The sequence below is a fragment of the Oncorhynchus clarkii genome, chromosome 3 (assembly GCF_045791955.1).
Source record: "Oncorhynchus clarkii lewisi isolate Uvic-CL-2024 chromosome 3, UVic_Ocla_1.0, whole genome shotgun sequence".
NCBI classification, from domain to species: domain Eukaryota; kingdom Metazoa; phylum Chordata; class Actinopteri; order Salmoniformes; family Salmonidae; genus Oncorhynchus; species Oncorhynchus clarkii.
In genome coordinates this window covers 56,483,980-56,556,068 of record NC_092149.1, presented here as the reverse complement: position 1 = coordinate 56,556,068, position 72,089 = coordinate 56,483,980, and the positions used below count along the sequence as shown (strand labels likewise).

Below are 72,089 nucleotides of genomic sequence, written 5' to 3'. Positions count from 1 at the left end.
TTTATTGTTGTATTTTTCTGTGATATTATATCGATTCCCGTTGTCATTTCATGTTGTTTTCATGTGTATTTTTTTTTTTAACCACACTTTGGTTTTGGTAGAAAAGTCACTGCCAGGAAATGCTTATGTTTGCTTTTTTTTAATGAATAAAAAACATTATTTTATTCACCAGAGGGTGTGTCTGAAGTTACACATCCCAATATTACAACAGTTTAACTGTTTTGAAATAAAATGTTCAATAAATGTTCTTAAACATCCTCTTGTTATACGCTTTGGGGTACGGTTCAATTTCGTTTTGGATTTTGTTTTGGATTTCAAGGTTGGTTCTCTTCGGGTGTGGCTTGCCCTGATTGGTATCAACCTCGTTGGTCAGGATGTGTTGCACCATCCTCTTGTCTCACCTGTTTGGTTTGTGCCACGTTTATTTGCACTCTCTTGCATAAGTTGGTGTAGGTTTTCTTTTCCTTTAATTTGTCTGATATCAGGCAAATCTAGTGGGCGTCCATGGTGGGTGTTAAGATCAGGCTTGGAAATAAGTAATTTCAAATCATCTCGTTACTGTAATTGAGTAGCCTTTCTGTGCAGGAAGAACCAGAATTACATAGAGCTTGACACCATATTTTATGACAAACAGTTTATATATGTCCTTTACCATTATAAACTAATTTGATTTCTAAGTTAAATGAGTTTAAATTAAATATGCAGACAAAATAAATATCTTTCTTCTAAAAAGTGAGCTAAAAAGTGGGGTTGTGTCCGCGACAAGGATGTCATGGCAAAAAAATAAACAAGGGACCGCAGAGTGCGGATAACTTCAAACTTCCTGTCTCCACTATCTTAGACATAAAGGCTGTGAGAACTGGTTAGAACCTGTTCTCATTTGTACTATTTTTCTGAGGAAGTGGAGCCAATTACCTATCTTTTATCATATAGATACTAAAGAAAAATAATGCAACAAGTAAAGTGTCGGGCCCATGTTTCATGAGATGCGATAAATGATATAAGAACATTTCTGTACATTCAAAAAGCAAATTTCTCTAAAATGTTGTGCACAAATTAGTTTTACATCCCTGTTCGTAAGAATTTCTCATTTGCCAAGATAATCCATCCACAGGTGCTGTATATCAAGAAGCTGATTAAGCAGCATGATTATTACACAGGTGCACCTCATGCTAGGGCCAATAAAAGGCCACTTTAAAATGTGCAGTTTTGTCACAACACAATGTCACAGATGTCTCAAGTTTTAAGGGAGCAGGCAATTGGTCATTTTAATGTCGTTTTAGAGAATTTGGCATTATGTCCAAGGACATTCATGTCCAAGGTCATTCACATCCGGCTTCTTCACCTGTAGGATTGTCTGAGACCAGCCACCCGGACAGCTGATGAAACTGAGGAATGTTTCCGTCTCTAAAAGCAGCCTATTTTGGGCTGCTCCCCTGCCCAGTCATGAAATCCATAGATTAGGGCCTAAATAATTTATTTCAATTGACAGATATCTTTATATGAACTTTAAATCAGTAAAATCGTTCATTGTTGCATGTTGCGTTTATATTTTTGTTCAGTAGGTTACCTCCCCCTAGAAGGGGGTATAGCTCCTTGTGTAGATGAGGTATATATAGACTGTAATTTGTAAACAAACAAGATCCTCTCTGGTATATCCTGAGTTCCTTTCCAGTATATCCTGAGAATTCCTTTCCGGTATGTCCTGAAAGTTACTCTCCAGGTTCATCCTGAGAGAGTGATCTTCCTTGCAATTGCTTGAATAAACCTCTTATTACTGATAAATTAGTTCTGCTGATTCTTCTAACGAGTTTTCCGCAACAGTATGAGTCATAATACCCCTAAAACCTAGAGGTCAAACACGGAAATGGTTCCAATAATTTTTCCAACATACATTTTTCCATAGGGGATTTTTAGAACAATTTATGTTATGAAACCTACGTTTCATGTAGGTTTTGATAACCACGTAAATCTCTCTCGGACAAGGTAGATTATATGAAGCTGATATAAAATCCCGCTTTGCCCTCCGACGAACAATCAAACAGGTAAATCGTTATAACAGGACTAAGATCGAATCGTACTACACTGGCTCTGACGCTCGTCGGATGTGGCAGGGCTTGCAAACTATTACAGACTACAAAGAGAAGCACAACCGAGAGCTGCCCAGTGACACAAGCCTCCCAGACGAGCTAAAAAACTTCTATGCTCGATTAGAGGCATCAGCTGTTCTGGACGACTGTGTGATCATGCTCTCCGCAGCCGACGTGAGTAAGACCTTTAAACAGGTCAACATTCACAAGGCCGCAGGGCCAGAAGGATTACCAGGACATGTACTCAGAGCATGCATGGACCAACTGGCAAGTGTCTTCACTGACATTTTCAACCTCTCCCTGTCTGATTCTGTAAAACCAACTTGTTTTCAAGCAGACCACCATAGTCCCTGTGCCCAAGAATACTAAGATAACCTGCCTAAATGACTACCAACCCGTAGCACTCAGGTCTGTAGCCATGAAATGCTGTGGAAGGCTGGTCATGGCTCACATCAACACCACTATCCCAGAAACCCTAGACCCACTCTAATTTGCATACGTCACCAACAGATCCACAAATGATGCAATCTCTATTGCACTCCACACTGCCCTTTCACACATGGACAAAAGGAACACCTATGTCAGAATGCTATTCATGGACTACAGCTCAGCATTCAACACCATCGTGCCCTCAAAGCTCCTCACTAAGTTAACTTCTTGTGGACTTGGGGGGCAGTATTGAGTAGCTTGGATGAATAAGGTGCCCAAAACTGCCTGCTACTCAGCCACAAAAGCTAGAATATGCATAGGTATATTTGGATAGAAAATACTCTGAAGGTTCTAAAACTGTTTGAATTATGTATGTGAGTATAACATAACTCATATGGCAGGCGAAAACCTTAGAAAGAATCCAACCATGATGTGGGAATCCAACCATGAGGTTTGGTCGTTTTTCAACTCATTCATGGGATATTGGTCATGTTGCACTTCCTACGGCTTCCACTAGATGTCAACAGTGGAAACTTGTTTGAGGCTTCTACTGTGAAGGAGGGGCTCATAAGGGCTCTTTGAGTCAGTGGTCTGGCAGAGTGCCACGGGCTCGTGACGTGCGGTCATGAGAGTTAGCTCGCGTTTCATTGCTTTTCTACAGACAAAGGAATTCTCCGGTTGGAACATTATTGAAGATTTATGTTAAAAACATCCTAAAGATTGATTCTATACATCGTTTGACATGTTTCTACAGACTGTAACGGAACTTTTTGACATTTCGTCTGCTCCTAGTGAGCACGCTTCGTGACTTTGGATTTGTTTACAAAATGCGCTAACAAAAGTAGCTATTTGGACATAAATGATGGACATTATTGAACAAATCAAACATTTATTGTGGAACTGGGATTCCTGGGAGTGCATTCTGATGAAGATCATCAAAGTTAAGGGAATATTTATAATGCTATTTCTGACTAATGTTGACTACACAACATGGCCGATATTTCTTTGGCTGGTTTGGGCTCTGGGCGCCGTACTCAGATTATTGCATGGTGTGCTTTTTCAGTAAAGTTTTTTTGAAATCTGACACAGCGGTTACATTAAGGAGAAGTTTATCTAAAGTTCCATGTACAATAGTTGTATCTTTTATCAATGTTTAATACTGTGAATTGATGTGGCTCTCTGCAAAATCACCGGATGTTTTTGGAACTACTGAACATAATGCGCCAATGTAAACTGAGATTTTTTTTATATAAATATGAACTTTATCGAACAAAACATGTATGTATTGTGTAACATGAAGTCCTATGAGTGTCATCTGATGAAGATCATCAAAGGTTAGTGATTAGGTTTTTATTTTATTTTACCCCCTTTTTCTCCCCAATTTCGTGGTATCCAAATGTTAGTAGCTACTATCTTGTCTCATCACTACAACTCTCGTACGGGCTCGGGAGAGACGAAGGTCGAAAGTCATGCGTCCTCCGAAACACAACTCAACCAAGCCGCACTGCTTCTTAACACAGCGCGCATCCAACCCGAAAGCCAGCCGCACCAATGTGTCGGAGGAAACACCGTGCACCTGGCGACCTTGGTTAGCGTGCACTGTGCCTGGCCCGCCACAGGAGTCGCTGGTGCGCGATGTAACAAGGATATCATTACCGGCCAAACCCTCCCTAACCCGGACGACACTAGGCCAATTGTGCGTCACCCCACGGACTTCAGGAAACAGCAGAGGGAGCACCCCCCTATCCACATTGACGGGACAGTAGTGGAGAGGGTAGTAAGTTTCAAGTTCCTCGGCGTACACATCACGGACAAACTGAATTGGTCCACCCACACAGACAGTGTTGTAAAGAAGGCGCAGCAGCCTCTTCAACCTCAGGAGGCTGAAGAAATTCGGCTTGTCACCAAAAGCACTCACAAACTTCTACAGATGCACAATCGAGAGCATCCTGTCAGGCTGTATCACCGCCTGGTACGGCAACTGCTCTGCCCACAACCTTAAGGCTCTCCAGAGGGTAGTGAGGTCTGCACAACGCATCACCGGGGGCAAACTACCTGCCCTCCAGCACACCTACACCACCCGATGTCACAGGAAGGCCATAAAGATCATCAAGGACAACAAGCACCCGAGCCACTGCCTGTTCACCCCGCTATCATCCAGAAGGCGAGGTCAGTACAGGTGCATCAAAGCAGGGACCGAGAGACTGAAAAACAGTGTGTGCGAGCAAGGAGGCCTAAAAACCTGACTCAGTTACACCAGCTCTGTCAGGAGGAATGGGCCAAAATTCACCCAACTTATTGTGGGAAGCTTGTGGAAGTCTACCCAAAACGTTTCACCCAAGTTAAACAATTTAAAGGCAATGCTACCAAATACTAATTGAGTGTATGTAAACTTCTGACCCACTGGGAATGTGATGAAAGAAATAAAAGCTGAAATTAATCATTCTCTTTACTATTGTTCTGACATTTCACATTCTTAAAATAAAGTGGTGATCCTAACTGACCTAAGACAGGCAATTTTTACTAGGATTAAATGTCAGGAATTGTGAACAACTGAGTTGAAATGTATTTGGCTAAGGTGTATGTAAACTTCCGACTTCAACTGTAGATGTTCCCATTTTAGTAATCAAGCAAGCTAGTAATATTTACTTTTGTCTTTCATACAGGTGAACTGGAAACCCAGTGTCAACAGGTGGGTTTGCAGCCAACATTTTCTTTTGAGAAAGAGAAATGGCCCTGTATTTACCAGAAAAGGTAGCTCATCCACCATGGCAGAAGAGGAAGATCCAGAAACATCAACCACGGCAGAAAAAGTTCCAGGTTCCTTGGCCGCTGAAGGATGTAGGAGGCTGCTGTCTTCACAGTTGCAAAATGTTCTCACTGTGTTGCATCTTGAGGAAAAATTAACGCAGTTCAATGTTCTACATGACTGATGAAGTACTTCCAGACAAAGGCATGTCCAACATCGTTGTTGAATAACTGGAATGTTGCAAGGACTGCATTGTCTACTTTGCCAAGTAGAGGGTCGATGTGCAATCATTTGAGGATTAAGTGTTTATGGCGCTAATGAAGTTGCGTCACAGTTCCACCAACTTGCACCTGGCTCAACTATTCCATTGTTGTGCAAACACTGTCAGCAATGTTACCATCACTTTCATTCACATGATCCACAAGCTTTTTTCAATAGCATCATGAAGACTGTTCCAAGTCAGAAGAACCTAACGTGCTTGCCTGTGTCTTTTCAGGGTTCCAGCAAAAACTTCAGAATGGTCATTGACAGTACTGACGTTGAAGTTGCTACTCCAAGTCAGATGGATCTGCAGAAGCAAATATTCTCTGTGTACCGTTCAATGAACTCCATCAAGCTGCTCCTGGGAGTTGCACCTAATGCTGTGATAACATACTGCAGTGATCTGCATGCAGGTTCTGTGTCAGACAAAGCCATTGTCCAGAAGTCAGGGTTTGAGAAGATCTTCATGTCTGGAGATATGTTTTAGTAGGCAAAGGCTTCTTGGTCGAAAGCTTGAGGCCTGCAGGAGTCACTGTAAACATCCCACCATTGCTGAACCACAGAAGGTTCAGAGAGTGTGAGATACATCTCACAGAAGAGAGAGAGAAACAGATTTTTTTTTTAAAGATTCAAAAATCCTGAGATTCATCCCACCTTATTGTTAAGAGAATGATGTTCTCAATGTTCATAAACTGAACTTCAATTAACTACTCAGTCTGCAACCCAGAATTTGTAAGATACTGGTTGAAATGAAAACAGACAGAGGCCCAGCCTACAATAGTCAAATGTTTATTCACGAGAACGTTCTGAAGTCCACAATACAAAGACATCATTTTATAGCGGCGCACGTACTTCCACACAAACAGTAGGTATCCCAAACACATACTGTATTATTACCCAGCCGACAAAGATTATGGGACCGCGAGAAGCATTCCCTGTCCTCCCCCAAGATTAGGGAGGCCGTGAGAAGTACGCCCTCGCCTCTCCCAAATCTCTCAGTGGGGTAAAACATTGAATGCGTCAACATGATGACTTCATGTCACCTTTTCCACGTGTTTTTGACATAAGGTGTGACATGCGGAACATCAGGCTCACCCCATGAGCAGCAGTGCATGATCAACGCCACCCTCTGCAAGAAAATCTGCTGGAAGTGATGGCTCTCCCGTCGTTAGATTCACTCTCTCTCTAGTCAAACAGTCCAGATTTGCGTAGGGTGTGTCCTATCCAACTCTACTTACTACTCACTTGGACTTCAATGGAGACATTAGAGTTCCAGGCAACTTCAGTTAAATTGAAGTATTATCAGTTAATCATTCCACTTAAACTGTCTGTCTAGTTAGCAGACAAACTAACATACTGTGCAGAGATGAACTGCATTAGTTTAGTTGGCTGCTTTGAGCAAAACTTGAATGCAATATAACGTATTCTAGGAGCCTATTGTTTGTGAATGATCTTTATTCATTTTAACTTGTTTTTTAACAATGTCAGGTTCAGACAGAGATGAGTGGGGCCTTCGTCAAGTACAACATGGGGTTAGAAAATAGTTCAACATCACATATCAATTCCCACTGTGCCGATGATAAAGTTATCTACATTATTTTAGTTGTCTGCTTTGAGAAAAACTTGTATGTAATATAACCTTTTCTGGGAGCTTAGTGTGTGTGTATGCACTAAGCAATTGTCCCTTCCAGTGATGTGGAGCTACCCTTGGACCTGGTGCCAGTAAGGATGGTCTTCACAGAGGCGATAAGACCCTCCCTCCTCCTGGATATAGAAATCCTTCGACTTCACTGCCTCTTCAATGGTAAGGTACCTGGCACCATAGGGACACTTGACCTCCACCACTGTTGTGGTTCCCACCAGATCATCCGGTGAGGCACCCAGGATCCCAGACCCCGTGACCCAAAGCCCTGACTCCTGCACATCCATCCCTGTAGCCATTTTGATTACCTTTTTATTATCTGTGCCCCACTTTACAGACAACACCCCATCCAACAACTATGATGTGAGAACCCTTTTTAGCAGCAATGGTGTAATGCGTTTGGCCCTAACCACTGCTCCATAATTGCTGTCCGTCAACCTCCTTCTCCTCATGGTGTGCCAGTTTGGGTTGGTGCGCTGTCAAACTGTTGCCTGCCGTATAGCCTCTTGCTGCTCAGATGACAGCACCATGCCAGCCAGGATGCCTGCATGACCCAGGCACACTTTTTTAGAAGTCCTGAATGGCATGAGGCTTGGTACCAGTGATGTACTGGGCTTTACCCACAACCCTTTGTAGTGGTTTTGCGATCGGAGGCCGAGCAGTTGCCATAACAGGCAGTGATGCAACCAGTCAGGATGCAGCTATAGAAGTTTTTGAGGATCTGAGGACCATTGCCAAATCTTTTCAGTTTCCTGAGGGGGAATAGGCTTTGTCATGCCCTCTTCACAACTGCCTTGGTGTGTTTGGACCATGATAGTGTGTTTTTATGGACACTTAGGAACTTGAAGCTCTCAACATGCTCAACTACACCCCCGTTGATGAGAATGGGGGTGTGCTCGGTCCTCCTTTTCATGTAGTCCACAATAATCTCCTTTGTCTTGATCACGTAGAGAGAACCTGCACCGGAGACGGTTCCTTAGCCACTGAAGATCCTCCTCTGTGTGCTCTTGGGACAGAGACTTGTAGTCTTTGGCCGTTTCTCCACTGACTGCACCTCGTTGGGCACGGCTGGCTTCCTCCACTTGCATTCCCCATCGTGCATCCGATATTGTGATCCGATGCATGGTTAAACTTGTGACCTTCATGGGGGAATTTGCATGTGGGAATCCCCTGGTCACCTGTCAAAAGGAATGATGTTACAGTGAATTCGGAAAGTATTCAGACCCCTTGACTTTTTTCACATTTTGTTACGTTCTATCTAACACAGATAAAAAATAAATAAAAATAATCTTCAATCTACACACAATACCCCATAATGACATAGCAAAAACAGGTTTTTACATATTTTTCCAAATCTATTAAAAATAAAAACAGATACCTCATTTAAATAAGTATCCAGACCCTTTGCTATGAGACTCAAAATTGAGCTCAGGTGCATCCTGTTTCCATTGATCATCCTTGAGATGTTTCTACAACTTGTTTGGAGACCACCTGTGGTAAATTAAATTGATTGGACATGATTTGGAAAGGCACACACCTGTCTATATAAGTTCCCACAGTTGACAGTTCATGTCAGAGCAAAAACCAAGCCATGAGGTTGAAGTAATTTTCCGTAGAGCTCCGGGACAGGAAGGGTACCAAAACATTTCTGTGGCATTGAAGGTCTCCAAGAACACAGTGGCCTCCTTCGTCCTTAAATGGAAGATAATTGGAACCAACAAGACTCTTCTTAGAGCTGATCGCCCGATCAATCTGAGCAATCGGGGGAGAAGGACCTTGGTCAGGGAGGTGACCAACAACCCAATGGCCACTCTCCAGATTTCCTCTGTGGCAATGGGAGAACCTTCCAGAAGGATAACCATCTTTGGAGCACTCCACCAATCAGGCGTTTATGGCATTGCCCAGACAGAAACCACTCCTCAGTAAAAGGCACAGGACAGCCTGGAGTTTGCAAAAAAGCACCTAAAGGACTCTCAGACCATGAGAAAAAAAGATTATCTGGTCTAGTGAAACCAAGATTGAACTCTTTGGCCTGAAGCCAAGCATCACATCTGTAGGAAACCTGGCACCATCCTGATGGTGAAGCATGGTTGTGGCAGCATCATGCTGTGAGGATGTTTTTTAGAGGCAGGGACTGTGAGACTAGTCGGGAATGAAGGAAAGATGAACGGAACCAAGTACAGAGTTCCTTGATGAAAACCTGCTCCAGAGAGCTCAGGATCTCAGACCGAAACGAAAGTTCACCTTCCAACAGGACAACGACCCTAAGCACACAGCCAAGTCAACGCAGGTGTGGCTTCGGGACAAGTCTCTGAATGTCTTTGAGTGGCCCAGCCAGAAACCGGACTTGAACCCGATCGAACATCTCTGGAGAGACCTGAAAATAGCTGTGCAGCGACGTTCCCCATCCAACCTGACAGAACTTGAGAAGAAGAATGAGGGAAACTCCCCAAATACAGGTATTCCAAGCTTGTAGCGTCATACCTAAGACGACCTGAGGCTGTAATCGCTGCCAAAGGTGCTTTAACAAAGAACTGAGTAAAGGGTCTGAATACTTGTGTAAATGCCCTATTTTAGTTTTGTATGTATTGTATGAGTATTGTATGTAGATTGATGAGGGCAAAACAGAATGTAATCAATTTTAGAATATGGCTGTAATTTATCAAAATGTGGAAAAGGGGTCTGGATATTTTTTGAATGCATGGTATATAGTCAGAACTAGTGGGTCTAATGACTTGTCACGTCATTGAATACCAAATCTCAGAAATGTATCCGTGCAAAAAATCCTAGTCTAACGTCAAGTAATTATTAGGATGGTGTGCCTTCATATCAAATGGACTGCACGAAGAAAAAATATTCAGCTTCGTCAAAAAGCTTTTATTATTCAGATTCAAATTCAGAGTGAATGTAACAGCTGTTCCACTGCCAGGCTGTAAAATAATCCCTGAGTGAGAATTAACTGATTGCATGCTGTGCAAAAAGTAATAGGGCCTTGGCTAGTTAACAAATCATGATTAATTACGGTCATTCTCGAAAAATGCTTAACAAGCTCTCTCCTCTCGCAAGAGTTATTGCAAGACTTTCTTGAGATACAGTTGAAGATTGTACCAAAGCAGCATACCACCATGCATTCCCACTGCTAGTTTGCTTCTGAAGCTAAGCAGGGTTGGTCTTGGTTGGTCCCTGGATGGGAGACCAGATGCTGCTGGAAGTGGTGTTGGAGGGCCAGTAGGAGGCACCTTTCCTTTGGTCTAAAAATATATATCCCAAAGCCCCAGGGCAGTGATTGGGGACATTACCCTGTGTAGGATGCAGTCTTTCGGATGGGACGTTAACCCTGGTGTCCTGGCTAAATTCCCATTCTGGCCCTCATACCATCACATCATTCTGGCCTCCTAATCATCCCCAGCTTACAATTGTCTCATTCATCCCCCCTCCTCTCCCCTGTAATTATTCCCCAGGTTGTTCCTGCCAATGAGAATGGGTTCTCAGTCAACTTACCTGGTTAAATAAAAAGAAAAGAGGCCCGCTCCCTTCAACCTGCTTGTGCAAGAGATCTGTTGTTTTCCCCCCTCCTTAGTGAAAAATGCCATTCAGTAAAATAACGGCATGAGAGTTGATTCCCAGCTTGTCATTCAAAAGGTTGATTATTGCCAAAATATGGAAGAAAAGGTTTTGCTAAATACAATTGTAATTTAAGTCAATATAACATATTCAAAATGGATTAAATTGAATGTATTAAATTATTTATATTATATAGCTCCTCAGAGTTTGGGACACACGTAAGTAGTCCAAGTTTATGGTAGGACTTGAAAATAAACCATGGGTATTTGTAACACATGGGTGTTGCATTGTGATATTGCTGTATGAAGGTGGTGACATATGTATATGTACCTGGTTAGTATACGGTCCTGAGGATGGAAGGATGATGTTGGTGATTCAAAGAGCATCCCCTGTGCATTGCAAAAAAGGAAATCTTAACAAGTCTACAGTTAATATCTTATATTTACGCAATAAGGCACCTCAAGGGTTTGTGTAATATATGGCCAATATACAACGACTAAGGGCTGTTCTTATAAACGACGCAACTCGAAGTGCCCAGATACAGCCCTAAGCCGTGGTACATTAGCCATATACCACAAACCCCAGAGGTGTCTTAGTGCTATTATAGACTGTTTACCAACGTATTTAGAGCTTAGAAAATTATTGATCGGCCCAAACACCAATCTCAACGTCTACAATGAAGAGGCGACTCCAGGATGTTGGCCTTCAAGGTAGAATTGCAAAGAAAAAAACAGATCTCAGACTGGCCAATAAAAATAAAAGATTAAGATGGGCAAAAGAACTCAGACACTGGACAGAGGAACTCTGTCTAGAAGGCCAGCATCCCGGAATCCCCTCTTCACTGATGACGTTGAGACTGGTGTTTTGCGGGTACTATTTAATGAAGCTGTCAGTTGAGGACTTGTGAGGCGTCTGTTTCTCAAACTAGACACTCTTGCTCAGTTGGGCCTCGCACTCTTTCTATTCTGGTTAGAGCCAGATTACACTGTTCTGTGAAGGGAGTAGTACACAACGTTGTACAAGATCTTCAGTTTCTTGTCAATTTCTCACATGGAATAGCCTTAATTTCTCAGAACAAGAATAGACTGACGAGTTTCAGAAGAAAGGACTTTGTTTCTGGCCATTTTGAGCCTGTAATCGAACCCACAAAATGCTGATGCTCCAGATACTCAACTTGTCTAAAAATGGCCAATTGTATTGCTTCTTTAATTAGCACAACAGTTTTCAGCCGTGCTAACGTAATTGCAAAAGGGTTTTCTAATGATCAGTTAGCTAATCCAAGTTTATCATTTTAAAAGGCTAACACAACATGTCATTGGAACACAGGAGTGATGGTTGCTGATAATGGGCCTCTGTACGCCTATGTAGATATTCCATAAAGAAATCTGCCGTTTCCAGCTACAATAGTCAGGTACAACATTAGCAATGTCTAAACTGTGGATATATATATATATATATATATATATATATATATATATATATATATATATATATATATATATATATATATATATATATATATATATATATATACATACACACATACACAGTATCAGTCAAAGTTTGGACACCTACTCATTCAAGGGTTTTTCTTATTTTACATTGTAGAATGGTGAAGAAATCAAAACTATGAAATAACACAGAGTTGAAGTCGGAAGTTTACATACACCTTAGCCAAATACATTTAAACTCAGTTTTTCACAATTCCTGACATTTAATCCTAGTAAATATTCCCTGTTTTAGGTCAGTTAGGATCACCACTTTATTTTAAGAATGTGAAATGTCAGAACAATAGTAGAGAGAATGATTTATTTCAGCTTTTATTTCTTTCATCACATTCCCAGTGGGTCAGATGTTTACATACACTCAATTAGTATTTGGTAGCATTTGCCATTTATTTTAAATGTTTAACTTGGGTCAAATGTTTCAGGTAGCTTTCCACATGCCTCCCACTATACGTTGAGTGAATTTTGGCCCATTCCTCCTGACAGAGCTGGTGTAACTGAGTAAGGTTTGTAGGTCTCCTTGCTCGCACACGCTTTTTCAGTTCTGCCTACACATTTTCTATAGGATTGAGGTCAGGGCTTTGTGATGGCCACTCCCAACACCTCGACTTTGTTGTCCTTAAGCCATTTTGCCACAACTTTGGAAGTTTGCTTGGGGTCATTGTCCATTTGGAAGACCCATTTGCAACCAAGATTTACATTCCTGACTGATGTCTTGAGATGTTGCTTCAATACATCCACATAAGTTGCCATCCTCATGATGCCATCTATTTAGCACCACCACAACATGATACTGCCACCCCCGTGCATCATGGTTGGGATGGTGTTCTTCGGCTTGCAAGCCTCCCCCTTTTTCCTCCAAACATAACGATGGTCATTATAGCCAAAAACTTCTATTTTAGTTTCATCAGACCAGAGGACATTTCTCCAAAAAGTACAATCTTTGTCTCCATGTGCAGTTTTATGGTGGTTTTGGAGCAGAGGCTTCTTCCTTGCTGAGCAGCCTTTCAGGTTTTGCCAATAGAGGACTCGTTTTACTGTGAATATAACGGTACCCGTTTCCTCCAGCATCTTCACAAGGTCCTTTGCTGTTGCTGTTTGCACTTGTCGCACCAAAGTACGTTCATCTCTAGGAGACAGAACGCGTCTCCTTCCTGAGCGGTATGACGGCTGCATGGTCCATGGTGTTTATACTTGCGCACTATTGTTTGTACAGATGAACATGGTACCTTCAGGCATTTGGAAATTGCTCCTAAGGTTGAAGCAGACTTGTGGAGGTCTACAATTTTGTATTCTGAGGTCTTGGCTGATTTCTTTTGATTTTCCCTTTGATGTCAAGCACAGAGGCACAGAGTTTGAAGGTAAGCCTTGAAATACATCCACAGGTACACCTACAATTGACTCAATTATGTCAATTAGCCTATGAGAAGCTTCTAAAGCCATGATGTCATTTTCTGGAATTTTCCAAGCTGTTTAAAGGCACACTCAACTTAGTGTATGTAAACTTCTGACCCACTGAATTATAAGTGAAATAATCTGTAAACAATTGTTTGAAAAATGCAAAGTAGATGTCCTAACTGACTTGCCAAAACTATATTTTATTAACAAGAAATTTGTGGTTGAAAAACTTGTTTTAATGACTCCAATTTAAGTGTATGTAATTTAAGTGTATACTTGGCATTCTCTCAACCAGCTCCTCGAGAAATGCTTTTCCAACAGTCTTGAAGGAGTTCCCACATATGCTGAGCACTTGTTGGCTGCTTTTCCTTCACTCTGCGGTCTCTCACAATTGGGTCGAGGTCAGGTGATTGTGGAGGCCAGGTCGTCTGATGCAGCACTCCATCACTCTCCTTCTTGGTTAAATAGCTCTTATACAGCATGTAGGTGTGTTTTGGGTCATTGTCCTGTTGAAAAACAAATGATAGTCCCACTAAGCGCAAACCAGATGGGATGGTGTATCGCTGCAGAACGGAATGAGTAGGTGTCCGTACTTTTTACTGGTACTGTAGGTATGTATATATAGAACTAAGTGAATTTTTATTCAATACATTATATAGGCTTTCTTAGATGTAACTTTTTGCAGTGTGTGGTTCTGCCATTGTCTGTATTGATAGTTCATGACAACCGCAGGTCGCACCTTAATTGGGGAGGACAAGGTCATAGTAATGGCTGGAATGGAGTGAATGGAAAAGTATCGTACACATTTAACATGGTTTCCATGTGTAGGATACCATTCCATTCATTCTATTCCAGCCATTATGAGCCGGCCTCCCCTCAGCACCCTCCCGTGATGACTTGGTCTCATTAGAATGACATCTGGATTCTGCTGCAAACTGAGAAATTCATTCAGACAAACTGACAGCATTAGAATATTAATATTCTTAATTGAATAAACAGATATTTAGAAAAAGGACAAATAAGTGGCACATCTTGACTCAACTTTTAAGCCAAAAAGGGTCAGATTTCAGTGTCGTATTTCTAATGTTACCCAATTCTTAAGTTTCGAAAACTTGACCAAAAATGAGAAAAATTCAAAGTTAGTGGGATTTTTTTCCCCAAGTAAAAACCCACAGGTTAAATTCTCTGCATGTTCTGTTGCACTGAAATATATACACCTTATACACAGAGCTGGACTGATAGATACCTGAGGGAGAGGTGGTACTGTAGTTTAGAGTTATGGGAAGTAGACTGGTGATAACATTATGCCCCAAAACTTTGAACATATATCTCCTAAGCTACTGTAACAGTTGTATTGACAGTTGAGAGATGTAACAGGAGTTGTAACAGAGGTATCGAACACAGAAGCATCATGGGACAGTAAGTATTATTAAAATGGGGCCCTCTTAACTATTACTGTAACTAGGAGCAGATTCTCATGGGACCCTCATCTCTTCAGCTTTACAAATAGCTATACTTTAACTAACCCTAACCCATTTTTTCTGGAGTGAGAAATAAAACACGAGTTCCTCGTTATTTTAACAGAGGGCAGATTTATGTGAATCTTACTGAGTCAGTTTCCCTCACTACTTGCCAATCAAAACCTAATACTACTGAGGAAGTGTTGTCTAAGTTCACACACACACACAATGCAATGAAGCTGCACTCTGTCTGTTAAGGCTTGCATGAATCTGTCCTGGTTAAAAAACATTTAACGCAAAAAAAGAAAAATTAATAAAAGAACAACAAAAGGACATCAACATAGGGAGAAAAGATGGTGACGGTGAAACAGAATGGTGTTCTTTAGACTAGTGATGACGTGTTGCTATCATGTTTGCATGTTGCGCTGACAAACCCAGTTATAAAGGTGTCATCCGCCTCCCTATACACCAACCCCTCAGACCACAGATGGGGCGGGTCACCATTAAGACTACCATCATAGAGTGTAAATAACTGTCCAATGAGTAGAGATAACATGTTTTAAAAGCAAATGCAGTTGCTGTGCCGTACAATGAATTGCAGCAAAATAAAATGAGAAAAATAAATAAAAAATAAGAACTACTACCCAAAAGTAGCTTTAGTAACATCATGTTACTCATAGGTGGCTACTGATAATAAGATCCTATTGATCCTCGCATCTCAACATATACCTTGGCATAATTAACCCATAAACATGTCAGTACTACCCCGGAGAGAACTCAACTACCCACAGTGCACCATTATGGATGAAGGGTTGGTGGAGTGTGTCTGAATAGAAGACTGTAGTGGAGGGAGAGATGAGGTGGGGAGGGAACCTAGCAACCAGTCAAACAATCACTCTAGCCTAAGTAAACTTGAATTAAGGCAAACATTACTACAGTCTAGAGCTGAAGAGCAGAATCAAATGTCCTTTCAGTAATGAGGTTACAAGTGGACAGTAGTAAGTGCTGGGTTTCCGTACACTAATGCCACTACCAACCCCACCACTGTTTTAGGAGAGAAGGGGGTGACAGTGAGACCAGCAGCTCTCAGCTTCATTAGAAAAACTCATTAATTCAGTAAGTACTGCATTTCAATTATAAAGGGTAGCTGGGGGTTATCATTGTCTGTTTTGACTGGAATTGGTGGTTAAGGTTATTATAAGAGGTCACACTAACACTGAGGGTGGTTTAGCATGTTTAAACCAGAGCAGAGATGGCAGGAGAACAAGTTCATAGTTCACTCGGGAACTGGCATGGTAATATGTGTGCAGATATCTACTGGTGAGCAAGCAATGGAGAATGCTGTAAAACCTACATACATAAAATAATTAGGGTCAGAACCCGGGGGCGTTGGAATAGTGGTGTGGAATATCATGGCAATGTTAATAAGTTACCATGAAGTTAATGAATACAGAGCCCTTGCTGTAGTCTTAACACACAGAACCCTGACTCAGTATTTAAAACACTGGAAGTCCCATCTCTGCTGTTGAACATAGCTCTGTTAAAAATAAGTCCCTAAGTAATATTCAACAGCAGCCAAACTCTATCTGACTGTCTTGGTAAGAATGCATAGACTTATAGAATCATAGAACCACCCCATTATATTTGCTCACGAATAAAAATGGTTCCCACAACAGAGAGATGAAGCACAGTGAAAATAAACACCTTTTTTGCTCAGAGGTAAAAAGCAAAGAGGAAACCTGGCAGGGCTCTACACTGACCGTTTTGTACAGTGAGCATACGTGTGCCTAAGTTGAAGAAAGTACACAAAGAAGGAGCACAATGAAAAATATTTGGAGGTAACAAGCCGTTTTCTTTGTAGTAATGGTGCAATTACAACGGTCATGAATTTGCGCTTGGTGTATTCCCCATGGCACTCAGGGGCTGCGGTACAGTGAAATCATTGCAACAATTATCATCTGGGTGATTTTTTTTTCTAGGCGGACAGCAACATATTTAGGCGCGTAGGTGAGGAAAATGGTCGCATTGTAGAGCTCTGCCAGGCTTTTCGGTAGAACGAGGGGGAGATATACTGTATGTTACAAGGTGAACACTGAAGTAACACCTCAACCTCAAATCAAAAACTAGATTGAAAAGAAAGTTATGGAAAGGAGAGCTGCTGATAGGCTTGGTTCCTAGGGTCAAAGGAGTCGAAGAGTGCGAGGTGGCGGGGGGACTGGGGGGGTTGGATAAGGGGGCAAGGAGCATGTCCACAGCAGTACCTCCTGTTCTCAGTCCTGCCCTCTCCTACTCCACAGAGAGCTGGCTGCAGATGGTCTCCCTTTTCTCTCTACACTCCTCCCATGGTCAAACCCCTCCTTCTCTTCCTTCCCTCATTGTCCAGATCCGTTACATCTCTGGTGTAAATCGGTTTGACCCCCCCCCCCCCGGAGTGCTTACTCGCACACACCTCAGGACAACAGAATAGGTGGAAGGGGACCGCAGGAGGACCGTACGAGAGCGACCAACCGCGGTCGGGAGGGAGAGTTCTAGTTCTGTTTCTTAGCCCCCTCGTCGCCGTAACTAGAGCCCGTCTTCTTTATCTCGGTGACACCGATCAGGCGACGGATGGCTATGGAGGCTGAGGAGGACCAAAAAGATAACAGACAAGAGATTATGGACCAAATCTCAGAGGCAGAAAACATTGTCAGGAACTACGCACATTGGTCAACATCTCAGTCACATTCCCATGTGTGTTAAGAGTTAGCTATAAACCTCATGGTTATTGGATCAACGTCCCAGCCCCAGCCTAAGGTAAGAGTAACGAGGAGGCATTATGTACCCTCTACTCACCAATGATAAGGAAGAGGCTGAAGCCGAGGATGAGGAGGGGGGAGCCACTGACCACCACACCGCAGGCGAAATTTATGAGGGGCGAGAGCAGCAGGGTCGCCCAGAACAAGAAGTTAAGTAGCGTCCACAACCGGCGAGGAGGGGTGATGGTGGGACCTGGGAAAGTGCCCTCTTTATGATAGTGTTCTTGCAGAGCATCCTGGAGAGGGACACAGAATGAATGTCAAGGTACTACCAAACCTGGTTAAACATATTTTGTTGTTACTTCCAAATAAGGTATGTGTCAGTAACTCATCTCACATGGGAGTTTATCTGTGTGTGAGACTTGTACAGGGAACAAAACTGCATTTAACCATATGCAGTTACAACTCAAGCACTGAAGAGCCCTACCTTCTCCTGGTAAAGCTTATGAAGCCAGTTGGCACACTCCTTCTCATCTTCTGGGATCTCATCTACAGGGAACCGTCTGTAGGGAGAAGGAGCAGGGGAGACAAGCAGTCAACACAAAATCGGGAGATAGCAGGGGGAGCCTGCTATGGAGTGCAGTAGAGCAGGGTTTCCCCAAACTCGGTCCAGCCCCCCCGGGTGCACGTTTTGGTTTTAGCCCTATCACAAACCAGCTGACTTCAAATTTTAAAAAAAATCATCATCAACCGTTGATTATTTGAGTCAGCTGTGTAGTGCTAGGGCAAACACCAAAACGTGCACTCAGTGCCACGTTTGGGAAACCATGGAGTAGAGAATGAGTCTGGTATTGCAACATCTAACCACCAGGGGGCAAACTCACCCAAAGTTCAGATGGGGCACCTCAGACGGTGTTCATCTACAGTAAAACAGGGCCGTAAAACAGCCTTTGGATGTATAGCATTATGTATCATTTGCCACAAGCACCTGTTTTTGCCACACCATGCTACTCTCCCCGTTTAGAATCACAGGGGGCTCATTCACGCAGTGGAGCTGTTTTGATATGCCCCTCCGTGTAATCTAATTTAAAGGAAAGGCTTTGAAGGTCTCTCAATGTTCTCATTCAAATGGTCATTATGATTTGAAAAGAAACAGCCCATGTCGTCATAGACAAATGGCTCCCTGTAATCTTATAGTTTTACTCACCTCTCCCTAAGAGTTCGTTTTTTTTTTTTTTTCTTCCCTGAAGGCTGGTACTGTAACTCGTGATTGACTTATGGTCTCAAGGACATATAAGGCCGCCGAATCCTGTTTTTCACCGCAGGGCAAGCCGTGATCTCTGTTGATGCCTTTCTCCCTTTACCTCTGCGGGTTGGGTAGGACAGGACTACCCCAGCAACACAAAGGAGTGTTAGGTAAGATTCTGGTTCAGTTCTGAGAAGTCCACTGTCCCGCTTACTATTTAAAAAAATAGCGATGTGCTTGGAAGAAAGCCAAGAGGCTAACAGAACGTCATGGCTTTTCGCTTGAAACGGCTCAAGTAATAACCACAGGGTCACACATATTGATTAGTACCCACCTGATTCTCATATCTGCCATGTATTTCTTGCCGTTGATTATGCCCAGCAGAGTGGGGACTTGGTGGTCTTTGAAATTCAGTGTGACATCATACACGGCAGATACTAAAAACAATGAAAGACAGAAGAGAAAACCTATAATAAATACGAGACCTTATTTTGAACTGCGTGGGTATGTGTGCGTGCGCGACACGTGCATGCATGCCCCACCTGTGCCCTTGAGGCATTTCAGTGTTGTGGTGAAGCCTTTGGTCCTGGGCAGCAGGTGGTATTTGAGCTTGGGCAGGCCTTTACTCTCTGCCACTTCCATACTGATCTGGTGTTTCTTCTCTGTGAAGCGAGTGCCTTCGCAGTACAGCAGGAACTTCGGAGACAGGAAAAGGAGCGTCAACAAACATGCACTCACAAGGGATTCAGAGACGCGCGCAAAACGTTGAGCTTAGAGAAACACACGCAAAGATAAAAAAACAGCAAGTTTAGAAATACACAAGATACACTACTGGTTCAGACAGGCACACACCAGCTGAGGTAACCTCCTTTCCCCCTATCCTCTTAAGACTCCCCAGCTTGTGCCAGCTTGTGTTACAGATCAAGTGCACCTCCAGGAAACGTTACTCGAAATAAAGTTCTTATCATACCTCAAGGACTTCCATTTAGAGTGGGTGCAGCGTCAACAAAATATACATCCTCAGACAGACAGAAGACTGTTTAAAAGAAAACACTGCACATCTTGTTGTCCTCCTGTCCCCGAGGCGAGTTGGTCAGTCATGCGATTCCTAGGTGTTGCTTAAATCAGATCAGACGACCTGATTAGCCAAATCTCTGTCGTTCCCGGTAACCGTAACGAGAAGTGGAAACTTGCAGCCTGAGCAACAACATGTGTCTAAAGATCGTTAGGGAGGGCTATTAGGAGCCAGACCAGAATCGCACTGACCTAGATTCCCCTGTGGCATTTCAGCTTGATGAATAACACTAACAAGACCTACTCCAGACAAGACCAAACTCCTGGACTTAGTCCAATAAGTTACGGCAGACTGAAGCTGGGAGCTCAAGGATCAGTCCTGTGTGTAGATTCACTGTACGAGCTGTCTGGGCCTAATGTGCGCTGCCAACAGAATGTCAAGAAATGTAGTCATGTGGCCCAGGATAGAAAAATGTAGGCCTTAGCCCTTTACACTCGTACCCGTACTCGGGTAGAAATGTGCAGATTTGGGCACTGATAAGAACTCAAATTGGAACGCAGTGGCTGTACAGTTCAGGCTCTCCACTTTACAGCTCTGTACGGTTATTGACTGACAAGAAGTTCTGAACTTGAGCAACACACGTGACAAGAAGTTGCCCCCATCCCATCCCTCCCGCTAAATTAGGCAACTTTCTTTGTCGTCTGACTGAGGGAAATGCTGTAAATTAAGAGGACTCAATGTATTTTGAAAGATGAGATGTTGAGGCTTATAATAAAATACAGCTTTGATGTCACAGAGGCAAGTAAAAACAGTCCAAATGTGCACTTCACATTTCCATGTCATACACAGTGTCAACGTTTATGGTCACCATGTTTGATTCAGAGTACCAAGATCACACGGCGTCATACCCTGGGTTGTCCTGAACAATAAACGGGCCCGTTTGTCTATTGTGAAGAAAATGTGCCGCGGAACACGCACCTGAAAGCACTCATGACTAGGGCTGTGGCGGTCACGACATTTTGCCGGTTATTGTCAAGCAAATGACTGCCGTTCTCACCGTAATTGACCGTTAATTAACATAAACATGTTTAGCATCTCCAGTTCATTTAGCAGAGAATATATGCTTATAAGTCACGTGCCATTATTTTATATGATTTCATAGTAAGAAGAATATAATTGAACTTAGCTGAATAAAATAATAACAATATACACACACACAATACGTTTTGATTTAGAATGGCCCGTTGTCAAATGGGCAGGAACAGGTGCAGGGAGGGAAAAAATAAACATCATACGTGTGCACTCGAATAGCGAATGGAGGCCGCTTTCCACAGTTCGGTTTTCATAATTATGCAGGGCAGGCTATTCCAGTTTTATAGTGGAGCATGTGCTTAATACTAGCAGCTGAGAAATAAAGTCGCAGCTGGGATCATCCTCTTTTTAGTGGCAACCATCAAAACTCTTTCATAAGGGACTACATATAAAAGTGTCTGGGCTGATCAGAACCCTTATTTCACTCCATGCATCAACCATGGAGAAGCATGCAGCCTTAACTTTGGATGGAATCTGTTCGGTAACATCAAAAAATTAAATTATTCTCAACAAAACATATTTCATTAAAACTGTTGACAGACCCTGTCTCTGCGCGGGGGTGGGGGCTTGGGCTCAGACTGTATTAAGGCCTATCCATATTTTGAAAGCACTGTCCATTTCCTTGTGTTTGGCTTTGAAACAACATCCACAACCACCATGTTTTCCACTCAGTCGTGAACCTTTCAAAAGCATGACACTGATAAGTGTTTGATGTGATTTTCTATTGCATTTGCATTGACGTCAGAGTGGTTAGAGGGACGATAGAGCCCTGAGAACCAGACCATTAGGACCTGACGGAGGGACAACAGAGCCCTGAGTACCAGACCATTAGGACCTGACGGAGGGACGACAGAGCCCTGAGAACCAGACCATTAGGACCTGACGGAGGGACGACAGAGCCCTGAGAACCAGACCATTAGGACCTGACGGAGGGACGATAGAGCCCTGAGAACCAGACCATTAGGACCTGACGGAGGGACAACAGAGCCCTGAGTACCAGACCATTAGGACCTGACGGAGGGACGACAGAGCCCTGAGAACCAGACCATTAGGACCTGACGGAGGGACGACAGAGCCCTGAGAACCAGACCATTAGGACCTGACGGAGGGACGACAGAGCCCTGAGAACCAGACCATTAGGACCTGACGGAGGGACGACAGAGCCCTGAGAACCAGACCATTAGGACCTGACGGAGGGACGACAGAGCCCTGAGAACCAGACCATTAGGACCTGACGGAGGGACGACAGAGCCCTGAGAACCAGACCATTAGGACCTGACGGAGGGACGACAGAGCCCTGAGAACCAGACCATTAGGACCTGACGGAGGGACGACAGAGCCCTGAGAACCAGACCATTAGGACCTGACGGAGGGACGACAGAGCCCTGAGAACCAGACCATTAGGACCTGACGGAGGGACGACAGAGCCCTGAGAACCAGACCATTAGGACCTGACGGAGGGACGACAGAGCCCTGAGAACCAGACCATTAGGACCTGACGGAGGGACGACAGAGCCCTGAGAACCAGACCATTAGGACCTGACGGAGGGACGACAGAGCCCTGAGAACCAGACCATTAGGACCTGACGGAGGGACGACAGAGCCCTGAGTACCAGACCATTAGGACCTGACGGAGGGACGACAGAGCCCTGAGTACCAGACCATTAGGACCTGACGGAGGGACGACAGAGCCCTGAGAACCAGACCATTAGGACCTGACGGAGGGACAACAGAGCCCTGAGAACCAGACCATTAGGACCTGACGGAGGGACGATAGAGCCCTGAGAACCAGACCATTAGGACCTGACGGAGGGACGACAGAGCCCTGAGTACCAGACCATTAGGACCTGACGGAGGGACGACAGAGCCCTGAGAACCAGACCATTAGGACCTGACGGAGGGACGACAGAGCCCTGAGAACCAGACCATTAGGACCTGACGGAGGGACGACAGAGCCCTGAGAACCAGACCATTAGGACCTGACGGAGGGACGATAGAGCCCTGAGAACCAGACCATTAGGACCTGACGGAGGGACGACAGAGCCCTGAGTACCAGACCATTAGGACCTGACGGAGGGACGACAGAGCCCTGAGAACCAGACCATTAGGACCTGACGGAGGGACGACAGAGCCCTGAGAACCAGACCATTAGGACCTGACGGAGGGACGACAGAGCCCTGAGAACCAGACCATTAGGACCTGACGGAGGGACGACAGAGCCCTGAGAACCAGACCATTAGGACCTGACGGAGGGACGACAGAGCCCTGAGTACCAGACCATTAGGACCTGACGGAGGGTCGACAGAGCCCTGAGAACCAGACCATTAGGACCTGACGGAGGGACGACAGAGCCCTGAGTACCAGACCATTAGGACCTGACGGAGGGACGACAGAGCCCTGAGTACCAGACCATTAGGACCTGACGGAGGGACGACAGAGCCCTGAGAACCAGACCATTAGGACCTGACGGAGGGACGACAGAGCCCTGAGTACCAGACCATTAGGACCTGACGGAGGGACGACAGAGCCCTGAGAACCAGACCATTAGGACCTGACGGAGGGACGACAGAGCCCTGAGTACCAGACCATTAGGACCTGACGGAGGGACGACAGAGCCCTGAGAACCAGACCATTAGGACCTGACGGAGGGACGACAGAGCCCTGAGTACCAGACCATTAGGACCTGACGGAGGGACGACAGAGCCCTGAGAACCAGACCATTAGGACCTGACGGAGGGACGACAGAGCCCTGAGAACCAGACCATTAGGACCTGACGGAGGGACAACAGAGCCCTGAGTACCAGACCATTAGGACCTGACGGAGGGACGACAGAGCCCTGAGAACCAGACCATTAGGACCTGACGGAGGGACGACAGAGCCCTGAGAACCAGACCATTAGGACCTGACGGAGGGACGACAGAGCCCTGAGAACCAGACCATTAGGACCTGACGGAGGGACGACAGAGCCCTGAGAACCAGACCATTAGGACCTGACGGAGGGACGACAGAGCCCTGAGAACCAGACCATTAGGACCTGACGGAGGGACGACAGAGCCCTGAGAACCAGACCATTAGGACCTGACGGAGGGACAACAGAGCCCTGAGAACCAGACCATTAGGACCTGACGGAGGGACGACAGAGCCCTGAGTACCAGACCATTAGGACCTGACGGAGGGACGACAGAGCCCTGAGAACCAGACCATTAGGACCTGACGGAGGGACGACAGAGCCCTGAGAACCAGACCATTAGGACCTGACGGAGGGACGACAGAGCCCTGAGAACCAGACCATTAGGACCTGACGGAGGGACGACAGAGCCCTGAGAACCAGACCATTAGGACCTGACGGAGGGACGACAGAGCCCTGAGAACCAGACCATTAGGACCTGACGGAGGGACGACAGAGCCCTGAGAACCAGACCATTAGGACCTGACGGAGGGACAACAGAGCCCTGAGAACCAGACCATTAGGACCTGACGGAGGGACGACAGAGCCCTGAGTACCAGACCATTAGGACCTGACGGAGGGACGACAGAGCCCTGAGAACCAGACCATTAGGACCTGACGGAGGGACGACAGAGCCCTGAGTACCAGACCATTAGGACCTGTCGGAGGGACGACAGAGCCCTGAGAACCAGACCATTAGGACCTGACGGAGGGACGACAGAGCCCTGAGAACCAGACCATTAGGACCTGACGGAGGGACGACAGAGCCCTGAGAACCAGACCATTAGGACCTGACGGAGGGACAACAGAGCCCTGAGTACCAGACCATTAGGACCTGACGGAGGGACGACAGAGCCCTGAGAACCAGACCATTAGGACCTGACGGAGGGACGACAGAGCCCTGAGAACCAGACCATTAGGACCTGACGGAGGGACGACAGAGCCCTGAGAACCAGACCATTAGGACCTGACGGAGGGACGACAGAGCCCTGAGAACCAGACCATTAGGACCTGACGGAGGGACGACAGAGCCCTGAGAACCAGACCATTAGGACCTGACGGAGGGACGACAGAGCCCTGAGAACCAGACCATTAGGACCTGACGGAGGGACGACAGAGCCCTGAGAACCAGACCATTAGGACCTGACGGAGGGACGACAGAGCCCTGAGAACCAGACCATTAGGACCTGACGGAGGGACGACAGAGCCCTGAAAACCAGACCATTAGGACCTGACGGAGGGACGACAGAGCCCTGAGAACCAGACCATTAGGACCTGACGGAGGGACGACAGAGCCCTGAGAACCAGACCATTAGGACCTGACGGAGGGACGACAGAGCCCTGAGAACCAGACCATTAGGACCTGACGGAGGGACGACAGAGCCCTGAGAACCAGACCATTAGGACCTGACGGAGGGACGACAGAGCCCTGAGAACCAGACCATTAGGACCTGACGGAGGGACGACAGAGCCCTGAGAACCAGACCATTAGGACCTGACGGAGGGACGACAGAGCCCTGAGAACCAGACCATTAGGACCTGACGGAGGGACGACAGAGCCCTGAGAACCAGACCATTAGGACCTGACGGAGGGACGACAGAGCCCTGAGAACCAGACCATTAGGACCTGACGGAGGGACGACAGAGCCCTGAGAACCAGACCATTAGGACCTGACGGAGGGACGACAGAGCCCTGAGAACCAGACCATTAGCGACCTGATGGTCGTTAGCGAGTTGGGTACTAGTACCAACGCACGGACAGAGTGCACTAAATGAGATTACCGTGATTTAACGGTCACATGGAATTTGACTGCGGTCATGACTCATGATGACTGGTGTGGCGGTAATATGGTCACTGCAACCACCCTACTCATGACTCATGATGACCGGTGTGGCGGCAATATGGTCACTGCAACCACCCTACTCATGACTCATGATGACCGGTGTGGCGGCAATATGGTCACTGCAACAACCCTACTCATGACTCATGATGACTGGTGTGGCGGTAATATGGTCACTGCAACAACCCTACTCATGACTCATGATGACTGGTGTGGCGGTAATATGGTCACTGCAACCACCCTACTCATGACTAATTTCTATGCGCACCAAAATGGTGATCCTTTTGTTGGCAAGAGAACAAGCTTTCAAAGTATGCCCACCTGACCCAGATAGCGATTTAAAAATGGGCTGCTTTTGGATTGCGTAAAGAACAGTAATTGTGTGACGTCGGGGATGCAGGGTTGTGTTCCAAACAAAACAACTACTAGTGTGCTTGCTCTATTTCCTCACTGGCACAGCTAGGAGAGCTCAACAACAAAAAAGCACCCTATAGTTTAAGACCCTTCTGTGAGCATGGCAATTACTTAGAAACCACACACTTTGGAGAGGTGTGTTGCCACTTGGAGACACCAGTTAGTCCTCTCACTCAAACTCTTGTTGCACCAACCCCACATTTTCGTATGCTATTTTCTTATGCTACTGAATGTTTCCAAAGAATCGACAGATTCTGTTATCAACAAATGCGGTTGAAAAGTACAGTATATGTCAAATGCACATAAAATCAAGCATAATATTCAGATTCAGTCTCGTGTCAGGTGAAATGTTGTCCCCTCAACTTCAGGTGTAATAATTTCCTCATAATCTCCAAACTGTTTCAATTGCTACTATTCTTATGTACAGTGCCTTGCGAAAGTATTCGGCCCCCTTGAACTTTGTGACCTTTTGCCACATTTCAGGCTTCAAACATAAAGATATAAAACTGTATTTTTTTGTGAAGAATCAACAACAAGTGGGACACAATCATGAAGTGGAACGACATTTATTGGATATTTCAAACTTTTTTAACAAATCAAAAACTGAAAAATTGGGCGTGCAAAATTATTCAGCCCCTTTACTTTCAGTGCAGCAAACTCTCTCCAGAAGTTCAGTGAGGATCTCTGAATGATCCAATGTTGACCTAAATGACTAATGATGATAAATACAATCCACCTGTGTGTAATCAAGTCTCCGCATAAATGCACCTGCACTATGATAGTCTCAGAGGTCCGTCAAAAGCGCAGAGAGCATCATGAAGAACAAGGAACACACCAGGCAGGTCCGAGATACTGTTGTGAAGAAGTTTAAAGCCGGATTTGGATACAAAAAGATTTCCCAAGCTTTAAACATCCCAAGGAGCACTGTGCAAGCGATAATATTGAAATGGAAGGAGTATCAGACCACTGCAAATCTACCAAGACCTGGCCGTCCCTCTAAACTTTCAGCTCATACAAGGAGAAGACTGATCAGAGATGCAGCCAAGAGGCCCATGATCACTCTGGATGAACTGCAGAGATCTACAGCTGAGGTGGGAGACTCTGTCCATAGGACAACAATCAGCCGTATATTGCACAAATCTGGCCTTTATGGAAGAGTGGCAAAAAGAAAGCCATTTCTTAAAGATATCCATAAAAAGTGTTGTTTAAAGTTTGCCACAAGCCACCTGGGAGACACACCAAACATGTGGAAGAAGGTGCTCTGGTCAGATGAAACCAAAATTGAACTTTTTGGCAACAATGCAAAACGTTATGTTTTGCGTAAAAGCAACACAGCTCATCACCCTGAACACACCATGCCCACTGTCAAACATGGTGGTGGCAGCATCATGGTTTGGGCCTGCTTTTCTTCAGCAGGGACAGGGAAGATGGTTAAAATTGATGGGAAGATGGATGGAGCCAAATACAGGACCATTCTGGAAGAAAACCTGATGGAGTCTGCAAAAGACCTGAGACTGGGACGGAGATGTCTTCCAACAAGACAATGATCCAAAACATAAAGCAAAATCTACAATGGAATGGTTCAAAAATAAACATATCCAGGTGTTAGAATGGCCAAGTCAAAGTCCAGACCTGAATCCAATCGAGAATCTGTGGAAAGAACTGAAAACTGCTGTTCACAAATGCTCTCCATCCAACCTCACTGAGCTCGAGCTGTTTTGCAAGGAGGAATGGGAAAAAATTTCAGTCTCTCGATGTGCAAAACTGATAGAGACATACCCCAAGCGACTTACAGCTGTAATCGCAGCAAAAGGTGGCGCTACAAAGTATTAACTTAAGGGGGCTGAATAATTTTGCACGCCCAATTTTTCAGTTTTAGATTTTTAAAAAAAGTTTGAAATATCCAATAAATGTCGTTCCACTTCATGATTGTGTCCCACTTGTTGTTGATTCTTCACAAAAAAATACAGTTTTATATCTTTATGTTTGAAGCCTGAAATGTGTAAAAAGGTCGCAAAGTTCAAGGGTGCCGAATACTTTCGCAAGGCACTGTATATGCTTTTCATATGTCTTCTGTAAGAAACATTTTAATTTAGCCCTCTCCATATAGGCCAATTCCCATGAGTGTAAAGGGTTAACCAAAGGAGACACACTCACCCACATAAACTCAGGGTAGTCTTTGAGTCTGTCCAGACCTCTGAACACAGTGTCTCTGTCCTCCTCCCACTTCCTCTTACAGAACACAATTTCCAGGAAGTACCAGGTCCATCCAATCAGAGGCACTTTCAGCAGCTCATGCTTGGCCAGCACCTTGGAACTCTGGGCAGGAAAAGAAAGCGTGGGAACGGTAAGAGTCCTGAAGTGTATCTCTAGGATCAATCTCATCTACTTCTCTTTATCGCTACGGAATCTGAAAACGCACAACAGTTGAGAGCAATATGGGAAGGCGTCATTTGGTTTCACATGTCTGATTCTTTCAGATCGGGGCTGATAATAGAAAGGCGGCAAAGTAGGGAGGCCGATGAGTTTGGACTATTGAGATGACCCCCATTTAGTGACTGATGACTAGTAGATAGTCGAGACAGAAGATACACTGACCCCTAGGACTCCGTATCGCTCACACATCGTCCAGCCGCAGAGGAAGTCAATCTCGTAGTTGTGGTTGAGGATGATGATGACGTGCTCCGTGCCAAACTTCTCCACCGTGGCCTGGTCTGTATAAAGGGTGCATTCGGTGCCCGACCACCACTCTAGCAGCATCACCAGCTCTGCAACAAGTCCAAATATAGAAATTAAAAATCGACTCAACTACCGTCCACGGAGTCAAAATGATCAATATCGAAGCGCCAGATTCATTATTTCACAAGATCCCCTTTTGGAGGTGTGACACAAGGGTCTTATAATGCACACAGGATCTCTCTCTCACACACACAAATTCTAGCGTGGGGGACTCACGGCTCCAGAGGGAGTAAGAGAGCCTGGTGTTGATCCTGCGGTAGAGCTGCTTGTTGAAGGGCCACAGGACACAGGTGAGGAGCTGGATGAAGTTGATGATGAGGCCGCTCACCACGAACACAAAGCCCAGGAGCAGCTGCAGAACAAACTGGGTCTTCAGATAGGCTAACAGACCCATGGCTGCTGCTACTGAGGGGCCTCCTCTCCTATGCACACTACTAAGGACCTGTGGGAAAAGGGAGAGAGAAGAGAGAGTGCGAGGGTGCAGGAGGAAGAGGGGGAAGCGAGGCAGGAAGGTGAAAGTAGGTAAGATAACAAGAGGGGTGGTGAAGAGAGGAAGAGAAGTGGGAGATTTAAAAGGACAGAGCAGTAAAAAGGGGAGAGGAGAAAGAGTAAAAGGAGAAACATTGAACATGTTGTTACATTAGATGCGTTTGCTCAGAGAGAAGATCAAATAAATACATCTGAAACGACGTGTGCGGTTGAGCGAGCCGAGAAGACATCAATGTTTCATTCTCACCACGGTGGACTCCCTCTCTATAAGCCCCTCCTGCACGGCCCTTCACTCAGTATGACGGACCTGGGAAAGAGACAGACCGAGAGAGAGACAGGTCAATACAGGCAGAAAACAGAAAAGCCTACTGTAAACCATAGTGTATGGTTGCGCAAAAGTGTACAGTCAAGAAGAAGTGGTAGTATAGAAGCTGGTCTACCTCATTAACAACCAGAACCTACTAAACTCTAAGCTAGCAGACAGAGGGGGGGAACCTCTAGCCTTTGTCTAGATTCTGTATTACTGTGTGTGCGAGTGCCTGTCACAGAAAATAATGAATAAAGTCACAGACCGAATGAGCGTGACAGACAAGGAGGCTTACATGTGTTGTTACAGAAGGTGTGTCAGAGCACAGGGACTATAAGTGGGTCTCTGTGATGCCTTTTCACTCACACGGACCAGTGAGTCACAACACAGCCCCCCAGTCCACTGTGACCTTCAACCCCATGCAGGAGCATTTTTAAATGTATTTATTTCACCTTTATTTAACCAGGTCGGCTAGCTGAGAACAAGTTCTCATTTGCAACTGCGACCTGGCCAAGATAAAGCAAAGCAGTTCGACACATACAACACAGAGTTACACATGGAATAAACAAACATACAATCAATAATGCAGTATAAAAAGTCTATATACAGCATGTGCAAATGAGGTAAAACAATAAATAGGCCACGGTGGCGAAGTAATTACAATATAGTAATTAAACACTGGAATGGTAGAATGTGCAGGTAGAGATACTGGGGTGCAAAAGAGCAAAAAAATATAATAATATGAGGATGTTGGGTGGGCTATTTACAGATGGGCTGTGTACAGGTGCAGTGATCGGTAAGCTGCTCTGACAGCTGACGCTTAAAGTTAGTGAGGGAGATAAGTCTCCAGCTTCAGTGGTTTTTGCAATTCGTTCCAGTCATTGGCAGCAGAGAACTGGAAGGAAAGGTGGCTAAAGTAGGAGTTGGCTTTGGGGGTGAACAGTGAAATATACCTGCTGGAGCACGTGCTACGGGTGGGTGTTGCTATGGTGTTCAGTGAGCTGAGATAAGGCGGGGCTTTACCTAGCAAAGACTTATAGATGACCTGGAGCCAGTTATAGATGACCTGTCATTTGTAAATGACATCGCCAAAGTTATTAATAATAATTAAGATGCACGCATGACTAAATTGATTTTGGATAAAAGCGTCTGCTAAATGGCATCTCTCAAAAAGGAGGCAATGGGTTGCAAAGTGTGTATTTGTGAGAGGAATAAGATGCGTGAATAAGATGCGTTTTGTTCGCTCTCAGAACAGGCCAACCATGTCTCCATTGTTCGGGACAAATGACCAGCGTTCCAGAGAGGGAGGAAGACAGACAGAGAGATTGTGTGCAAGTGCAATGATGTGTGCAATGTGTACGTGTGTAGAATCGTTTGGCAGAAAGGCAGCAGTGCAGACTACATTTCAAACACTACCTTCCTAAGTGCAAAACATTCTTAGTATCTCGTCTTGCACAGTTCTGAGAAATCAAGTCTGTGTGCTGTATTGAACATCACTGAATGGGTGTTAAGCCAGCTCCATTTTGATGTTTGTCCACTACACAGCAGGTGATGAGGATATTTTAATCCAGACTGTAGCCTATAAACAAGATCAATCACCCATGGAAGCTCAAGGCTTATTCTATTCTCTGATTTAAAAGGACCGGAGGAGATTTTGCCTTAGTGTTGCCCTCACAACTGGCTTAGCTTAAATCATGGTGATAGGCATACAGTAAAATGTACAGTAAAATGGCAGTGTCATATTAGTAGTGTGTGTGCTCTTTCCAGAAGTGGCTGCTCTTTGTTTAAACCATGGATGGGCAACTTGGTGGCCCCCCTTTTGTCGGCCCATGGACCAATTTCACACAAAAAAAAAAGAGATACTTTTGAGAGTTAGAATAATATAATACACAAGGTGCAATTTCTAAATTTGGTTGTGTATCAGTCACTCAGACCATGTCAGTAAAAAAAAAATGTTTTAATGGTAAATTAGTCTAGCGACCAGCTGTCTAAACTGTCTAATAAGCATGGTCGAATTACCGACTGGGGTGGGGCCCATTGATCATCAGTTATCATATAAAAAACTGCAAACATTTTCCTCCATCCTATGGCTAAATGTGTAAAATTGCAGGAAATTAGCTGTAAAACTGCTAATTTCTCACCACCCCATGGCAATTTGTTTTTGAATTGCATGAAATTAGCAAAGAAAATTAAAAATTCTCTGCACCATGGCAAAAAGCGTAGAATTTCAACAAACTTATTTTAAAAAACGGCTACATTTTCTATATGCCTCATGGCAAAATGTGCAGAAAATCAACTGAGGGGGCAATTGAAATAGTGATTGTTTTTGGATATAAATTACACACCCTGCTTAGCTGTAAACGTTTCTAAGAGGAGCCTGTGTGGTTTTGAATTGCTTTCATGGAGGACTGGCTGAAATGTTAAGGATCATCAAAATATTATTTTCACCATGAGCAAAAGCTATTGGCTTTCTACCCAGTTGCAAAGGGTTCATTTAATAAACACAACAGGCCATAGATCATTTGCCAGGAACAGCGGCAGCAGGAACAGCGGCAGCAGGAACAGCGGCAGCAGGAACAGCGGCATCTAGTGAGCAAAACCTGGGACTTTCAAACTAATTTCTGTGCGAAAATGCAAGTGACTTCAATGTCTAATTTCTCCATTGGTGTCTTTTGACCATTTATTTGGATTCCTCACGTCTTAGCCTTTGTGACTGTGTTGTAATATTCCAGACCGGTCTCAGGACCACATTTTCAGTGTCTCGTGTCAGATACATTTGTAGTCTGTCTTGTCTCGGACTTAATTTCTTCCAGAAACCAGCCGAGACCAGCGGATTAAAAAAAACTCTGGATTATCAGCCTCCATTCAGTAAAACGCACAAAACCACTTCGACAAGGCCAAATATACACACATTACTACCTTATTACAAGATGGCATTGACAGATATGGCAGCTCTGCTTCTAGCTTCACAAGCATTTCGTACACCTGCAAAAACATCTGCACGTGACCAATAAAATGTGATATCTATTATAGACATGTTTGCGCAGTGGCGAACCTATTGGACATAGGCTCAGTGTGGAGCATTGCATATACTCACTTCTTAATCTCCACTGATGTGTATCAAAGTAGCCTACATACAGTGCCTTGCGAAAGTATTCGGCCCCCTTGAACTTTACGACCTTTTGCCACATTTCAGGCTTCAAACATAAAGATATAAAACTGTATTTTTTTGTGAAGAATCAACAACAAGTGGGACACAATCATGAAGTGGAACGACATTTATTGGATATTTCAAACATTTTTAACAAATCAAAAACTGAAAAATTGGGCGTGCAAAATTATTCAGCCCCTTTACTTTCAGTGCAGCAAACTCTCTCCAGAAGTTCAGTGAGGATCTCTGAATGATCCAATGTTGACCTAAATGACGAATGATGATAAATACAATCCACCTGTGTGTAATCAAGTCTCCGTATAAATGTACCTGCACTGTGATAGTCTCAGAGGTCCGTTAAAAGCGCAGAGAGCATCATGAAGAACAAGGAACACACCAGGCAGGTCCGAGATACTGTTGTGAAGAAGTTTAAAGCCGGATTTGGATACAAAAAGATTTCCCAAGCTTTAAACATCCCAAGGAGCACTGTGCAAGCGATAATATTGAAATGGAGGTGTATCAGACCACTGCAAATCTACCAAGACCTGGCCGTCCCTCTAAACTTTCAGCTCATACAAGGAGAAGACTGATCAGAGATGCAGCCAAGAGGCCCATGATCACTCTGGATGAACTGCAGAGATCTACAGCTGAGGTGGGAGACTCTGTCCATAGGACAACAATCAGTCGTATATTGCACAAATCTGGCCTTTATGGAAGAGTGGCAAGAAGAAAGCCATTTCTTAAAGATATCCATAAAAAGTGTCATTTAAAGTTTGCCACAAGCCACCTGGGAGACACACCAAACATGTGGAAGAAGGTGCTCTGGTCAGATGAAACCAAAATTGAACTTTTTGGCAACAATGCAAAACGTTATGTTTGGCGTAAAAGCAAAACAGCTGAACACACCATCCCCACTGTCAAACATGGTGGTGGCAGCATCATGGTTTGGGCCTGCTTTTCTTCAGCAGGGACAGGGAAGATGGTTAAAATTGATGGGAAGATGGATGGAGCCAAATACAGGACCATTCTGGAAGAAAACCTGATGGAGTCTGCAAAAGACCTGAGACTGGGACGGAGATTTGTCTTCCAACAAGACAATGATCAAAAACATAAAGCAAAATCTACAATGGAATGGTTCAAAAATAAACATATCCAGGTTTTAGAATGGCCAAGTCAAAGTCCAGACCTGAATCCAATCGAGAATCTGTGGAAAGAACTGAAAACTGCTGTTCATAAATGCTCTCCCTCCAACCTCACTGAGCTCAAGCTGTTTTGCAAGGAGGAATGGGAAAAAATGTCAGTCTCTCGATGTGAAAAACTGATAAGAGACATGCCCCAAGCGACTTACAGCTGTAATCGCAGCAAAAGGTGGCACTACAAAGTATTAACTTAAGGGGGCTGAATAATTTTGCACGCCTAATTTTTCAGTTTTTGATTTGTTAAAAAAGTTTGAAATATCCAAGAAATGTCGTTCCACTTCATGATTGTGTCCCACTTGTTGTTGATTCTTCACAAAAAAATACAGTTTTATATCTTTATGTTTGAAGCCTGAAATGTGGCAAAAGGTCGCAAAGTTCAAGGGGGCCGAATACTTTCGCAAGGCACTGTAAATCACAAAGCACGTCAAATATATTCACATGCATGCCCCACACAGCCTAGTTTCAGCGGAATACCATCTGCAGGCAGCAAGAGCGCGCAGCTCTCAGCTGGTTTAAGGCATGGAACAGCTCACAGATTAATGTCATTGGCAGCCGGAAGGAAAGACATTTCAATTTATGTGATCTACCAGTAAATGGTAACTATGGCAACAATGGGTATTCTAACCAGGTTTTGAAAAAGTTTACTCCGAAAGTCTTAGTTAGTAGGCTATTTATGAAGCTGAAAATAATATAATTAGAATGATCATTATTATTTTATAAATCCTTAGCCCTTCTCTCAAGGCGTAGAATGTCCTCATTGTTGCCCACTGTATTTGGGTTAGTAATAATTTGTAGGGTGGCTCCATACAGCCCACATTTGACCTTCAGAATCCATATGTTGTTCTGAAACATGAACACAGAAATACTGGACATTTTCAAATCTTATTATGGTGGCTATTTGACAAAATTACAATCATGGTCTTGAACTGGGCTCTCACTGTTCTGGTCTCGGTCTTGACTGTCTCGGACCCCTTGTCCTCCTCCCGATCTTGACTGTTTGGCCCTCCCTCTGACCTTGGTCTAGACTTGGATTCGATTTGCTCCGGTCTCGAGTCGGTCTTACTTTAGGTGGTTTCGAACTAGAGGTCGACCGATTAATCGGAATGGACGATTAATTAGGGCCGATTTCAAGTTTTCATAACAATCGGAAATCAGTATTTTTGGACGCCGATTTTGCAGATAAAAAAAAGGTAAACTTTTTTTTTTTTTTACACCTTTATTTAACTAGGCAAGTCAGTAAAGAACACATTCTTATTTTCAATGACGACCTAGGAACGGTGGGTTAACTGCCTTGTTCAGGGGCAGAATGACAGATTTTTACTTTGTCAGCTCGGGGATTCAATCTCGCAAACGGTTAACAACGCTCTAACCACCTTCCTCACGAGGAGCCTGCCCGTTACGCGAATGCAGTAAGAAGCCAAGGTAAGTTGCTAGCTAGCATTAAACTTACCTTATGAAAAACAATCAATCAATAATAATAGCTAGTTATAACTACACATGGTTGATGATATTACTAGTTTATCTAGCATGTCCTGCGTTGCATTTAATCGATGCAGTGCGCATTCGTGAAAAAGGACTGTCGTTGCTCCACCGTGTACCTAACCATAAACATCAATGCCCTTCTTAAAATCAATACACAGAAGTATATATTTTTAAACCTGCATATTTAGCTAAAAGAAATCCAGGTTAGCAGGCAATATTAACCAGGTGAAATTGTGTCACTTCTCTTGCGTTCATTGCACATAGAGTCAGGGTATATGCAACAGTTTGGGAAGCCTGGCTCATTGCAAACTAATTTGCCAGAATTTTACATAACTATGACATAACATTGAAGGTTGTGCAATGTAACAGGAATATTTAGACTTATGGATGACACCCGTTAGATAAAATACGCAACGGAACGGTATTTCACTGAAAGAATAAATGTTTTGTTTTCGAGATGATAGGTCATTAATATCGTCCAATCCGGAAACTAAGAGCGATGGTAGGCACCAGCAGGCTTGTAAGCATTCATTCAAACAGCACTTTTGTGCGTTTGCCAGCAGCTCTTCGCTGTGCTTCAAGCGTTGAGCTGTTTATGAATTCAAGCCTATCAACTCCCGAGATTAGGCTGGTGCAGCTGATGTGAAATGGCTAGCTAGTTAGCGGGGTGCGTGCTAATAGCGTTTCAAACGTCACTCGCTCTGAGACTTGGAGTAGTTGTTCCCCTTGCTCTGCATGGGTAACGCTGCTTCGAGGGTGGCTGTTGTCGATGTGTTCCTGGTTCGAGCCCAGGTAGGAGCGAGGAGAGGGATGGAAGCTATACTATTACACTGGCAATACTAAAGTGCCTATAAGAACATCCAATAGTCAAAGGTATATAAAATACAAATGGTAGAGAGAGAAATAGTCCTATAATAACTACAACCTAAAACTTCTTACCTGGGAATATTGAAAACTCATGTTAAAAGGAACCACCAGCTTTCATATGTTCTGAGCAAGGAACTTAAACGTAGGCTTTCTTACATGGCACATATTGCACTTTTACTTTCTTCTCCAACACTTTGTTTTTGCATTATTTAAACCAAATTGAACATGTTTCATTATTTATTTGAGGCGAAATTGATTTTATTCATGTATTATATTACGTTAAGTGTTAATTCAGTATTGTTGTAATTGTCATTATTACAAAGAAAGAAGAAAAAAAACAGCTTTTTTTGGTCCTCCAATAATCGGTATCGGTGTTGAAAAATTATAATCGGTCGACCTCTATTTCGAACACAACACTACTTTGTTAAGAAGTTGTTTGGTCCAAATCAGATGTTGGGTATTATATTTAATGAATATTATATGAATAGAATGGCCAATTTGGGTGCAATCAGTTAAACTTAAAAAAAAATTAAAGTCAAAATTAAGCTAGCCCATTGGTTACGCCTACCTACCCCTTATCCAGTTCTCTCAGACCTACAAGAAGTGTCTAGACCAGAGGGGTCAAAACGTTTGGATTGTATGTGTGTGGGGCTGGCCTAGTCCTAGTATATTTCGTATTGGCAAAATGCATTCCAACGTGTTGCACAACCTGTGAGACAAACAGGCAATCAAACCCAGGGACGAGAAAGCAGTATGTTGGGAGTAGAGACATGTCTGGTACCACGTTGCCAAACAAGTAATTTCCTAATAAAATTGCAAAACTGCACTGGAAGGTTGCCCTATAATTCTCCCACCCATTGCTCAAGTAGTGCCGTGAGAGCATCTGAGAACACAGAGGAGAGGGCTACCAATTGGGGTTATACACCATTGGGGGAATATTCCCATGTCATAATCAGTTAAAAATGGAAAGGCATTATGCATTGTAGATTATTCAGAGTAATCCCCTACATTTAGACCATTAACCTGACTAGCAGAATGACAGATTGCAGTGTACCTTTGTAGTCAAAGCTTCAAACAGGAACCCCAAAAAACGCTTCCAACTGAGACCAAAAGATAAGGCTCTGGGTTTTGAGGTAAAGTAAAGAGCACGTACACACTTTCTCTCCCACATGCACATCCTGTTCAGGTGTGACCACGGGATCAATTTATTTTCCAGCTCACTGCAATAAATATTGGAAGAAAATGCTTTCGGTGTGCATCTGTGCACTTACAGTAGCAGAAGCGGGGGCAGAAATATTTTTTAATTTTTTATGAACAATTCGATCAACTGGGAGTCCTAAAAGAATTATCCGCTTTAACATCCTCAAAGAAACATATGTTCAGAGTAGCCATGGTAACAGACCCAGATGTAACACACTAGGTAATGGGTATTATAGGTGCTCCTTCCGCATCCAGTTCCTCTCTTACTTTTCTAGCCATTTTAAAAAGCGACAATCCTTAGTTGAAACAATAACAAAACATGCCCCGGTTTCAGTAAAAAGCGGAGGGATGGGGCTGGAGAAATGTAACCACCCAAATTCATAGAAAGATCTCCGGGTGCAAGGACTGACCATCCATGTTTTGAGGCTATATAGTGCTTACAATTTACAGTGGTTACAAACATTGAAGTAAAACAATCATATTTTTGGTTCTGATAGTGTACGACAGTTGAACTAAGCTCATGAGGCATTTAGAAGATAAATTCTTCAAGAATCAAATGGGTACATATACATTCTACAAGTCCAGAAATGGATGTAGCAACTGCAGATTGCCCCTTTAAAGGCTTTCCAGACAAGCAGGAGTGTCCCATTCATTTCCAATGGAGCTAGGTGGGGAACAGAATTACATCCAAAAACAATAATTGTATTCTAATCTATTTTTGGGTTAATAATTGTGGTTGCCAGTAAATCATTTTTTATGCATGCTTACGGTATTACAGCAATTCACTTTTCAGAAGTCGAAAATGTTGTTTGCTTTGTTGCTATGGTCACCGGCGGTCAGCTGTTGCCCTCATTGTGTGAAGGCAGTAGCTGCTTTGACAAGAGGGGTAAACCAGGCGAACCCCGCTCTGCCCAGCGTTTTACTCTCTCCCGCTCCATCCCTTTCAACCAGGATCACCTCAAAGACCAAGGTTGGTGAGCATTACCTCAGACTAGCCCTCAAAGAATCATATAGTAGTTGCTTCTCCATGGGAAGCAAGACCTCAGGGACCCAACTCAAGTAAACAGGCAGCGTAAGCAGAGCTCCAGCCTAGCCCCAGGAGCCTGAGAAAGAAAGCAAGGCCCACCTGTGGCCTCACACATTCCTGGGAGAGGATTACAGAGTACAGACACTGGGTTAAAGCTGCTTAGGAAAGGAACAGCTGCCTCTCCTCAATCACCTGGTTGCAGGTTCACTGGGGGATATGGTTATGTATGGCCATAGGAGCCATCTATTCTACAAACACCAGGGAAGGTCAAATTAGGATTTGAGAAAATCATTAGCCCACATCTGGCCAAAAAGGGACAAGATTCTCAAAGTCCATTTGATACAACTGCCTGGGTCATAACAAACATGTAGAACATACCAATGAGGAGACTAAAGATGGGATATGAGCTGCTGATTACTCTTGAAGCTCCCCAAGCAAAATGCCAGGCACCCATTGAAGTCACAGAACTGGTCCAGATATCTACCGGAGGCCATCTGAACGGCCCTGGTTAGTGGCTGGTCCACCCCCCTCCTTCCCAGTATGACTTACCAGTAGACGTAGTAGCCCATAGCCAGGACCACCAACGCCCCACAGATCCCGGTGAAGATCATCACCGCACTCTGATTCAGCATATTGACCTTTTGTGTATCCCACCAAAATAAAATGAAAAAGTTTAATAAAACTGATCGGGAAGACAGCGGATTGTCACTCACGGCCTATTCTGCTGCACTGCCATGGTAATCCTTCAGAAGGAACTAAGTAGAATATGATGAAAGTTGTAACTCAACCAGATCCCACTGGATGAGGTGTAGGTAGGAGGGGGGAGATCCCACGGAAAACTGCCCACCCGGACGACACTGCCCTCTACAATGGGCCAAAATAACTGAATTCCAACAAAGATGACCCAGAGGAACAGTGCACCTCCAACTACCAGTCCACTTCAGACTCACTGGATGAAGCTAATGAGAGCTAGGTAGGCAAGAATGGCCAGCGTCTCCCTTCTAGAGGACAGGCATACATGTAAGCAGTATCTTACATGCCTTACTCATCTCTAATCCTCGGTGGATCAGATTAGCACTGATTAGGGAGCTACAGGCACCCTGAATAAGTCACTTCAAATTTCCATCAAACTGGAGGGGGCTGCGTTCTCTTGGAAAGGGGTGGAGTTAGCATGGCAGAACGGTTTGACTACAAGTTGTTGGTTCTGGCTTTACTCTGCCGTTGGCTACCAACCAGTGCCACTCAAGAAAGGGCTGGAGAAATGACCTCAGAGCTAGGTTAACAGCTAGCTCCTTAACTCATTTGCAGCAAGTGTCTTCTTGGTTTCTTGTTGCGGTTTGTTTTGTTCTCTGAAGACATGGTGGGCTAAATAAACACTTGTCCAGATGGCAGCTATTTCAACCACAACATTAAAATGTAAAGGCGGCTCATTCTCCTCACAAATAGCCCGACCAAGAAGAGAGGGCAAAGCTGGCCGCCGAGGAAGCTAACATGAGCCCTTGAGTTGGACATACAGTACACCAGCAGTGCTCGACAATAATGGTGGTCCGCTTACCCAGGGCAAGTTAAAAAAAAATGTTGGACAAGCAGATTATAGATTTAAATTGTCCGAATAGACAAGTAAAAAAAATTAAAAAGTCACGCAAAAATCAAAATATCAAACAATTAGGCTACTCCGATCGGAATTGGATCAAAGGGTCTTTCAATCATGCAGTTAAGATCAAAGCAAGGTTCGCTAACTCCTATGCTGTCAAGATCTCCCCTGAACATTTTACCCTTACATATAGATAAACATCTTAGGTACCTCACCAAACTTAGCAATTTGATACCTGGCTCATTGAATGGAATTATTTTACAAAAAGTTGTTGGTTGTAATTGTAATGTTGCAGGGTGGCCAACCATCCTCCAGGACAGTCCAGGAGAGCTACTAGGTGTAATTGTAATGTTGCAGGGTGGCCGACCATCCTCCAGGACAGTCCAGGAGAGCTACTAGGTGTAAATGTTGCAGGGTGGCCGACCATCCTCCAGGACAGTCCAGAAGAGCTACTAGGTGTAATTGTAATGTTGCAGGGTGGCCGACCATCCTCCAGGACAGTCCAGAAGAGCTACTAGGTGTAATTGTAATGTTGAAGGGTGGCCGACCATCCTCCAGGACAGTCAAGGAGAGCTACTAGATGTAATTGTAATGTTGCAGGGTGGCCGACCATCCTCCAGGACAGTCCAGGAGAGCTACTAGGTGTAATTGTAATGTTGCAGGGTGGCCAACCATCCTCCAGGACAGTCCAGGAGAGCTACTAGGTGTAATTGTAATGTTGCAGGGTGGCCGACCATCCTCCAGGACAGTCCAAGAGAGCTACTAGGTGTAATTGTAATGTTGCAGGGTGGCCGACCATCCTCCAGGACAGTCCAGGAGAGCTACTAGGTGTAATTGTAATGTTGCAGGGTGGCCAACCATCCTCCAGGACAGTCCAGGAGAGCTACTAGGTGTGCAGGCTTCTGCTCCAGCCCTGCTCAAACACACCACATTGTAATAAATTCAGCTACTGACTGGTGTTTGACAGAGTTGGGTCAAAAGCCTGCACACTCAGTAGCGCTCCAGGTGGCGAGTTGATGAACCACATGTTTTATACAGTTGCCTAACAGTGCAGTATTTTACTTTGTGGGGGGTTAAATGCCTTGCTCAAAGCCACAACGGCAGGTGATATATTGTAATACATGGGATCAGAGACCAGCAGCCTTCCATTGTGAATACCAGTGATAATAATGAATGTTATTTTGTAAAGTGGTTCTTTGCATCATACAACACAATTTTCAGTCTCCTTTTGGCTCATGGTGTTAACCATTTTTATTTTTGGACAAGTGACTTGAGATTTCGGGCAGGTAAAAAGTCAAACAACGTGGCTATAAAAGTACAGTGTAGCCATAGATTCTGAGCTGTAAGGGAGAGATGACTGATAAGACATGAGGATCCAAGAGGTACTTCTTCCTGCAATCAGCAGAATGGGGATGGCAGCCGTTAGGGGATGGTCGTTAGGGAACGGGGATGGTCGTTAGGGAACGGGGATGGTCGTTAGGGAACGGGGATGGTCGTTAGGGAACGGGGATGTGTGATATGGCGCCGACAGAGATGGTCGCCGCGCTTCGCGTTTTTAGGAAACTATGCAGTATTTCGGTTTTTTATGTACCATTTCTTACAGTTACCACAGGAAATCTTAAGGCTTATTACATACAGCCGGGAAGAACTATTGGATATAAGAGCAATGTCAACTAACCAACATTACGACCAGGAATACGACTTTCCCGAAGTGGATCTTCAGTTTGGACCACCACCCAGGACAATGGATCAGGTCCCAATAGGCGACCCAAAACAATGGCGCCACAGAAGGGGCAGACGGCGCAGTCTTCTGGTCAGACTCCGTAGACGTGCACATCGCCCCCCGCTCCAGAGTATACTACACGCCGATGTCCAGTCTCTTGACAACAAGGTAGACGAAATTCGAGCAAGGATTGCCTTCCAGAGAGACATCAGAGATTGTAACATTCTCTGTTTCACGGAAACATGGCTCACTCTTTATACATTATCAGGGTCGGTACAGCCACCAAGTTTCTTCACGCATCGCGCCAACAGAAACAAACATCTCTCTGGTAAGAAGAAGGGCGGGGGAGTATGCCTTATGATTAACGAGTCGTGGTGTGATCATAACAACATATAGGAAGTCAAGTACTTTTGCTCACCTGACCTAGAATTCCTTACAATCAAATGCTGACTGCATTATCTACCAAGATAATTCTCTACGATTATAATCACAACCGTGTATATTCCCCTCGCTTTGAGGACAATAGTGCCACTGACACGGCCCGCTACCGAAACCTGCGGGCTCTCCTTCACCTCGGCCAATGTGAGAACATTTAAACGTGTTAACCCTCGCAAGGCTGCCGGCCCGCCATTTGCAACTGGGTCCTAGACTTCCTGACAGGCCTCCCCCAGGTGGTGAGGGTAGAAAACAACATCTCCACCCCATTGATCCTCAACACTGGGGCCCCACAAGGGTGCATTCTCAGCCCTCTCCTCTACTCCCTGTTCACCCATGACTGCGTGGCCATGCACGCCTCCAACTCAATCATTAAGTTTGCAGACGACACTACAGTGGTAGGCTTGATTACCAACAACGACAAGGCGGCCTACAGGGACGAGGTGAGGGCCTTCGGAGTGTGGTGTTAGAAATAACCTCACACTCAACGTTAACAAAATAAAAGGAGATAATCGTGGACTTCAGGAAACAGCAGAGGGAGCACCCCCCTATGCACATCGACGGGACAGTAGTGGAGAAGGTGGAAAGTTAAGTTCCTCGGCGTACACATCACGGACAAACTGAAATGGTCCAACCACACAGACAGCACGGTGAAGGCACAACAGCGCCTCTTCAACCTCAGGAGGCTGGAGAATTTTGGCTTGTCATCAATGCACAATCGAGAGTATCCTGTCGGGCGGTGGTAATGTATTGGGCCTATAGTTTACTGAACAAATCTTATTGCTACAGTACCATTTTGAATTGGTTAATGTTGCAGAGGTTTAAATTTTTTAAGTCATGATAAAAAAAATCTGAGTGGTAGAGCTCGGTTTGCATTTTGACTCAGTGATCTTGACTCAGAAAAGGTTAGTGTCCACTGTTCTAGACTTTTCCCTGTTAACACTACCAATGTTTCCCTTTACTGTGGTAATTTCTATCGAATCAACCCAATATTAGCCACTTTCAATGTAACATACCGAAACAAAACTAAGCAATAGGCAGAACGCATCGAAGTTGGCTTCTATTGCATTGACATGCACGACTCAGCCCGTATTCTACACAGACCTGTGTGACAAACAGTCAGAGCTGTAGTAGGCCTATATGCAAATAGACCTTTGCCATATATGGATCTGTGCCATTCACTTTGAACTGGACTGTGTTTACAGCATGAGTGGTCGTGAGTAGATGCGTTTGTTTTGTGATCAAAGCGAGAGCTGCATGTGGCCACGTGTGCACAATTTGTTCATATCCTTTGCTAGTTTGTGAGTCATTATCCCAGTTAAATCATTTGTAGTCAAAAATAGGGGAGTGATTGCTTCCTACAGGAGCACAAAACATGTACATTTCTAGACACATCTGAAAAGCGAGTCATGTAAAAAGCTTTTTTTATTTTTATTAAAGGGGCAGTATTGTATTTTGAGTAAGGCTTGAATAAGCTAAGTAGCCAATAGGCAGAGGGTAGCATAATTTGTCTGATTCTCTATTATAATGGTACAGGAATAATAATGCATTTTATTTTGTAAAGTGGTTTCTTGCGTCAAACAACATTTTCAGTCACCTAGTCTGAAGGACAAGTGGATTACAGGTTAATGTCAAGCCCTGCATGTTTTTGTCTCATGGAATGTAGGCCTGCATTGAAAGCCACACATTGGCTGCTACTGTAGGCTGAATGATAGAACGGCTATTTCTAAGTTAAAATGTTATGATATGGATTTTCTCCATTGTTTTTAATGGTAGGCCACTCTGGTAGGTTTACATTATTATCAAATAGCCACAGTAGCCAACTTGGGCACTGTTAAAACTAACTTGAAACGGGTACAGCCTTAGTCTTCACAGTAAACCCGCGCTGGAAGTTGCACAGAATTTTCAAAAAGTTCAAGTTTGCGCTCGGCATACCTGAAATTTGCTCAGTGCCCCCCAAAAATGAGGGAACATTGCTTTAGACTTTAACAAGAAGAGGCTTGCCAGTCTTCCATCCCATTCTCCCCACTAAGGCAGCACTCACAATGACGAACAAGCACATGGTATACAAACACGAGAGAGAGGGATATATAAACAGGACCAGTCAAAAGTTGACACACCTACTAATTCAAGGTTTTTCTTTATTTTTTACTATTTTCTACATTGTATAATAATAGTGAAGACATCTAAACTATGAAGTAACACATATGGAATCATGTAGTAGGCAAAAAAGTGTTAAACAAATCAAACTAAATAATAATAAATATTAAACGGTAGTGGTTCTACGGTGGACAGTGCACATCAGAGCAAAAACCAAACCATGAGGTCAGACACACCGATATGACATTTTTGTCCGATACCAATGTTGGATATTTAACTTGCCCCCCAAAAAAACTATACCGATAACCGAATTTGAGCGGCCTTTTAAGCATTCTAGTACAATTAAATAGTTAACACACACGTGGACGCAGCAGTCTAAGGCACTGCATCTCAGTGCAAGAGACGTCACTACAGTGCTTTGTCATTAAGGGGTATTGTGTGCAGATTGACGATTTTTTTTTGAATATACATTTTAGAATAAGGCTTTAACGTAACAAAATGTGGAAAAAGTCAAGGGGTCTTAATACTTCCCGAATTCACTTTGACTACCTCTCTGGACAGGAAAATGTGCACCATATAACATAGTGGTGAAACATATCTGTAAAGGCATAGACAAACTTCTGAAACAGTTCAGAACAGTTTGTGCATATATTATGACATTTAGTGATATTTTTGTTTGTTTTGGTCTTTTTTTTGTCATTCAGCTAGGGATAAATCGCTTTTATGCACATTTTTACAGTTGAGAAATACTGAAAAAAAAACATCTTAGCTAAATGTACAATTGCGTGACTAAGATCTCAGCAAAAACGTAAAAAATTAATTATAGACTTCTTGAGTTCTTACGTTAATTCTGACTAATTTGAGGAAGTGTGTACTGGTTACGGCATCTCAAGATGGACAAACAGTACCATTGCCGCTTTGTAGTTATTCAAGCGAGGGTATTTTAGGAAGTATGTGAGCACACTTGTTCAGTCCAGTCAAACCGAAGCATGCAAACGGCTTAAGTCAGAGCTCCCAGGGGTGTCATGCACCCCAAAAATCTGAGGGGGCACAAAGTACTTAGCTGTGGGGTAAGGCCCAAGTCTGTAAATTGGAGAATTTTGCCATGTCTATTTTTCTGTATACCTAAGCATACCTCGAGCTGTCTGTCGTCTTGACTGGTGGTTCTGTTTAAAATAAACTAAATATGCTTCTCTGCTAAAATATGATATGAGTCTTATTTAGTTATTGCTTGCTTTTGTTTTTTTTAAGTCCACCAACCTTGCCAGCAGGCTTTCCAGCAAAGATAGTTGGCGAAGCTAGCTACTCTAACTTAATTGACAGCCTTGTGAGAACAGAAATGACAAGATTATGTTATAATACTCTTATTGCATCAAATGGTTGTTTTATGCAACAGAATAGTTTTTTTTTACACTCATCTGTGTGTAGACTGAAAGAGGGCCCCGTGGGAGATTTAACACTGACAGTAGATTTACGATGGATTGATGATAAGACAACATTCCATTCCAGGATTAGTGTCTGTGTGCCTGTCTGTCGGTAACAGGGAGAACCAATCTCCAGCTTCTTTAAAGAAAGAATTTAGTACTATAGGTTGCGTTAGTATTTTGTATAAGCAAGCAGTAAATGAACTAGCCTGATATTTGGCACCATGTAGGACTGGGTGATATGGCCAAAATCTCATATCCCGATATAGCTAATTTCATATCCCGATAACGATACATATCACGATATAGCAAATTTTCTGTAAATTCAATGAATAAATAGTTTATATAAAATTACCACATGTAAAGGCCTATTTCTTCTTACGTTATACTCAACAAATAAAAAGGTACTTACTCATAATTTACTATTTATTTAGAACCTGTGCAAATTTTCAATTAAGCATGTAACAAAATATGAATGTATAAAATCTAAAAAGGGTAAATAGAAAACACAAAATAAATAGGTCTAAAGGAAAAATTATATATTTGGGGGCTTGCCTGTTTTGCATGTTATTTGGGCATTAATACGTGTCACATATCAATTTGCATTATGTACCTTGGGTCGAGTGTAAGCACCATCTCACAACCATGTAAACTGGGGCCATGTCTTTGCAGATGTAAGTTGTAACGGCAGCTGTTATTTCCTTCCACTATCTTCGTGATTCTTTGCCATATGGTGTGCCGTGGGCAAAAGCCTCTTGCAAGGTCTGAGTCGGGGGTTTGTTTTGAGCACTCGACTGTACTTTTTTGGGTCTCACCCGTAGACTCTCTCCGTACTGTTTCACATGATTATTGCGTAGGTGGTAAGAGGTTAGTGGTGTTTGGACCTGTTGTCAGGACCGGCCTGTGCCATATTTTGCAGTGGACGGTTTTCTGGTCCGTGTCAGACTTTTCATACCCAAACCACGTCCAAGCGACCGAAGTTGCCCCTCTTTTAGGTACGAGTTCCGTGTCTCCGTCCTCTGTGTCACGTTCACTCTCTTCCATGTTTGTTTGTGTTACAAATTTCCTTCCACAACACAAAGCGTCCTATAATTGATGAAAAATATTGCCGTAGAGTGTGATTTGCAACAACAAAATAAACAGAGCATAATATGAAATGATAGACGTTTTTCTATCGTCACACGATATATATCGTCATATCGCCCAGCCATGTAAATTTGAATGTACATTTTGCTCTCATGCAACAGACCTTTGTATAAATTCTATCATCTGTGATTTGTCATGAACATCCAGGATGGACTTTGCTATAAAATGCTGTGGCTTAGTCCTGCTGGTTGGGCTCTCAACGAATCCCCTACGGGTGGGTCCATTACTGCAGTAATGAAATAATAAAGTTGACTTGTTTTAAAGAAATGTAAAAAGTCTCCTTTTGATTAGAATAATTCCACGACAGCCTGAAATGGCTTATTGGTAGCTAGTTATGAGTTTGGGAAACTATTTTGGCTAGGTAAAGCAAACTTCATAAAATTGCTATGCGGCTAGTAGTATTAGAGAGAAACTAAAAAAATACATGTCTTTTTGTTAAACAGGATAAATCTGAGGGGACACATGCCCCTTGGTTCATGTTAAGTCTTTGCCCTAACACTACACAGCACGCTAAATTCCCAATCTGGCCCTCATACCATCACGGCCACCTAATCATCCCCTGCTTCCACACCCCTTCTCTCCGCTGTAACTATTTCCCAGGACAATGCCGTAAATGAGAATGCATTCTCAGTCAGCTTACCTGGTAAAATAATGGTTTAAAAAATGAAATATCAAAGCTTGATGATTAATTGATTATGGTATGTAGTGCTAGGGCAAAAAAAAAAAAAACATACACCCCTTGAGGTCCCCAGGACCGAGTTAGGAAACCCTGCCCTAACTAAATTGAACAAAAAGACAAAGTGAGCATGTGCAAAAGGTAACATCACGAAGATCAAACATGCACATCATCCAGGTAGCTAGCGACATCTCAAAGAGATGCTTTAAATGATTCATTTTAGTACTGGTGCAATTTAATAAACTGTACAGTACAGAATCGCCAAGGCACGCAGAGTCTGTCATCCCATCGGGTTACTTTAGTGCAATGTACACATGCCAAGTCAGCTATACTTGCCTCGATCTGGCCGATAGCTTGATTGCATGAATGCTGCATTATACATTCTGCAGTCAAACTTTTTTCATTATGTAATCCTAAATGTTGTGTTGCACACAAATCCACTAAAGTTCGACATTTACCATCTGCTTATATTTATATAAGGTCTACACATACGGTTTAATCACATTTTCAATTAAATGTATTTATAAAGCCCTTTTAACATCAGCCGATGTGGATAAATCCAACGTATGCATCACACAGAACTATGTCCCAAATGCTGCAAACGCAGCGTTCCATTGGAAATGTATGGACTTCTGGTGTACCAAAACGTAACTACGCTCTGTCTGATCGAGGCATGACAGAGAAACACATGCGGTGTCAACGTCCAAAAGTGAGCGATACCCACATTTTCCAATGTAACGTTACAATTCCTGAAAATAGAAATCACAAAACCAAGCAAAATGTGCATCAGGAATTGCATATTATTATTATTTATGTATTTTTACACAAGACAGCTACTGTATGTTTGTGATATGAATTTTGCTAGCAACTACCTAACAAGATTGAAGCTAACTACATAGCTTTCCCAATAAATACGTTGATTGCTCATTAAACTTACTGTTAGCGAAATACTGTTGGCTAGCCAATTACACAAACACAATAGATGGGACCAATCCACCTAGCTATTCGTCTGGAAAACGAATTCGTGATTGTAATTACGTAAATTAGCATGTAAGGTAAACATGTAAGGTAAACATGTAAACACTTAGCAATCAAGCTTTCTGTTACCTACCTAGCTAACTGGTAGTTAGCACCCAACATCAGAAGATTCGCGCTTACTAGCACTAGCCAGAAAGCTAACGCTGTCACTCGCCGTGATAATGCTAACGTGTTAACGTTACCTGATTTCTGCGTGTGATGGGTCTCCGAATTTGTTCCAGTTTTGAAGATGCAAGCTTCTTAGCTAGTTCAAAACTAGTGCAGTCACTTTGGATTCTCCTGGATTCTAAGCTAAATTATTATCAGTAGCTAGCTAGCCAGCTAATTCAGTCATCAGAGTGGTTGCTATGCTATTGTTTGTCGCTGAAAGGACCAATTGAGGTATGAAAGAGCAGAGCTGAGACGATATCAAACTTCCGGTCCGGCCCCTCACCCATATTCGGAATGAAACAGTTCATGTCATTTGGCGGTTCCCATGAATAGATTTTTTGATTGAGGTTTATTAGGATTCACGTTACCCGACGCCAATGTCGACAGCTAGTCTTACTGGGGTCCGACACATAACGAAAAATACAATACAGACTAAATAATTTACTATTTACATACATTATTAAAAACATTAACATGTGGTGCTTAATTTGTGCCGGATACCGCACCTCTCAGTTTGGGACTGTTTCGTTCCGGAACCCATTTTCTAGGATCCGGTACCTCTCGTGGCATGAACAATACTTTTCACTGTTTGCAATGTAAACAATAAATTAATATAATAAAAGCAATCAGAGTTAGGCCAATTCAAGTTGACTCCTCTGTACTTCTCCTGGCTGCCCCATAAAAATATAATGTGAAAATATGACAGATAATTGATTCGTGTTGGGCCGGCCCGGGATTATAATTTGCGCAACATTGTAGACTATATAGACCAACGCGTGGACATTGATGTGGTGAGAGAGAGAAGCGCGCCTGTATTTTGCACATAACTAGAATGATATTCACGCTCTGTGATTTATCTCCCTCTACTCTGATAGACATGAGCCTGCAACTCTCATCTCTCCATCATTTATTTCCTCATATAATCATAGACGCGGTTTTGGAGCTACGAGGGGGTACGAAGTAGTTGAGGTAGTAACTTCATAAAAGTTGCAGTGTAAAAGTCCACATTTTGCAGTGTTACAAAGTCGGATTAATATTGATTACATTGTAATTTGTCAATGATCTGCACAAAATACTCAAGGTGGAAGGAACATTTTAACATTTGTAAACAAAATAGAAAATAAAACATCACATATTTTTTAATTAACCCTTATTTTACCAGGTAAATTGACTGAGAACACGTTCTCAATTACAGCAAAGACCTGGGGAACAGTTACAGGGGAGAGGATGGGGATGAATGAGCCAATTGTAAAATGGGGATGATTAGGTAACCATGATGGTATGAGGGCCAGATTGGGAATTTAGCCAGGACACTGGGGTAACACCCATAATCGTATGATAACTGCCATGGGATCTTTGGTGACCACAGAGAGTCAAGACACCTGTTTAACATCCCATCCAAAAGACAGCACCCTACACAGGGCAATGTCCCCAATCACTGCCCTGGGGCATTGGGATGTTTTTTTAGACCATAGGAAAAGGGGCCTCCTACTGGCCCTCCAACACCACTTCCAGTAGCATCTGGTCTCCCATCCAGTACCAACACTGCTTTGCTTCAGAAGCAAGCCAACAGTGGGTTGCAGGGTGGTATGCTGCTGGCCTATGTTTTGATTGGATAAGTATTCAACCCCATGAGTCAATACATGTTACAATCACCACAGCAATTACAGCTGTGTCTTTCTAAGTAAGTCTAAGAGCTTTGAACACCTGGATCGCACAATATTTGCCCATTATTCTTTTATACATTCTTCAAGCTCTGTCAAGTTCGTTGGTTGATCATTGCTAGACAGACAAATTTTAAGTCTTGCCATAGATTTTCCAGACAATTTAAGTCAAAACTGTAACTAAGCCACTCAGGAACATTGAATGTTGTCCTGGTAAGCAACTCCAGTGTATACTTGGCCTTTTGTTTTAGGTAATTCTCCTGCTGAATGGTGAATTTGTCTCCCAGTGTCTGTTGGAAAGTAGACTGAACCAAGTTTTCCTCTAGGATTTTGCCTGTGAGCTCTATTCCGTCAGTATGTGGCGTCAATATGAATGTGTGTGTGTGTTTTGTGTCTGTGAGTGTACAGTATGTAGTGTGTATGTGTGTGCTGGATTGTAAGTACAGTGCATTCGGAAAGTATTCAGAACCCTTGACTTTTTCCACATTTTGTTTTACGTTACAGGGTCTGAATACTTATGTAAATAAGGTATTTCTGTTTTTATTTTTAATACATTTGCAGAAGTGTCTAAAAACCTGTTTTTGCTTTGTCATTATGGGGCATTGTGTGTAGATTGATGATGATTTTAAATGTTTTATTTTTTATTTATTTAGTCCATTTTAGAATAAGGCTTCAATGTAACCATTGTATACACCATATCTACACTTGTTTTTGTAACCTTTGTTCTATTACATACACCGCAATGTATACTTTTAAATTATACTGTGAGCTCAACATAAAATATATGTTTTTTAAAAGTATATAAAAACATTTTCCTTCAAGTATAATTTTTTTGAAAGTTCTAATGTTACTGTCCCCACTACAACAAAATAATACTAAATACATGTAATTTTGTCCTTTCAATGTTTAATTGAAATACTGTAGAATTGCATGAATTCCTGTGGAGGATATGGCCGATTGGTGGCTTCAAAGCTTCCCATTATTGGTCAGTACATAACATCAGCAATCCAGGGTTTATATACATTGAATGAGACACAGTAGCTCAGATACAGACAAATTATGGCCTTTTTTCACTCTGGGAATGTGGCATTGTCTTGCTTAACTGTTAGTCACAGTCATCATCATCATCATCATTCTCATCATCACACAGAGGTGAGAGACAATACATTGAAGTAGTACAGTACAGGGAACTACACCCACACAAGGCTTTTTTAAAACAATGCAGTGCAAGTCAACCCACTATACATCATGACTGTCAATATTCACACATGCCAAATAAAGTGCTTTTCTAAATACCCATTCCAACAATCAATAAGATTCATGCTATCCCCTTATGGTTATCGATGGTCCTCTGTACAGTCATGTACAGCATGGGATGGGTCAGGGATAACTGTCTTTGACGCCCTCTGCTGGTTACTGTAACTAACCACTGCCTCCTAGACCTCCAGTTGAGCTCCGGTGTTGTTACTGGGCGGACAGGCCTGTTACAGTTACGGTCAGACACCCCAAACAAAAAGCATGACTCATCAACTTGGTTGGTGTTTCCTTGGCACAGCGTGAGCTTCTTTACTCAGCCTGCCTGTTCATTTGGGTTAATGAAAACTATCCATACTGGGATTAGTGCAGCGATCAGAGGCTGTGTTACCTGCCCCTAATCTCACCAGAATACAACAGGCCCCTAGGCCCCCAGCCAGCCAGTAATTTAATTATCTGTAATATTCCACCAATCTATTTATATAACCTCTAACATTCACCTTCTGAGGCATATTATATCCATTATTTCAAGCACTAACACAAAAATACAGAAAATAGAAATTCACTGCTGGCAGAAATAATTTATTTCCAGGCACCAGGCTCCAATACCTGTGGGATCAATTAATACTCCAATGATAATGTCACTTAAAGCTACAGTGTGCCCCTAGGACTCGAAGCGTAGAACAGAAAAAAAACTACTGATCTCATTGTAATCCCACCCAAGGGACCAATAGTAACAGATGCAGAAGGCCCTCACTTTAGAGACACTTGAAGAAACTACAGAGACCCATGGATTAATTAAAATACTAATATTTTATTATTCCTCATCATTTATTATATTCACTCCATCTCAGAGCTACAGCTTCAAGTTTGGCACTTATCTTTCTAACATTGTGTAAAGATTTATTTAATTACCTTTGCAGGCACAGACACAAAACATATTCCTCTAACAGACTCTGCTAAGGCCAATTTGTACTTTTTCATACCGGCATAGGCCTGTGTTCTAGTTAGGATATGAAAATAGTGAGACAATCAAGACCATGAAAAACATTTAATGATTACAATTAATGATAAACATGTTTATCAAGACGATCTGTGCAAATATTGGTACCTCAGTTTGAAATGTGTTAGACATTTAGGAATTATATAACTATATTATATATAATAATAATTATATATAAGTATTAGTATTAGGACAGACAACGCACATTAATAGTACAAGTAAAATGAACATCTATTAATCATTTACATAATAAAAAAATATGAAAACATCTAGAATTGTCAAACTATCAAATTATATACTTTTTGCCTAAAATGAAACATTGACAATTGAAAATCCAACAATCAAATGTGCACAGATTAGTATTGCATAACATGATCATGGTAGCACAACTCATGTTGATGCATCAATGTATCTGATAAAAGCCTATGATCTATCCCTAACCTATAACTGAGCCTCAGTTATTCCCTGGTCAGCTCACATTGTCAGGGGAAACTCAGGGCCCATGCCATGCCAATGCCAAATTGAGGGCCAATCAGGCATCCATACCTCCACTTCTCTATTCTGATGTACGGTAATACCCACACCCTGTTTTTGGTCCTCTAATACCATCTACCATGTTTCCAATGGGTGACAATGCTCAGGTCATAGTAAAGACACATGGCAGTGATTAAGGATAAGAGTGTGTGCGGTGCGCAGGGCAAATACCCAGACTGAAAACATAGTGCTCTCTACGAGATCCTATAAGGCAAAGTCAAATGACATTTCATGGTGTAAAAATCCTATGTCTATTTATGAGGCATTGGGTTATAAGACGATGGCCTCCACTACAATGGCCGGGTACTCAATGTCCTTTTTGCTCTGGACCATCCTCAGCTCCAACTGAGCAGGGCTGGGTCTCTTACCAGGACCGGCCATCTCTGATGGAGAGGAGAGATATTAGAAAGACAAATATAAATTAGACAGGCATACAGACAGACAGGCAGAGACTTCTATATCATCTTACTGTTGGCATAAGTAATGGTCCTCTTGATAACATGGTGCAGGACAGAGACAGTCTTCTCACAGGCAGCCTAAGAGAGATGACAAAGTAGGTAAGAAAAGAGACTAGTTCATCCAAACCACATTTATTACATTAATAAATGATAATGGAACTTGGTTGTTATCTCTGCATTACTGACCTTCAGGTCTTTGGGGTGGTGGTGGGTCCAGGCCAGCAGCATGGCAGCGAACAGGTCTCCTGTTCCCACAAACACTGCATCCACCTTGGGCATTTCCATCCGAATCTTCTGGGTGGACGTAGTCCCATCTGCTCTCACTGAAGGACACAGTGCGAGTATGAGTCTTTGTTACCTTTTAACATGTCAAGTTAAACATTCACATATAATATCCAAAACCTACAGGGACACATTTCTTTACCAGTCAGAGCCCTTCCTTCCGACCCTTGCCTTACCCATCTTCTGGCTTCCAAGGGCCACTAGGAACTGGTCCCCGTGAGGAGAGATCAGGTCTGTGCTAGTGAGGACTACCATATCAGGGCCCATCTGGTGGAGCAGGTCCATCACCTGAGAGAGCAAGGACCCCTCATCAACATCATCATCATCAGTCAAGATTAAAACCATCCTCATCTTCACCACCATCATCATCCTAACCATTACAACCATCATCATCTTAATGTTTATTAGCTCTACAAGATTTAAGTGATGGACAATGGAACCCACCTCAAGAGCGTCTTTTTCTGTGCTGATCTTCCTCCCCGTCAGCAGCCTACGAGACACATTCTCATAGGTTATGCACACACAGTACACGCACAGAGGTTCAAGACATAAGTGCATAAATACACACATCAAAATGCTCTGTGTAAAAAATGGCCCCTTTTTTTGGCCAATGTTATTTTACATTTGTCCAGAGGGTGAACTCGTATGCAGGGCAAATCAAGTCAAGCCATGCGTAATGACAAACGCATAAACCAGGGCACAGTGTTCACTTAACGGGCTGGGGAAAGGTTTGGTCTGCTGCTCTACAAATAAAACATCAGGGATCAAAGTTTTTTTTTTGACCAATAAGGGTTATTTTGCAAAGGGCTAAGAACAGCTACCATGATTTCTTTCTTATTGCAGTAGGCATTCATTCTGTCGTTACTGTGATAACTACATTATGGCATGTTGTGTAGCACATTGACATAGCAACTTAATATATGCAACCCAATGTGTCCTAGTAGCAAGTGTACTCACTCTGCCTCAAACTGGTTGGGTGTGAGGATATCAGCCACTGCTACGACTTTGTCTCTGTAAACAGGCAGTATATTCTCAGGCACATACTGGAAAAGAAGAGGGTAGTAGGTTCATGAGGGCACATATTACATATTGCACATATTGTGAACATGTTTGAAGAATAACAGAACTATATAATAAAAGTAAAATGACTATAATAAGCAAGGATAAGAAATACTATAATAAAATGACTATAAGCATGGTATACTTACCATAGATCCTTGGTCTCCCATCACTGGATCACACACTGATAACACAAAGCAAACATGTAAGAGCACACCAACATCCAAGCTCTACATTCATCCCGAGCCTTACTGCGTGTAGCTATATGGGATACACGTCTGTGTAGCAATGGTTACTCACCGTACACCAGTTTTGGGTTCAACCTCTTCAGCTCCTGAACAATGTCCACCACCGTCTCTAGGAAAGATGTGTCCCTGGTGTACCCTTGGGGAAGAGAAGATCTATGGGTAATACAAAGGTCACACACCTCATGTGTAAACATGAAAGAAAACTAACTGATTAGAATCTTTACAGAGCATAGGTTAAAGGTCAACACAGTTGTAATACTCCTACATACATATAATTGTTTTTTTAAAAACTGCTCAACTGGCAGAATCCATATTGACAATGGAAACTGAAATCTGTCTCACCTGTGAGGACGTAGTCATAATGGTTGACGTTATTGAGTTTGATACCCTCATAGAGAACGTTCAGCTCATCTGCCGTCAGCACTTGCCCTTTCCAATGAGCGTAACCTTGGAAACAAGAGGTCAATGGTCAGAGGTAACGGAAAACCTTAAGACTTCACTCAGACTGACAAGTCTGCAAGTGCCTGCTAATACCCGGAATTAAGAGTTCAGGGTATTAGCAGGCTATTGTTTATGGAAGGATAGTGTGGACTGGTAAATTGGCCAGACTGGGTTCTTTGAAGGTATTCCAGGGAGGAAGACTTGGTTGCTAAGGTGATTATAGAAACACTGATCTGCCAGTCATCAATCGTTATAGTCCATGGCTACGGATACAAAGTTTTCACCCACACCCCCCTCCAGGAACTGCATTCTTAAAGCTAAGGATCCAGAACATGTTCTGTGCATGTGTTATTTTACACACACATTAGTTTTGTGCACAACATGCAGTTTGTAGGCAACATCATTTACCAGACAAAGGCGATCAAGGAAGGGGTAGCGGCAACGGAACACTCAGCACCGCAGCTACATATGCAGCCGGAGTGGGCACTCAAATCAAATCAAATTTTATTTGTCACATACACATGGTTAGCAGATGTTAATGCGAGTGTAGCGAAATGCTTGTGCTTCTAGTTCCGACAATGCAGTAATAACAAGTAATCTAACTAACAATTCCAAAACTACTGTCTTGTACACAGTGTAAGGGGATAAAGAATATGTACATAAGGATATATGAATGAGTGATGGTACAGAGCAGCATAGGCAAGATACAGTAGATGGTATCGGGTACAGTATGTACAAATGAGATGAGTATGTAAACAAAGTGGCATAGTATAGTATAAAGTGGCTAGTGATACATGTATTACATAAGGATACCGTCGATGATATAGAGTACAGTATATACGTATGCGTATGAGATGAATAATGTAGGGTAAGTAACATTTATATAAGGTAGCATTGTTTAAAGTGGCTAGTGATATATTTACATCATTTCCCATCAATTCCCATTATTAAAGTGGCTGGAGTTGAGTCAGTGTCAGTGTGTTGGCAGCAGCCACTCAGTGTTAGTGGTGGCTGTTTAACAGTCTGATGGCCTTGAGATAGAAGCTGTTTTTCAGTCTCTCGGTCCCAGCTTTGATGCACCTGTACTGACCTCGCCTTCTGGATGATAGCGGGGTGAACAGGCAGTGGCTCGGGTGGTTGATGTCCTTGATGATCTTTATGGCCTTCCTGTGACATCGGGTGGTGTAGGTGTCCTGGAGGGCAGGTAGTTTGCCCCCGGTGATGCGTTGTGCAGACCTCACTACCCTCTGGAGAGCCTTACGGTTGAGGGCGGTGCAGTTGCCATACCAGGCGGTGATACAGCCCGCCAGGATGCTCTCGATTGTGCATCTGTAGAAGTTTGTGAGTGCTTTTGGTGACAAGCCGAATTTCTTCAGCCTCCTGAGGTTGAAGAGGCGCTGCTGCGCCTTCTTCACGATGCTGTCTGTGTGAGTGGACCAATTCAGTTTGTCTGTGATGTGTATGCCGAGGAACTTAAAACTTGCTACCCTCTCCACTACTGTTCCATCGATGTGGATAGGGGGGTGTTCCCTCTGCTGTTTCCTGAAGTCCACAATCATCTCCTTAGTTTTGTTGACGTTGAGTGTGAGGTTGTTTTCCTGACACCACACTCCGAGGGCCCTCACCTCCTCCCTGTAGGCCGTCTCATCGTTGTTGGTAATCAAGCCTACCACTGTTGTGTCGTCCGCAAACTTGATGATTGAGTTGGAGGCGTGCGTGGCCACGCAGTCGTGGGTGAACAGGGAGTACAGGAGAGGGCTCAGAACGCAACCTTGTGGGGCCCCAGTGTTGAGGATCAGCGGGGAGGAGATGTTGTTGCCTACCCTCACCACCTGGGGGCGGCCCGTCAGGAAGTCCAGTACCCAGTTGCACAGGGCGGGGTCGAGACCCAGGGTCTCGAGCTTGATGACGAGCTTGGAGGGTACTATGGTGTTGAATGCCGAGCTGTAGTCGATGAACAGCATTCTCACATAGGTATTCCTCTTGTCCAGATGAGTTAGGGCAGTGTGCAGTGTGGTTGAGATTGCATCGTCTGTGGACCTATTTGGGCGGTAAGCAAATTGGAGTGGGTCTAGGGTGTCAGGTAGGGTGGAGGTGATATGGTCCTTGACTAGTCTCTCAAAGCACTTCATGATGACGGATGTGAGTGCTACGGGGCGGTAGTCATTTAGCTCAGTTACCTTAGCTTTCTTGGGAACAGGAACAATGGTGGCCCTCTTGAAGCATGTGGGAACAGCAGACTGGTATAGGGATTGATTGAATATGTCCGTAAACACACCGGCCAGCTGGTCTGCGCATGCTCTGAGGGCGCGGCTGGGGATGCCATCTGGGCCTGCAGCCTTGCGAGGGTTAACACGTTTAAATGTCTTACTCACCTCGGCTGCAGTGAAGGAGAGACCGCATGTTTTCGTTGCAGGCCGTGTCAGTGGCACTGTATTGTCCTCAAAGCGGGCAAAAAAGTTATTTAGTCTGCCTGGGAGCAAGACATCCTGGTCCGTGACTGGGCTGGGTTTCTTCCTGTAGTCCGTGATTGACTGTAGACCCTGCCACATGCCTCTTGTGTCTGAGCCGTTGAATTGAGATTCTACTTTGTCTCTGTACTGGCGCTTAGCTTGTTTGATAGCCTTGCGGAGGGAATAGCTGCACTGTTTGTATTCGGTCATGTTACCAGACACCTTGCCCTGATTAAAAGCAGTGGTTCGCGCTTTCAGTTTCACACGAATGCTGCCATCAATCCACGGTTTCTGGTTAGGGAATGTTTTAATCGTTGCTATGGGAACGACATCTTCAACGCACGTTCTAATGAACTCGCACACCGAATCAGCGTATTCGTCAATGTTGTTATCTGACGCAATACGAAACATCTCCCAGTCCACGTGATGGAAGCAGTCTTGGAGTGTGGAGTCAGCTTGGTCGGACCAGCGTTGGACAGACCTCAGCGTGGGAGCCTCTTGTTTTAGTTTCTGTCTGTAGGCAGGGATCAACAAAATGGAGTCGTGGTCAGCTTTTCCGAAAGGGGGGCGGGGCAGGGCCTTATATGCGTCGCGGAAGTTAGAGTAACAATGGTCCAAGGTCTTTCCTCCCCTGGTTGCGCAATCGATATGCTGATAAAATTTGGGGAGTCTTGTTTTCAGATTAGCCTTGTTAAAATCCCCAGCTACAATGAATGCAGCCTCCGGATAAATTGTTTCCAGTTTGCAGAGAGTTAAATAAAGTTCGTTCAGAGCCATCGATGTGTCTGCTTGGGGGGGGATATATACGGCTGTGATTATAATCGAAGAGAATTCTCTTGGTAGATAATGCGGTCTACATTTGATTGTGAGGAATTCTAAATCAGGTGAACAGAAGGATTTGAGTTCCTGTATGTTTCTTTCATCGCACCATGTCACGTTAGTCATAAGGCATACGCCCCCGCCCCTCTTTTTACCAGAAATATGTTTTTTCCTGTCTGCGCGATGCGTGGAGAAACCTGTTGGCTGCACCGCTTCGGATTGCGTCTCTCCAGTAAGCCACGTTTCCGTGAAGCAAAGAACGTTACAGTCTCTGATGTCCCTCTGGAATGCTACCCTTGCTCGGATTTCATCAACCTTGTTGTCAAGAGACTGGACATTGGCAAGAAGAATGCTAGGGAGTGGTGCGCGCTGTGCCCGTCTCCGGAGTCTGACCAGAAGACCGCCTCGTTTCCCTCTCTTTCGGAGTCGTTTTTTTGGGTCGCTGCATAGGATCCACTCCGTTGTCCTGTTTGTAAGGCAGAACACAGGATCCGCGTCGCGAAAAACATATTCTTGGTCGTACTGATGGTGAGTTGATGCTGATCTTATATTCAGTAGTTCTTCTCGACTGTATGTAATGAAACCTAAGATGACCTGGGGTACTAATGTAAGAAATAACACGTAAAAAAACAAAAAACTGCATAGTTTCCTAGGAACGCGAAGCGAGGCGGCCATCTCTGTCGGCGCCGGAAGTAACTCAGTTACTCAGTAATGTAATAAAAATAAACATCTAAAAAACCTGCACATGCACAGAAACTTAAATATTTTTTTAGAGCTTGAGTGATATGCTTTTTTAGGTCCGATTCCGATTTTTGTGGGGACAAAATTGAACTATACCAATATACAGTATATATTGCCAGCAGCATACCACCCTGAAGTCTTTGGCCTGAATGCCAAGAGTCACGCCTGGAGGAAGCCTGGCACTATCCCTACAGTGAAGCATGGTGGTGGCAGCATCATGCTGTGGGGATGTTTTTCAGTGGCAGGGACTGGGAGACTAGTCAGGGTTGAGGGATAGATGAATGGAGCAAAGTACAGAGGGATCCTTGATGAAAACCTGCTCCAGAGCACTCACGACCTCAGAATGGGGCCAAGGTTCACCTTCCAACAGGACAACAACCCTAAGCACACAGCCAAGACAAGACAGGAGTGGTTTCGGGAAAAGTCTATGAATGTCCTTGAGTGGCCCAGCCAGAGCCTGGACTTGAACCCAATCTAACATTTTTGGAGAGACCTGAAAATAGCTGTGCAGCGACGCTCCCTATCCAACCTGACAGAGCTTGAGAGGATCTGCAAAGAAGAACAGGAGAAACTCCCCAAATACAGGTGTGACAAGCTTGTAGCCTCATACCCAAGAAGACTTGAGGATGTAATAGCTGCCAAAGGTGCTTAAACAAAGTACTGAGTAAAGGGTCTGAATACTTATGTAAATGTGTGATTTCAGTTATTTTCCATACATTTGTTTTTGCTTGATCATTATTGGGCATTGTGTGTAAATGGATAAATTGTTTTTTTTTCCTCATCAATTTTAGAATAAGGCTGTAACATAAAATGTGAAAAAAGTCAAGGGGTCTGAATTCTTTACGAATCATTTTCGAATCTGCCGATATACTGTTTTACAGCGGGGAAATTAAAGTGTAATTTTTCCAAATTGAATTCTCATAAATTGCCATCCAAAAGAGCAATTGTCCAATAACTATGCTTCAAATGTTAATTTCATACATTGTGACAATAATGACATGAGAATGGCCCCAAGTGGTCAGATAAGCACAAGAGTCCCTTTTTTCATCCTATTTATTGAAAATCGGTTATTGTTGGAATTATTGGCCGACAGTGGTAAAAAGGCCAATATCGGTGAACCAATATATCGGTCGGGCTCTACTATTTTTCTACTACTCTACTATAGCCTGGGAAATTGTGGTACAGAACTCTATCTGTAGCCATTTGATTCATTATATAGTCTAGTTGTGTTCTTCTTATGACCAGCAGAAGGAAAAGTTAAGTTGTCGAGCAGTTAATCAGGGTTTGGATTTGGGAGATTGTTGGGAGAGACGAATGGAGGCTGAGACAACCAAACATTCTGACAGAGGAAGACTGATTACAATCTCCATTGTTAGAATTCAGTTACCTGCATCAATCATTCCTCTAGCATCTGTCTCTCTGACATTGGGTTGAGGACACAGCAGCTCATTTAAATTGTTTAAAATGTAAAAAAAAAAAAAACATTCACAACCGAGCAAGAAACAGGCCTAGCAATGATTATAATCTCTAAACATATTCCAATAAACCACCTGCAGGGGAAGAAAGAGTATCGTATTGGGTTTAAGAGCTCAAACATATAAGGAATGTGTTTATTCACTTCTAACCCTGAAGGTGAGTTGAACACATTCAAAGGAAATTATAGTAGGTCATGAGCATGGGCTAGTACTCAATAAACAGTTGGTCAGTAATGTGATAGGGTGTGGACACAGTGGGCTGAACTCCAAGGTAACGCTGCACATGCATTTGAAGCATCACATAATTCATTTCCATCAACAAATTATTTATTTGCACAAAAACTCTATTCACGGGCATAGACCTTATTGAGGCCAGAGTGAAGTTATCTGACTACAAAACGTCTGTCTGCTTTTTTCCCCACAGTATCTCTCCCCTATCTACAGTCACTCCTTCTTTGTCCTCCCCACCAGCACTCTGTGTTAGTCTTCCCTGTAGGTAGTGAACATTCAGGTTTCACTTTAGCGAGATAACCTGATTACTCTTAACACTAACAGACAGGAGAGCAAATCACTGAACTTTTTGTAAACTGCACTGTACTTTCCTGTAAGTCAGATAACAAATATGGTGAACACAAGCTTATACAGTTGAAGTCGGAAGTTTACACATACATTTAGGTTGGAGTCATTTTCAACCACTCCACAAATGTATTGTTAACAAACTATAGTTTTGGCAAGTCGGTTAGGACATCTACTTTGTGCATGACAAGTAATTTTGCCAACAGTTGTTTACAGACGGATTATTTCACTGTACCACAATTCCAGTGGGTCAGAAGTGTACATACACTAAGTTAACTGTGCCTTTAAACAGCTTGGAAAATTCCAGAAAATTATGTCATGGCTTTAGAAGCTTCTGATAGAATAATTGACATCATTTGAGTCAATTGGAGGTGTACCTGTGGATGTATTTCAAGGCTTACCTTCAAACTCAGTGCCTCTTTGCTTGACATAAATGGGAAAATCAAAAGAAATCAGCCAAGACCTCAGAAAACAATTTGTAGTCCTCCACAAGTCTGGTTCATCCTTGGAAGCAATTTCCAAATGTCTGAAGGTACCAAGTTCATCTGTACAAACAATAGTACGCAAGTATAAACACCATGGGACCATGCAGCCGTCATACCGCTCAGAAAGGAGACGCATTCTGTCTTCTCGAGATGAACGTACTTTGGTGTGAAAAGTGCAAATCAATCCCAGAACAACAGCAAAGGACCTTGTGAAGATGCTGGAGGAAACCGGTACAAAAGTCTCCATATCCACAATAAAACGAGTCCAATATCGACATAACCTGAAAGGCCGCTCAGCAAGGAAGAAGCCACTGCTCCAAAACCACCATAAAAAAGCCAGACTATGGTTTGCAACTGCACATGGGACAAAGATCCTACTTTTTGGAGAAATGTCCTCTGGTCTGATGAAACAAAAATAGAACTGTTTGGCCATAATGACCATCGTTATGTTTGGAGGAAAAAGGGGGGAGGATTGCAAGCCGAAGAACACCATCCCAACCACGGGGGTGGTAGCATCATGTTGTGGGTGTGCTTTGCTGCAGGAGGGACTGGTGCACTTCACAAAATAGATGGCATCATGAGTATGGCAACTTATGTGGATATATTGAAGCAACACCTTAAGACATCAGTCAGGAAGTTAAAGCTTGGTCGCAAACTGGTCTTCCAAATGGACAATGACCCCAAGCATACTTCCAAAGTTGTGGCAAAATGGCTTAAGGACAACAAAGTCAAGGTATTGGAGTGGCCATCACAAATCCCTGACCTCAATCCCATAGAAGATTTGTTGGCAGAACTGAAAAAGTGTGTGCAACAAAGAGGCCTACAAACCTGACTCAGTTACACCGACTCAGTTACACCAGCTGTCAGGAGGAATGGGCCAAAATTCACCCAATGTCACGACTTCCGCCGAAGTCGGTCCCTCTCCTTGTTCGGGCGGCGTTTGGCGGTCGAAGTCACAGACCTTCTAGCCATTGCTGATCCACTTTTCATTGGTTTTGTCTTGTCTTCCATCACACATGGTTCCAATTCCATCAATTACATGTGTATTTATCCCTCTGTCCCCCCCCCCATGTCCTTGTCGGTAATTGTTTCTTGTAGTGCTTATGCACGGTATGCTGGTATGTACCGGGTTTTGTTTGACCCATTTATTGTATTGTTCTGTTTACGGTGGTTTAGGGATATTAAAACAACACCGTTGTAAATCAGTTTTCGCTCTCCTGCGCCCGACTTCTCTGCCGCCAGTACGCACCTCACTACACCCAACTTATTGTGGGAAGCTTGTGGAAGGCTACCTGAAGCGTTTGACGAAAGTTAAAGAATTTAAAGGCAATGCTACCAAATACTAATTTAGTGTAAATAAACTTCTGACCCACTGGGAACGTGATGAAGGAAATAAAAGATGAACTCTCTCAACTATTATTCTGACATTTCACATTCTTAAAATAAAGTAGTGATCCTAACTGACCTAAAACAGGGATTTCTTACTAGGATTATGTGTCAGGAATTGTGAAAAACTGTATGTTAAATCATGAAGAGACATTCCAGGATCAAGAATGAATGAGGGGAATACATTTCCAACCAGGCAACACAGGCTTAGAGGAGGCCCCCTTGGCCCAGACCCAAGATCAGAGAAGGGGGACTCTGGGGGTGATGGGGAAAAGTAAAGGAAAAATAGAGCTCCACTGTAGTAAAGGAAGATATCTAATTGGGCACCATAGTCCGTTCCTATAGGTTGTTTAATTAAACAGATTGGGCTGAGATCTGTAGGCTGTAGGCGTAACATTTTGTCCACTTCATCCACTGCCATCCCCCATATTGAAAGGTGAAGCATGAGCTAACATAGCTACTGCAGCCTACTAGAAGTTAAAAAACAACCATCCCAGTGTTCAATCTCTGAATGAATGGTATGCACTCTATGAACCCATTACTTAACAGTTCAGTATCTCCTTTTTTCCATACAGTTGCATTTAATTGATGGACTATCAATTGTCAACCTGTAGGCCTATTTCCAACACCTTACAGAGGATTTCATGTAATGTATGAGATCATTGTATCATCATTTACTCCAAACGTTCAGTATTTTACAACCGAACTTTAGAAAAAGTGTTTTGTGAGACACAGTGGGTTTGTGAGTTGCACAAGTTTGAGCCAAAAACTAATTTTGGATAAGCACAAAGGCTTGATTATTCTTCTCTGAGTGAAAGTGGGACACTGTTGAGCTTTACAACAGAAGGGTATTCACCCTACAATTGGGGGAGGAGAGGTTTAAAAAAAAAAGAGGTCCCCAAAAAGTAGAGGATGAGACTAGTGTTACAGACCACTATAGCTAGGCTACACACTGTGCTTACTAAACACATTTACTGAAATCTTGAATGTGGGCCAAGACGATATTGGCTACTGATACGGAACTAAAAGGACCAAAGACATTCTTCCATTCCACATGGGTATATCCTATGGGGTTAATGGTCTGTGGGGTGGGATAGGATTTGATTCTAGATTTAATTTTCTTCTGGTGTGCTTTATGTAAATAGCCTATTGTTGCCTCTGGTTACCAATTGTTTTTGTAAAATTGTATATTAGCGCATGGAATTACTGCACTGTAGGCCTACATACCTGTGTGATTGGAGAATTGCACAGAGTTGATGGAGTCCACTTCAAACCCCAGCACCTGACAGGAGACAAACAGCTCATAACAATGCTTCCCTTTTGTAGTCTTATGCCATTTTCTTAATGAACACACAATCATTTGAGTACAACATCATAAAATTAATTGTATTGATTATGCCTGAATGAACAGGTTGCGTACACTGTATCCTGTTATTCTGCATTACTATGTTGAGCTTTTCCTACCTCTTCTATTCGAATACACTAACTGAATGCTAAAACACATTACTGTATGCACATGTGACTTTTTCTGCTAATCTGACCAGTTCTGCGAATCTCTCCTGTACTCTCTCCCCTTTCTCAGAATCTTCAGTAGCCAGGCTAGTCGAGCAGAGCTGTCAAACGTGCACACATTTCAAACCCCCTGCAAGCAACGTAAACATATTAATTCCTTACCTGCAATGGGAATGTTGCCGATTTATTCCCGACGTATCCCCTGACCACATGACTCTGAACAGACAACACACGGCACTCCATTTCAATAGTTAAATGTTAAAGATACGAGGACTGTGGAATAAGATTTCATTCGTGTCCGAGCCAACTAACTACGCTTGAGCAATTTTTTTTTTTTTTTTTGATCCGGTACACGAACGTTTAGCTACACGAGAAAACTCAATGCAAATGAGAAAACTCCAGCAATATTCATTCCACTGGGCTGTGTACACTACAAAAAACTAACACGATACCACATTGACACACTTCCAGAAGACTGACTGGCTGCAATATCTCAGGCAAATATATGGACACCTAAGTCAATGGCGCCTCAAGTGGATAATGATTTACAAGTTTATAATACAATACATTAATCAATCAGACTATCCCAATGTAAACTGACATTCAAATTGATTCATGCATGGGTTGCATAGGGTCGGAGTTAGACAAACACAGTTTGTTTAGACACATTCAACTTTAAAGGCGGTGATACGGAAGTGAGATCCTTTGAACTTGCTTGTGAAATTCACTGAGGTTGCAAGCTATGTGAAGTGAAGCAACTGCTGCCCAGTGGCAACAGCCAGAAACACCTCGATACAACACCATTTCACTGGTCATTCACTCCGCCTTGTCATTACGTTAACGCATTTTTTTTACAGTGACATCCAGATTCCAAGTGGTGACGAATAACTTACTAAAAGTAATTTCTCCCTTGCCCATCTAAATAAACACGCGTTATTTTACAAGGTTTAAACTAGCAACATGCTGCTGTTGTTGCCAGGTAGCCAGCAGCATAAAACAGGATGACTGACTGAACCAAATATATTAATCTCCACTTGATTCTCAGCAGCACGACATAGTTCATCATTTTGGGCACCAGGAATGTTCTTTTAGCCTCCCCCATGGGTAACTGCATACTCAGTCTGGTTTCATAGACTAGACGTAACATAGTAAATGTAAATTTGTAACATATCATATGTTTCGCAATTATTATTATTTTGTACATGTTTTACAAATTGCAGTTGTAACATATTATACGAATTGCATTTTTAAAAATATATCATACAAATTGTAACTGGTAACATATCAAATGAAATAGATGATGGCCTTCCACATATTAATACTTGGAGCTAAGACAGAATGATAGGCAGAAACTGCTTCTCCAATAGAAATCCTCGATCTCAATGGTAGGCGATGTCATGGAGACGTTGGCTAGCTAAACTCGTGCACGTTATCGGGTCTAACGGTCGTCTTGTGCCAAACTGCGCATGTGCATGCTGTCAAGTCAATGGCACTCCTCCATAAAGTTGATTTTGAGAAAATGTTCAACGTGTCACTTTAACAAGGTTGGAGTAATAACATGTTCAACTACTTAAGATATTGGCTCGAATCTAGGTCGTGCCGTTAGATTTCAAGAAAATAAAAACTAAGGAAGAATTGTTCACTTCTCAAACCCCAAACTCCGGCCTGGTCTGTTTGGTGTGTTTCGCAAGCGTTCCCGGAAGTCTCGCGATGTTGCGCCTCTGGGTTTAGAAGCTCTGTACTCGAAGTGGGCCTGAAAGTGGGTGTGGCGAAAGAAGTGGGTGAATCAATAGCGATAGGTGTGACATCAGCACTCCGTTATTGGTTAGACGGTTACAGTATATGGGGTAGGGTGTCTTAACTGTTCTACATTCTTTCAATATGGGTGACTCTCTTAAAATAGCCTGTTTTGTTTTTGTGCAGGCATCACCCTAACTTAAACGAGCCCTCACCTGAGAAGTAGAAATTAAATGGAGAGAAACTGGGAATTGAATAACTGCAGGGGACATAGTTAAGTAAATAGAAGAATACTCTTATTGCAATGTGGGTGGCTCTTGTGTAGTCTATGGCACAAGGTGTTGCCAGGGCACAGCACCCTCTTCAAGAAGCAGGAGGTGAAGTTCTCCCGCACATGGATTTCCTCCCATGCTGTGTTGTTGGCCCCCATCTGTGCAACATCCTGCATAGCAGACCTTGCACTCGCAAACAATGCACCCAACCGTGCAGTGCCCTACACAGTAACTGTGGGCAATCGTTTTGAAGGAATCTCCAGTTGCAAGGTATCTGTAAGAATATGCAAGGTAATGTCATTATAGACTTTACATCACCAGGCCATTGTGTATTACTAAAGAATAATATATCTTATAACACTTACATTTAAAAAAAAATAACTAGGCAAGTCAGGCATGAAAGGGTTAACTGACTTGCCTAGTTAATTTTTAAAAAATGTTTGAAAGAATGTAGAACAGTTAATACACCCTACCCCATATACTGTAACCGTCTAACCAATAGCGGAGTGCTTATGCTTGTGCTTCTAGTTCCGACAATGCAGTAATAACCAACGAGTAATCTAACCTAACAATTCCACAACTACTACCTTATACACACAAGTGTAAAGGGATAAAGAATATGTACATAAAGATATATGAATGGGTGATGGTACAGAACGGCATAGGCAAGATGCAGTAGATGGTATCGAGTACAGTATATACATATGAGATGAGTAATGTAGGGTATGTAAACAAAGTGGCATAGTTTAAAGTGGCTAGTGATACATGTATTACATAAAGATGCAGTAGATTATATAGAGTACAGTATATACATATACATATGAGATGAGTAATGTAGGGTATGTAAACATTATATTAAGTAGCATTGTTTAAAGTGGCTAGTGATATATTTTACATACATTTCCATCAATTCCCATTATTAAAGTGGCTGGAGTTGAGTCAGTGTGTTGGCAGCAGCCACTCAATGTTAGTGGTGGCTGTTTAACAGTCTGATGGCCTTGAGATAGAAGCTGTTTTTCAGTCTCTCGGTCCCTGCTTTAATGCATCTGTACTGACCTTGCCTTCTGGATGATAGCGGGGTGAACAGGCAGTGTCTCGGTGGTTGTTGTCCTTGATGATCTTTATGGCCTTCCTGTGACATCGGGTGGTGTAGGTGTCCTGGAGGGCAGGTAGTTTGCCCCCGGTGATGTGTTGTGCAGACCTCACTACCCTCTGGAGAGCCTTACGGTTGTGGGCGGAGCAGTTGCTGTACCAGGCGGTGATACAGCCCGACAGGATGCTCTCGATTGTGCATCTGTAGAAGTTTGTGAGTGCTTTTGGTGACAAGCCGAATTTCTTAAGCCTCCTGAGGTTGAAGAGGCGCTGCTGCGCCTTCTTCACGACGCTGTCTGTGTGGGTAGACCAATTCAGTTTGTCCGTGATGTGTACGCCGAGGAACTTACTACCCTCTCCACTACTGTCCCATCGATGTGGATAGGTGGGGCTCCCTCTGCTGTTTCCTGAAGTCCACAATCATCTCCTTTATTGGTTAGACGGTTTTGATTGAACAATGTTGTTTTTAGTCTCCTGCCAACTACTTTACGGTGAGAGCATGGACTTTGAAGCCAGAGGATGAGTCTGATTTGTATTTCAATGTTAAAAATAATATTACATTTTCATTTAATAAAACTGACGATTGTTAAAAGTACTGATGATGGGTGTACTGTTGATTATATGTCTGCGCTTACTGTGACTGTCACCCTGATAGTGGCTACACTAGGTAATCTCCCGATTTTATAACCTAGGTAGCTACTTTTCATGCTGTTGCAGGACAACAGTGCCTGGCAACAACAGTGCCTCCTGACAAGCGGGAGCGAAGGACACTGTATCCTGGTGTTGTTAACATTAATTCCCTCCTGACTGAATAGACTGTATCAAGATCTATACTGAACAAAAATACAAACACAACATGCAACAATTTCAAAGATTTTACTGAGTTACAGTTCATATTAGGAAATCCGTCATTCATTTGGCACCAATCTATGGATTTCACATGACTGGGCATGGGTGCAGCCATGGGTGGGCCTGGGAGGGCATAGGCTCACCCTGATCTGTTTCACCTATCTTTGTGCTTGTCTCCACCCCCCTCCAGATGTCGCCCATCTTCCTCATTATCTCCACTGTATTTATACCAGTGTTCTGTGTTTGTCTGTTGTCAGTTTGTCTTGTCAGGTCTTACCAGCATGTTTTCCTGTCTCCCTGCTTCCTCAAGTTCTGTTTCCCTGGTTCTGACCATTCTGCCTGTCCTGACCCTGAGCCTGCCTGCCATTCTGTTCCTGTCCTGACCCAGAGCCTGCCTGCTGTTCTGTACCTTATTGACTCTGCCCTGGATTACGGACCTCTGCCTGCCTTTGACCTGTCTTTTGCCTGCCGCCTGTTTGGGTCAATAGACTTCTGGGACTCTAGCTGTCTGCATCTGGGTCTTATCCTCTGTCCTGAAAGTACAAACTGGTCATGACTGACCCAGCAGACTCAGACCAGCTCCACAATGATCTCCCTGAAAGGAACCACCCTTGGAAGATACAAGGAGTTACTGCAATGTCTTATGGAGGGACTCTAAACCCTGACAGAACGCCATGACCAGGCATTCGGTACATTGCTGGAGCAATTCCACGGATTCCCCACATGTATTCTCCCAGCCTACCCCAGTGTCCCGAGAACCCGCTTACCTCCTCTGGAGCACTACACTGGAGATTCCAGAAACTGCTGGACTTTGCTTTCCCAGTGATCCCTCATTTTTGAGCTGCAGCCTTCTTCATTCCCCTCGAACCGCTTCGAGGATAGCGTACATCATAACGCTGATGTCCGGGAGGGCACTCGCCTGGGCCACGGCGGTGTGGGAGCGACAGTCCATTGTCTGCCTCAGTCTGGAGGAGTTTGTGGAGGAAGTTCGGAAGGTGTTTGATTCACCATTGTCTGGGAGAGAGGCTGCTCGTAAGCTGCTCCAGCTACATCAAGACTCCCGTAGTGTTGCAGACTACACAGTGGATTTTCCAACATTGGTGGCTGAGAGTGCTTGGAACCCAGAAGCATTGATCAACATATTCCTTCATGGATTATCAGAGGTGATCAAAGATGAGCTTGCAGCTGGGAGCTCGTAGGAGGGAGAGGGAGTCTGTGCCCTGTCGCCCTCGCTCACCCTCGATTCCAACCTCGCCTCCGAAGAATCTCGGAGACCCCCGAAGTCTACATATCCAAATGAACCCGATGTCATCCGAGTTTTCCCAAGAATCACAGAGGGCTGCAGACTCACCTCCTTCGGAGTCCATGCACCTGGGCAGGTCTAGATCGACTCCTGTTGAGAGCATACGCCAACTCCACACCCAAAGCTGTCTATGTTGTGGTGCTACGGGACATTCTGTAGCTACCTGCCCAATAAAAACCCAGGCTTATCAAGAAGGGGCGAGTACTCTGGTGGGCCATACGTATACCTTTTCCTCCCTCATTATTCACACCCCTTTCCATGCCCTCCTGCTGTGGGGGAACCAGTCAAAATCTCTACAGGTACTTATCGACTCTGGGGCCGATAAGAGTTTTTTGGATGCTACCCTGGTGTCCGAGCTGGGCATCCACACTCAGCCCCTCTCGATTACCATGGACGTTAGAGCGCTGGATGGGCACTCTATAGGCCGGGTCACTCACAATAACACTCCCATCAACATACGAGTGTCAGGGAACCACAGCGAGGCAATCCAATTTATGCTGATTAAGTCTCCTCAGGTTCCCGTGGTATTGTGATTTTCTTGGCAACAGCGACACAATCCCATCATAGACTGGACTGCTGGTGCCATTATGGGCTGGAGCCCGTTCTGCCACGCCCATTGTCTGAAGTCAGCGCAGCCTGCCCTGGGACGTCTTCCTGTGGGCTCGGAAGTTGCCCCGGACCTCTCCACCATTCTCGAGGTGTACCAGGACCTCCGGGAGGTTTTCAGTAAATCTCAGGCCACTTCACTTCCTCCGCACCGACCCAATGACTGTGCGATCAACCTTCTCCCAGGCATCACACCGGCCCGGGGATGACTGTACTCTCTGTCGGGTCCAGAGACCAAGGCTATGGAGACCTAAAGTTGAAGTTGGAAGTTTACATACACTTAAGTTGGAGTCATTAAAACTCGTTTTTCAACCCCTCCAGAAATTTCTTGTTAAAACCTCTTACTTCTACCCCCTCCTTTTTCGAAAATTCTGTTAAAAATCGCGCAACTTTTCAGCGTCCTGCTACTCATGCCAGGAATATAGTATATGCATATGATTAGTATGTGTGGATAGAAAACACTCTGAAGTTTATAAAACTGGTTAAATCACAGCTGTGACTATAACAGATTGTGTGTTTCATTGAAAAACGCAAGAAAAACTGCTCTCTGAAAGCTAAAAATAATTTCCATAAGTCACTTCCACGAGTTGTTAAAAGAGAACAGAATTTAATATCGACCTGCCTGCAATTCATACAAATTCCACACGATGTCGCCATTGTCCTCATTTTCAATTGAATTAATTGTTGGAAAATCCATCTATCTG

General features: G+C 43.5%; 2 protein-coding genes across 4 annotated transcripts; both read right to left on the bottom strand.

The window, feature by feature from the left end:
• Positions 1-14,621: 14,621 nt before the first annotated feature.
• LOC139399480 (1-acyl-sn-glycerol-3-phosphate acyltransferase gamma-like) lies at positions 14,622-49,432 on the bottom strand. 3 transcript variants are annotated; one of them, XM_071144893.1, is made up of 10 exons: positions 49,169-49,432; positions 29,865-29,924; positions 29,345-29,570; positions 28,988-29,157; positions 28,547-28,708; positions 19,622-19,775; positions 19,414-19,516; positions 18,321-18,396; positions 17,931-18,129; positions 14,622-17,718 (listed from the first exon to the last, which is right to left on the bottom strand). In XM_071144893.1, the coding sequence occupies exons 3-10, from the start codon at positions 29,520-29,522 to the stop codon at positions 17,627-17,629; spliced, it is 1,134 nt and encodes a 377-aa protein (XP_071000994.1). In that variant the 5' UTR covers positions 29,523-29,570; positions 29,865-29,924; positions 49,169-49,432; the 3' UTR covers positions 14,622-17,626. The 3 variants fall into 3 exon arrangements, with proteins under 3 accessions (XP_071000994.1, XP_071000995.1, XP_071000998.1); XM_071144894.1 differs by lacking the exon at positions 49,169-49,432 and adding an exon at positions 39,400-39,830; XM_071144897.1 differs by lacking the exon at positions 49,169-49,432 and adding an exon at positions 38,592-38,647.
• A 3,416-nt stretch (positions 49,433-52,848) lies between these two features.
• LOC139406044 (pyridoxal (pyridoxine, vitamin B6) kinase a) lies at positions 52,849-67,238 on the bottom strand. The gene is made up of 11 exons (XM_071148509.1): positions 65,689-67,238; positions 65,242-65,296; positions 55,981-56,085; positions 55,691-55,774; positions 55,540-55,574; positions 55,289-55,374; positions 54,776-54,821; positions 54,508-54,619; positions 54,236-54,372; positions 54,061-54,127; positions 52,849-53,974 (listed from the first exon to the last, which is right to left on the bottom strand). Exons 1-11 carry the CDS (start codon positions 65,767-65,769, stop codon positions 53,862-53,864), a joined length of 921 nt encoding a protein of 306 aa, XP_071004610.1. The 5' UTR covers positions 65,770-67,238; the 3' UTR covers positions 52,849-53,861.
• Positions 67,239-72,089: the final 4,851 nt, after the last annotated feature.

What these genes read in the sequence shown, in the direction of transcription:
- LOC139399480 (XM_071144893.1), bottom strand. Translation starts at nt 29,522, where the DNA reads ATGGGTCTGTTAGCCTATCTGAAGACCCAGTTTGTTCTGCAGCTGCTC. An exon ending in ATGGCAGATATGAGAATCAG is followed by an intron (nt 18,397 to 19,413) that starts GTGGGTACTAAT and finishes TTCTCCCTACAG; the next exon opens with ACGGTTCCCTGTAGATGAGA. An exon ending in CAGCCTCTTCCTTATCATTG is followed by an intron (nt 17,719 to 17,930) that starts GTGAGTAGAGGG and finishes GGTCCTCCTCAG; the next exon opens with CCTCCATAGCCATCCGTCGC.
- LOC139406044 (XM_071148509.1), bottom strand. Translation starts at nt 65,769, where the DNA reads ATGGAGTGCCGTGTGTTGTCTGTTCAGAGTCATGTGGTCAGGGGATAC. An exon ending in GAACCCAAAACTGGTGTACG is followed by an intron (nt 55,575 to 55,690) that starts GTGAGTAACCAT and finishes TTGTGTTATCAG; the next exon opens with TGTGTGATCCAGTGATGGGA. An exon ending in CCCAACCAGTTTGAGGCAGA is followed by an intron (nt 54,822 to 55,288) that starts GTGAGTACACTT and finishes TGTGTCTCGTAG; the next exon opens with GCTGCTGACGGGGAGGAAGA.